Source organism: Salarias fasciatus, chromosome 15, assembly GCF_902148845.1.
Source record: "Salarias fasciatus chromosome 15, fSalaFa1.1, whole genome shotgun sequence".
NCBI classification, from domain to species: Eukaryota; Metazoa; Chordata; class Actinopteri; order Blenniiformes; family Blenniidae; genus Salarias; species Salarias fasciatus.
This window is the reverse complement of record NC_043759.1, coordinates 24,715,850-24,787,702: the sequence shown is the minus strand read 5'-3', so window position 1 is coordinate 24,787,702 and position 71,853 is coordinate 24,715,850. Positions and strand designations below refer to the sequence as shown.

At 44.2% G+C, this 71,853-nt stretch overlaps 5 protein-coding genes across 5 annotated transcripts; all 5 read left to right on the top strand.

Moving 5' to 3' along the window:
* The first annotated feature begins 20,328 nt into the window (after nt 1–20,328).
* On the top strand, nt 20,329–21,333 carry LOC115402363 (trace amine-associated receptor 1-like). The gene is made up of 2 exons (XM_030110871.1): nt 20,329–20,656; nt 20,729–21,333. The coding sequence occupies exons 1-2, from the start codon at nt 20,329–20,331 to the stop codon at nt 21,331–21,333; spliced, it is 933 nt and encodes a 310-aa protein (XP_029966731.1).
* Nucleotides 21,334–37,011: 15,678 nt separating this feature from the next.
* On the top strand, nt 37,012–38,016 carry LOC115402362 (trace amine-associated receptor 1-like). Its single transcript, XM_030110870.1, has 2 exons — nt 37,012–37,339; nt 37,412–38,016. The coding sequence occupies exons 1-2, from the start codon at nt 37,012–37,014 to the stop codon at nt 38,014–38,016; spliced, it is 933 nt and encodes a 310-aa protein (XP_029966730.1).
* Nucleotides 38,017–57,958: 19,942 nt separating this feature from the next.
* Nucleotides 57,959–59,157, top strand: LOC115402361 (trace amine-associated receptor 1-like). Its single transcript, XM_030110869.1, has 2 exons — nt 57,959–58,031; nt 58,250–59,157. Exons 1-2 carry the CDS (start codon nt 57,959–57,961, stop codon nt 59,155–59,157), a joined length of 981 nt encoding a protein of 326 aa, XP_029966729.1.
* A 247-nt stretch (nt 59,158–59,404) lies between these two features.
* LOC115402360 (trace amine-associated receptor 1-like) lies at nt 59,405–61,811 on the top strand. The gene is made up of 2 exons (XM_030110868.1): nt 59,405–59,417; nt 60,949–61,811. Exons 1-2 carry the CDS (start codon nt 59,405–59,407, stop codon nt 61,809–61,811), a joined length of 876 nt encoding a protein of 291 aa, XP_029966728.1.
* Nucleotides 61,812–68,799: 6,988 nt separating this feature from the next.
* Nucleotides 68,800–69,771, top strand: LOC115402359 (trace amine-associated receptor 4-like). Its single transcript, XM_030110867.1, has one exon. It carries the CDS (start codon nt 68,800–68,802, stop codon nt 69,769–69,771), a length of 972 nt encoding a protein of 323 aa, XP_029966727.1.
* The last annotated feature ends 2,082 nt before the right edge of the window (nt 69,772–71,853 follow it).

Below are 71,853 nucleotides of genomic sequence, written 5' to 3'. Positions count from 1 at the left end.
TGGATCTCGGGGTGCGTGGCTGGAGCGCTGGGGGGGGTGCTGGCCTGGGGTGGGTAGCCGCCCGTGTGGGCCGGTTCTCCCGGGTGGGTCCTGGCCCTCCGCCTGTGTGGGGGGTCGGCTCTTGGGCTCTTGGGCTTGGGCTCTCGGCTCTGCCCGCCCCGGGCGTCCGGCGCCCGGGGTGGACCGGCTCCTGCCAGTCATGGCTCCGCGGGGCCCAGGCCCCAGGACCGCCGGGGTCCCCGGCCGAAATTTTCCTCTGCCCAATTTCTGATCCAGAGCGTGGGCGTCTGCCTGGGGGAGTGGCTTGGATCCGGGCTCTGTGATAACCGCCGACTGTCTGGGCTCTGAGGGCCTCTCTGGCCTGCTTCTGGCCTTCTCAGGGATCAGACGTCATATATGCATGATCACTATCACAATCACTATCACCATCATATTTGCATGATCATGCTGATCTTTAATCATTCTTCACATACTCGGTTACCTTGTCTTCTTGTGGTGGTTAGAATAATGCTGATCTGTAGTAAACCTCTCTTGATGCACGCCCCGAGTATACTACTAGTTACTACTAGCTATATTTTCAAAAAAATAAATAAATAAAAAAAAAGGTTTGTGATGTCCTTGCATTTCCTTCCTACGGAGCCCCTAAAGGGACATCAAACAAATTCTTTTTTTAAGGGAGTTCTACGTGCTCACGTAAAGCTTTTACGTGCTCGTGTAAAGTTGTTTACGTGAGCACGTAGAACTTTTACGCGAGCGCACAAAAGTTCTACGCGCGCACGTAAAGCTTTTAAGAGAGCAAGTAAAGTTGTTTACGTGAGCACTTATAACTTTTAAGGGAGCACGTAAAACTCAGCTCCCGTCCGTACGCTCCCGTCCGCGCAGATTCCTCCGGGGACATCTGCGCACAGCGTTGGGTGTACACCGGTCGCTCCTATACGCATGCTCCGGAGCGCTACAGCAAACAAACCAGTACCGAAGTTAACATTGAAAAGTGAGTCTGTGAAGCCATCAGGCTGTAGCTTAGTCAATAAAAGACACCCAGGCCAGCCTCTCATTTATTAATCGATCATAAAACGGCACAAGGGTGCACTGCCATATGAAAGACGAGATCGGCATTTGTGCATAGCTCCTTTTATATTTTCATGTTATATATAAAGTTATATCTTGGATTTCTGCTATTATTCTTAAGATTCAAAATTATCCTTACTCTTTATTTGCACATTTCAATCGCTTTGTTGCACCCCATGTGTGTTCTAGCCTCTGTAACTTGAAATTTCTCCGTGGTGAGATAAATAAAGTCTATTCTATTCTATTATGTTCTGTTTATCAATATGATAATGGTATGGAAAGATGAAATCAGGTCTGATATCATGTACATAAGTTTGAGTCAGTGTGGATTTGCAGTGCAGCACAGAAAAACCTGGCGGAGCGAAATTATAAAGCGAACCTCCAACATGTCGTAAAACACAAGCAGCACATATTCAGTACAGATTCAAAAGTGAATGTATATAAAAAAACGAATGCTCTTAAAGAATATCTAATAAAATTTCCTCTTGTGGGATTAATAAAGGATTTTTAACTTTCAATAACTGATGGATCCTGCCACGGAGAGCGCAGTTTTAACAGTGCGCACTCGCTGCTGCAGAGCGCATTTCAGACGCTCAGATCCAGCAGGGAAAGGTGCTGTTTAGCTCTGAAATGGTGTGTGACTTCATTTTGTCCTGTGTAGTTTTAGAAAATAGTGTACTGGCTGATGGAGTTACTTTAGATGCACTGGTGCCATGAGAGGACTTGATGTAGGAACCAGGAGAGGTTCGGACTGGAGGCTGGACGGAGGAGACGGGACCTGAAGAACCACGACTGAAATGTAAATATACTATAAGTTTAGCAAATGATTTATCTAATCAGTGATTTTATTCAGGAAAATAACTTAAAGGAGGTAATAGAAGTAGTTAATGTAGAACTCAACAAGATAAAACAGTGGTTTGACAGCAACAAATTAGTTTTAAATGTTAAAAAAACTAATTTTATATTGTTTAATGATAGAGAAAATAATATACATATATCAATTAAAATAGATGGGATTCAATTGGTACAGAAAACAAGATTTTTAGGTGTTATTATTGATAAAGACCTTAGCTGAAAGTCACATATAAATTATATTAGAAATAAAATAGCTAAATCGATTGCAGTACTACATAAAGTAAAAGCAGTTTTAAATCAGTCAGCATTACTTAACTTGTATAAATCACTAATTATTCCATACTTAACTTATTGTGTGGAAATTTAGGGGACGACCTGTAAAACTTATACACAACCAATGTTCATTTTGAAAAAAAAAGGCTCTGAAAATGATAAGTAATAATAGAAATAGAGACCTATCAAGCCCACCATTCATTAAGTATAATTCTTTAAAATTTGATGATATAGTTGACTATAAAATACTTCAGATATTATATAAAGCTAATAGGAACATGTTACCAGGAAAAATTCAAGAAAGATTCAAAAAAGAACTTTGTTATAATCTAAGGGATTGACATTTTTAAAAACCCTAGATTCAGAACAAAAATAATGGAACTCACTGTGACTGTTAAGGGAACCAATCTGTGCAATGCCCTTCAGAAAGTAGTGAAAGAAATGCGAATAATCACAGCATTTAAAAGAAATGTAAAAACTGCATTACTGGAAATTAATGCAGTGTTGGACACATGAGATTATGTGTCCAACATTGCATAATTTTATTCTGACAGAATGGAATTTGTTTTTGAATTTTGATTACAGATGATTGAAATTGGAGACGGAATATAAGCGGTTGGATAAAGAAGAGGTAGATAGAGAAAAAAATAATAGGTGTGTGTAATGAGTGTAAAATTCGGTGAAAAAGATTATGGTGTTTGTAAATATTGTGAAAATATGTAAAAATATGAACTGATGAAAGAAGAGGCAGGCAAGTTATTCTTCTTTCTGCTCTGTTTTCATTCATGTATGTATTACTTTCTTTTATGTATATTTTTGTGTCATCTTTTGAATGAAAATAAATCTATAAATAAAATAAATAAAATGTGATGCCAGTAGCCCAGATATAACATATCAGCTGACGGAAGATTAAATACAGACAGTGGACGTTTAGTCAAACATTTTATTCAGACTTCGACAAACTGTCATTAATTTTGTTCAGTGTATTATCGATTATTGGTTCCCCAGCCTGGTCACTATTGCGGTTAATGAACGGCAGATTTCTGTTGATCTTTCCAGGATCTCTGCCATGATGACGGCTGCTCTCGGTCCAGCAGCACCCGCTCGGTCCCGTGTCCTGCTCAGCACCGGTCCGGTACTGGGTGTGTGTGTGTTGGGGGTGCGGGGACCTGGCCATGGTGCAGCTGCTGTATGAGACATAAATAAACGAAACAATAAAAATATGAGCTGTGTAAGTGTGTCAGCCTCATTATTTGCTATATCAGGGTTACATGAACTGACCTATTCAAACCTCAGCCGGTGTCCGTTCGTCCACGGTGACGCTGTTCATTGTGGCGTGATCTTCCTCCAAAGTGTTTCTGTCCTCCTTTAATTCCAGTTATTAGTCATCCACAGAGCCCCTCCTTATTTACCTCCACCTCAGACCTGAGAGGATCGATATCCAGAATCCGGAAAAGTTTCTTTTTTGCCAAAATTGCGGGACTTCTGAACCATGAATATAGCCGAGCCATCCGCTGCCGGTGCAGCTGAATCAAGACCAGCAATCATGTTTGCTGTAGCGCTCCGGAGCATGCGTATAGTTGTGCGACCGGTGTACACCCAATGCTGTGCGCAGATGTTCCCGGAGGGATCCGCGCGGACGGGAGCTTATGGACGGGAGCTTATGGACGGGAGCTGAGTTTTACGTGCTCCCTTAAAAGTTATAAGTGCTCACGTAAACAACTTTATGTGCTCCCTTAAAAGCTTTACGTGCGCACGTAGAACTTTTGCGCGCTCGCGTAAAAGTTCTACGTGCTTGCGTAAACAACTTTACGCGAGCACGTAAAAGTTCTACGTGCGCAAGTAAAAGCTTTACGTGAGCATGTAGAACTCCCTTAAAAAAATTATTTTTTTGATGTCCCTTTAGGGGCTCCGTACCTTCCTTCCCTACACCTCCTTTTCTTTTTGTGGCCTGGTCTGTTCATTACTATGGTTGGTAAGGGGAAAAAAAAAACTATATATATATATCTATATCTATATCTATATATATATATATATATATATATATATATATATACATATATATATATATATATATATATATATATATATATATATATATATATATATATATATATATATATATGGTTCTGTCAGTTTTTGTGTTGGTTGTGGGCTCTGTTTTGGTGTTTTCTCGATTGGGGTTTGGGATTGTTCTTGGTTGCATGTGGTGCGTCGACAACACTGTTTTGCATTGTGAATTTGTACATAGGTTGTTCCCCCCCCACCCCCTTTCCCGTTCCCCCTCTCTTTATCTTTCTCTCTTTCTGTCGCTCTCTGAGCGTTTCCGTCCTGGTCCTGTCCGGCAGCTATGCCGGATGCCAGCTTTAAATAAAGGCAGCAGCAGGAGGAGATTCAGTCTCGTCGCTCAGACCAGCTGAAATCTCATGCTTTCTTTCTGTAGAACTGTTATCTACATGCCAAACTAAATCTTATTTAATCTAATCTAATTAATTTAATTGAATGTAATTTATCTTAAATCACTTGAAATATTATCTCTGTTGTGAGTTCTTGAGTTTAGAATTGTTTGTACTGTAAAAAGTTATTTTATGAGTAACCTTATTATCTTCAACATATTTTTATTTTCACAAAATGACATATGAAAAATGGGGGTCGTCTTATAATCACAGTCGTACTTTATTCGGGACAATACGGTAATTATTTTTGAGGGCCGGCATAACAACTTCTATGGCATTATGAGTCCGTGATCTTTCGTCCAATCCCTTGCGTGTTCAGAACGCAACATGTCAGCCCAAAAAATCAATAGTTAAAGCCAGTAAGATGGAAAGGAAAGCCACGAAGACTCTTTCTTTCTTGTTTTTTCATTATTCTCAGTTGTATTGCTTACAATTTGAAATATAAAACAGATCACAAAGACGCAGTGCCCTACCCGGCTCCCCTGCACACCAGACAGCGTAAATTAGGGTTAAAAATAAACATAAGGGTCAACTGAAAACAATTCAGTTCAATTAGTCACGTTCAGCCAATCGAAGCTTCAATTTGTGAGTTATGGTTTTTGATACAGGCTCCCATATAATGGATATTCATTTTTGCCCTCACATTATTCATGTACATATACATATATATATATATATATATATATATATATATATATATATATATATATATACATATATATATATATATATATATATATATATATATATATATATGTATATATATATACATATATGTACACCAGTGGTGGGCCGTCAGGGCCTGCAAAGCCTTCTCTGCTGGCCTAAAAATTATCTGAATTACAGACTGATGTAAATTATATTTTGTCCATAAATAATTAATAAATTATTCCAAACGGTATGTTCCAGTTCCTTTCATAGTTTTCCCGTGGTTGCGCTGTTTCCAGACATGTTTTTTTCATATTAAATCATTTAACCAATCAGATTTCAGGCATCATCTGTTGCTAGGGTCAAAGAAATCTGCCTGAGGCCTTCGCTATCCGTTCTTGATGGCGCAGTGAAGTAAAGTGAAGCGTCAAATAGACAGTTGCTTCAACCAATCAGACAGTTGCTTCAACCAATCAGATTTCGAGTTGGCGACTCAGCGCCTTCTTCACCTTATTCAGGAAGTGCTGCAGGGCAGCACCATTTTTGAGAGCAACTTCCGGTTGACCGTCTTTGCGCTGCAACAAGCAACAACATTGAGTCCTCTCGCTACTTTTAACTGTTCTTTTTGGCGATTTTGAACACGTTTAGCATCAATTGCGCTGTCCGTGGGAGCCACAACAACTGGGGAAAGATGAAGCTCTCTCTCTCTCGGTATTGTTTGGACCCTGGAAAGACTCGATCTGAATGCTGCGGACCAGCTTTTAAACTCCACCCGCCTCGTCCAAAGAAGAAGACCTCCGCTGCTATCAGGGCTCCTCATCGCTACGTAAACACCATAGACATTGAATAAAGTAAACAGCGATTCTACCAAAGTTCTGTTTCCTATAAAGACCTAGCTCTGCCATCAGTCAGGTAGAAAGATCCTCTCTCTGTTGTTTTGAAGCGTTGTTATGACTGCGGTTTGGTCAGAATCAGTTTTTATTGCTCCAGGAATCAGCATTAGCTTGTGACAGGGTTAATAACACAGTAAACCACAGGAGCTGTTTCAGAAATGACAACAACCTCCGTTTGCATGTTGGATAACTAGACCGATGCAGAGTGATACAGCAGAGTGATGCAGCAGAGTGATGCAGCAGTGTCCTCCCAGGCAGAGACTCAGCCACAACTTCCACTAGCACAACGGTGATTTGACATGATCTATGTAAAAAAAACTAAACAAAACACCCCCAATAACAATAATAATAATAATAATAATAGTCAAATATATTAATATTTCCTGATTTGTTTCAAATTAAATGAAGTGGACTTCTGTTGGTCTTTACTGAAGGTTATCTTACTAAAGTAAAAAGATAAAACTTGAACTGCATTTTTTAATTGTGACATAAAATTTCATTATTGTCCATCCCAAGAGTAACTGGATTACAGACGTACTGTTTTGTGCAAGCATCCACACATCACTTGAGAAGATACACTCAACCTTTTAACACACCTTTGATGTCTATATATGTTGTTTCCATCCCAGCAGGTAGGAAACACATGATCATTGACAGAACTTTTGCAAAATATTTAAGTGGGAAAAAAATACATTTCATATTATTTGGGGACTTGTCTGATACGGTGTTTTTGTAACATACCTGAAATATACCCATCATTCTTTTTCCTCAGATGCATCAACCAGTGCTGGGAGTGAAAGTACTGCGCAGCCAAGCAACGAGCTCCAGGCTGAACCTTCTGCCTCCTGCCTTCCTCTGTCAGACCAGGACCGTGCTGGAAGTCCTGTTCTCTACCAGCCATTCCAGGGTCATCCAGCGACAGTGTTCAGCACCATCCCAGCTGCATCCAACACTCTGACCATCTCTCCCTCGTCTACACTGGTCTCCATCTAGAGAAAGATTGTCATGTTTGAGCTGTAGCATTTTATTTTACTATCATCATGCTGCACCACCTGCTTCACCGTCTTCAGAGTGACTGTGGTTTGAATTCTGTGTTTGGATTGTCTGACAAACTGTCCACAACCTTTCGACCCAAAAAGGACAGTTTTGATTTCACTAGTTCACAATACGTTCCTACATTTCTCGATAGTCCAGTTGATGTGTTTTTTGGTAAACTGTATTCTCTTTTGCAAATGTCTGTTTTTCAACAGTGGGACTTTGCAGGTTCTTCTCGCCCCTAGTTTAATTTCACACAGGCTTTTCTAATTGTCACAGAATCAAAAGTTAATCCAGAGTGTCTGTGATGATCCTGGAGCTGATCATTGCTTCAGTCTTTTTCTTTCTGCCTCTTTTTTGATCCATTTGGATGGTAATCTTTGGTTTTCTTTCATTTTTTCTCTGGTTTTGCTTCCCATTTTATATGACTGGAGTTTATTTTAGCTGAGCAGTTCATCATTTTCTGCTCCTTTTTTGTTTTTCCTTCACAAATCTTCATTTGAATTTCATTATGCTTAGAATGTTGGGCACTGCAATTTTTTTGCTCAGATTTTCAGGATGATTGATAAAGTTTTATATTACCTGATCAGTGATAGTGCTGATGAACTGTCACATGCTTTTTTGTTTACCTTCTATTTAAAGAAAAAAAATAAACCTATACTTTAATCAGATATGCAAAGGTGGTACAATTCAGTTAAATGTTTCAGGCAGTAGTATGTAATACAAATTAATTGAATTTTCATGGAGGAAAATATGACACATTACAATTTTGAAGTAACTCGCCCAACACTGCAGCATCATAATTTGGCACACCAGATTTAGATTGTCAGCCACACTTTCTTTATTTAGCAGTAACTCATCAACTCAGACACATTATAAGACATTCCATTTTACACTGTGTGGATTGTAAAAGAAGGAACATTAATTTTATTTGTCTTGTAGAACTTTTGTTTCCAAACAAAATGTTTATTCTGTCATGCTGTATATGACCTTTGATATTTAAACTGCACCATCTAATGGACTGTTCAAGAATTGTCAATTCAGTAAATTATCACTGCTTTCTGACTGTTTTGTGATCATTCAATAATTCATTAAAACACTACATTATGACAGGAAACAATTGGCAACAAGGAATAGAGCACATTTAAATCAATAGCTTAGCTTTAAATTTCAGAAAAATAAGCAGACTCATAAAAAGGCCTTCATTTGAAGTACTATTTTTTTTTAATCAAATTCCATTTAACTATAAACAATTTCAAGCACAAATACCTTCCATTTGTAAAAGGGACTGAAACAACTGATTAAAGGGACTTAAGGCAACTTTTCAAAATTTACCTCAGTGGTGCCGCGATAGGCGCTGTGGGTAACTGCAGCCGCCAGCCAAGGCGGCGCGGCAGCGCGCACAAACATTTTACAGAATGTCCAGCTTCACAGCACTGCACCAGGGATGCTCCTGCTGTTTACTACGTCGCGGATTACTGCAGGACCACAGCGTATATTATGTGATTTTTGTAAGCATCCATTTTCACTCCCAAATGCAGCTTAAGTTCCCTCTATGAATCAAACGCATATCCAATATTTATTCGCGTGCCTGCCCGGCTTCAGTCATATTTTTTTTTTTTTTTTTTGACTCACGAGATAACGCTGATAATAGGGCTGCGTTAAACGATTACTTTTGTAATCGATTAATCGAGGAAATAGTTCTTCGATGCATTGATTAATCTAACGATTCATTTTTAAATCCGTCGCGGAGCTCCTCTCCGCCTCCGTGTTTATGCGGCGGGTCCCTGCGCGCTCCGCGGCCGGCACGGAGCGCGTCTCCGCCCGGTAGCGGAGATCCGGAGCTCTCCCGTCAGCCTCCGTGGGGCAGCTCCACTCGGCCCATGGAAGCCGCGGCCTGCTGCAGGCGCCTCCGTGGAGCAAGCCGCAGCGCGGCAGCTCCGGATCTCCGCTCCCGGGCGGAGACGCGCTCTGTGCCGGCCACGGAGCGCGCGGGGACCCGCCGCATAACCACGGAGGCGCGTGAAGCAGGCTGCGGCTGCTGGAGCTCTCCCGTCGCCGCCGTGGAGCAGCTCCGGGCCGTTTACCCAATCGGCCCCAACTCAGCAGGGAGCGCTGCTGTGACTGGCCGCCTGTGAGTGCTTTGGGACGGGGGAGGGGCTCACGCAGCACCACTGCTTCCTGAGGACAGGGAGACGTCCTGTCACGTCTCCAGAGCACCAGAAAAAAACGCTAAATTTGTAGCTAGTTACTTTTGACAAAAAAAAAGTCGAAAAGAGGCTTTGGAAAGTCGCCAGATTTAGCAAGAAAGTCAACAAGTCGGCAACACTGCCAGCCCTTGATCCCAGCAGTGTTTGAGTCCGTGTCCACGGCGGCCATGTTCTTCCTGTTCGGCAACATGCATACAGCGTCAATTTACGTCACATCCCCACGATTGCGCGGGAAATTCGGACCCCGAACAGCAACAAATTATTTGGCACACAGCCTGTATAAGGCAACGGACAGATACGCGGATTGGCCTGTTATTTTAGGTTTTTAATGCTTCACGACCCATTAGCATTGAATAAAGTGGAAATGCATGTGTAGTTTTTCACAAATCTTGCCTTAAGTCCCTTTAAATTAATCCAATCTATGGAAGTATTTATTAACTGCGGAGAATACACTCACTCCTAATCAAAACCATCAGCTGAAACGGCTTATATCCAAAACTTTGAGAGGAGGAGCCATTGAAAAAAACCATCTCTACCTGACAAAACAAAAAATGTATGTATATTCCCGTTCTTGATGTGACAAAACAGCGCCGGCTTTACCGGTGTGCAAATATTGATCGGCTTCAGTGCCCTTATAGCCTCATAGCCGAGCCAGCCGCGCCAAGAAACAACATGAAATAGTTGAAAATATCGCCATATACATGACCTGTGGTCACTTTTCTCATGTCATCCCCCCACTCTGTAATAAGTCGCGGATGAGGCAGACTCCATCCATTTGTGATTTTTAAAGAGGTTTTCATTTCTTCTTACATCATTTTCTTAGCAGTAAACACCGCCAGTAGCTTGTTACCGGAAGTGCTACTCAAAACAGGAAGTCCCGCCCCTTGGAAAATGGGCGGGGCTGAATAAGGTGACTAGGGCTGTGTTCGAAACCGCATACTTACGTACTACTCATACTAACTTATTGAGTATGCAGTGTGTTTACACTGGCAGTATGCGATTTTGAGTATGCGAGAAGTTCCCGGATGCATACTGCATTCGCCAGAAATGTTGAGTATACATCGTGTGTTCACTACTCATACTGAAATTGCCCAAGATGCAACGCGACGGACATTTGAATAAACTTTATTCACTTCACAATGACTGTTTCTTCATGATGTACATTTAGCAAGCTGAGTATGGTTCTAGATTTAATCTTCCCTCCATTGTTTGTGCTCGTAGGTATGTTATGTTGCGAGATTTTTGATTGCATTGACAATAATTAAAAATAGTAAAAAGAAAAAACAAAAAAACAAAAAAAAAAACCTTACATCTGAGAACAAGTCCATGCTGAAAGCGACCATGATGTACCGAGGACGGCGAGCCGATCTTTGTTGAAGAGCCGAAAAAACTCTCCGTCGGTAAAGCATCATAATTGGCATAATAAGTGGTCCGTTAACGGGACACCGGTCCAAACGGCGATGTTAAGCGAGATATATTGCTGAAAGGTTGCCTTCTTGTTTTCAAAGTAAAAGCACAGATTTATCACTGAGGTTGTTTTGCATGAGAAAGGGAAAGGGGTGGTTTATTTTGGTGAAAATAACCGGAAGTGCGTTGCTCACTGCGGCTGGCTTGAATTTCTCCGAATTCGTCCGAACAAAATCCTAAACGGCTGATATTCGGACAAATAAACGACACACTCGGGCTCTAAACCACCACTTTGTCGCCTAATTTTAAAAAAAATCTCGATGAAGTTATACATTTGACGAGTTTAGAGCTAAAGTGAAATCAGCTTTAGCAGATCGATTTCTGCTCATGGAAGAAGTGCAATGCATTGTGGGTTATTATGTAGTATGCTGTAGTGTAAACGCTTCGCATACTGTTTGATGGACTGAGTAAGCAGGATGCAGGATGGATAGTATGAGTATGTAAGGATGTAGTAGACAGTATGCGGTTTCGAACACAGCCTAGCTTCTAACAACAGCATATCCAGGCCCTCTGATTTACATTCGCCAAGAGATACAGCAGGGGGCGGTATGCACCTAAGTTGTTGGTCGCCTACCTCAATTATTCCAAAGAAGAAGAAGAAGCAGAAGAAGACCTGAAGAGAAATAAAACTTACGCCAGAAAGGGCAAGCTGGACTTTAAGCCCTGGCTTTATGGAACTGAAACGCACAGATAATCTATATGACAGAGCAGTTGAACTCTTTTTGAGGAAGGAAAGGAGGATGTATTTTGTTTTCAAATAATCGGGATTTTGGTGAGTAAAATGTTCCTTTTTTCCTAAATAATATTATTGCTGTTTTATTAAGTTGTTGATGCTCATTTTATGTGCACAGATGTAGTAGGAGAATTGTGCACTTCAGCAAAGGCATTTATTCTGGCTGCACAAGTATCTATCTGCTGTGCAACAACTCTTTATGTGCATATCTGCATAATAAGATTTTTTTTGTAGACAAAATAGTTATAGAGAGGTGGATTGGTTCGGGCGGATCTGTTCTGAAGGCCTTAATGTGAAATGCACGGTCCGCCACTGCTATACACACACACACACACACACACACACACACACACACACACACACACACACACACATATATACATATATATATATATATATATATATATATATATATATATATATATATATATATATATATATATATGTGTGTGTGTATATATATATATATATATATATATATATATATATATATATATATATATATATATATATGTGTGTGTGTATATATATATATATATATATATATATATATATACATATACATACACACAGACATACATATACAAAAAAAAAAATTGTGTTCTCGCTACCCCGGTGGCATTGTGCCTGTCTCCTTCAAGCTCGGGTCCTCTACCAGAGGCCTGGGAGCTTGAGGGTTCTGCAAAGGATCTTAGCTGTTCCGAGGATTGCACTCTTTTGAACAGAGATTTCAGATGTTGTTCCTGGTCTCTGCTGGAGCCATCCTCCCAGCTTGGGGGTTGCTGTTCCCAGTGTCCCGATCCCTACTGGTATCACTGTTGCCTTCACGCCCCACACTCTTTCTATCTCTTCCCTTAACCCTTGGTACTTCTCCAGCTTCTCGTGCCCCTTTTTCCTGATGTTGCCATCACTTGGGATTGCTACATCTATCATCACAGCTGTCTTCTGCTGTTTATCCACCACCACTATGTCTGGTTGATTGGCCATCACCTGCTTCTGGATCTGGAAGTCCCACAGAATCTTGGCTTGATTGTTCTCGACCACCTTTGGAGGTATCTCCCATCTTGACCCTGGGACCTCCAGTCTATACTCGGTACATATGTTCCTGTACACGATGCCCGCTATCTGGTTGTGCCGTTCCATGTATGCCTTGCCTGCCAGCATCTTACACCCTGCTGTGATTTGCTGTATTGTCTCTGGGGCTTCCTTGCACAGTTTGCACCTGGGGTCTAGTGTGGTGTGGTAGATCCCGGCCTCTATTGATCTTGTGTTAAGGGCCTGTTCTTGTGCCGCCATGATTAGTGCCTCTGTGTTGTCCTTCAGTCCAGCCTTTTCCAGCCACTGGTATGTTTTTCCAATGTCAGCCACTTCTTCAATGTGTCGGTGGTACATGCCATGCAGGGCTTTGTCTGTCCATGATAGCTCCTCTGGCTCCTCCTTACTGGGCTTTTGATGTCTGAGGCATTCACTTAAGCCGGCCACACACTACAGGATTTTTTCAATCTTCCCGATTCAGACACCACACACTACACGACAGCAGAGGACAGATCGTACCCGATCTTCCTCTCCTGATCGTCTAGTGTGCGGTGTCACTCCGGAGCAGACCGCACACTAGCAGATTCTTCAGCCGAGAATCGGCTCCTCACTCCTCCAAATCTCACGTCGTCCGACGTGACTTTGTGCTGTTTCCCTTCATTGCTGTTTTTACATTCATCTCCACTTTCAATAATAAGTGGAGAACTCATTCGTTCCCTCAGTTCATTCATTCACATTGGTATCGCTCCTTCAGTGCAGACCCCCACCCGCCGTGCGCACGGAGCACGGACTGTCAGCACCTTGTTAGAAAATTTAAATGTTCCAGTACAGAAGAGGGAAACATAGTTTCAGATCATTTTATTATAATTTACATTTAATAATAATTCAGCTTATTAGCTAATCTGTTTGTGTGGTTTTTTTTTTTTTTTTTTTTTTTTCCTTTTGAGTCCCGAGTGCAGCAGTAGAATAAAGTTATTAGCAGACCGTGTCAAATAAAAGCTACTTTTTTAAATCTTTTTTAAATCATCAAATATCTTAAATCATTCTTTATGTCCACAGATTTGATAGTTTCATTCAGAGTAAAAATACGTTAATTAGGAAAGTTTCATTATAGCCCGCTCTGTCTCTGAGGGCACGGAATCAGTGGAAAGTTTTTTTTTTTCTTTTATTATTATTTTTTTCTTCCCCATTCTTCCGTGATGGTTAATAACGGAGATTAATTAAAACATTGGGATTATTGCAGGACTGGCGGAGATGCAGATATTAGATCGGAGTCTGGGTCTGAATGGAGGATCCAGTTCATCCAGGAGCGATAGGATTAACCATCACTTTCTGTACAGCTGAGTTTAGAGCTCTGGCTTTTCTGTTTCACTGTCATATATAGTGAATATATTTCACAGACATATATTCATCCAGCTCTGACAGATGCGGGGGGATTTTTTTTTAATCAGCGGCACCTTGGTGAGACGGAGCTGTTCATCCAATCAGAGAGCTTTATTTCGAGGGTGTGGACAGCTCTACTCAGAGCTGATCGGCGCCTCTCGGAGCGCACCACACACTACAGGATTTGCGATCGGAAATATTGAACATGTTCATTATCTCCGATCTCCTCTTCCGACGCCTCCCGAGAGGCTCCGACCGGAAAAAATCTCTCGGAACACACCGCACACTACACGAAGATCGGACCCGAACTCATTTGCATACTCCCGACAATCGGACCCTGTCGGCCTCGATCGGGAGGAGAGGATCGGGGCAAAATTCGGCCCGATTATCCTGTAGTGTGTGGAGGCCCTTAGCAGATCAACACTGGTAGCCATCTTCTTGGTATACTCATGGAGGCTCTTGGTTTCCTCCTGGATAGTGGCTCTGACACTTACTAGTCCTTGGCCTCCCTCCTTTCTCTTAGTGTATAGTCTCAGTATGCTGTACTTAGGGTGGAGCAGGTCATATATATATGTGTGTGTGTGTGTGTGTGTGTGTGTGTGTGTGTGTGTGTGTGTGTGTGTGTGTGTATATATATATATATATATATATATATATATATATATATATATATATATATTAAGGCTGTGACTTTAACGTGTTAGTTACGATTAATTAATTACAGAAATTTTAACGCGATAAAAAAATTATCGCAAATTGTCGCGGAACGTTTGTCACCGGACGAGTTTCACCCGGACATATTTCGCTGTGACACAACAATGAAACAGCTCCCGACTTGGTGAGTTTCTCGTTAAATCTGGCGACTTTCCAAAGCCTCCTGGCGACTTTTTTGTCAAAAGCGACTAGCAACAAATTTAGCGACTTTTTCTGGTGCTCTGGAGACGTGACAGGACGTCTCGTTCTGCAGCTGCTGTCCTCAATGAGCTGCGGGTGCTGCGTGAGCCCCTCCCCCATCCCAAAGCACTCACAGGCGGTCAGTCTCAGCAGCGCCCCCTGCTGCAGTCAGAGCAGAGAGGAGACCCACACCACTCCTCCACACTTCAAATGAATCGCGTGTGCGCAAATACGCCGCTGCTCCCTTGCTGACAAACCAAGAATAAACAGAAGAAAATTCATTTGCAGTTCTAAACATATTTAGGGTGTTTTTTTTAACTCACATTTTGCTTCTCCCATGACGTTATTCCTCTCTCTTACAGTGTCCATTACAATTACATGCAAATTGCAAATTAGGTAACGACCTCATCTCGCGACTTCTGGCGACTTTTAGGACAGCCAAACTTTCCTTACTGGGGAGTTGGTAACACTACTCCCGACAACAGCGCACCACTTGGTCTCGTGCACAGAAAATTTAGATTTAAAAAGTCAGCGGATGGCAGCGTGGATAAAACCAAAGCTGTATGCACATTGTGCAGCAAAGAATTTGCATACCATCGCAGCACATCGAGCCTGCTATATCATCTGAATGCTAAGTATGTCGCAGCAGCGGCCAACACGCAAGCCTGGCATACAGCTAGAGTTGAAGAGGACGTCACTCCGACTACTTCAAGGACCCTCGCCCAGCCCAACAAAAGTTGCACTAATCAATGTGTATTGGTTTATTTGTCTTGGTTAAATTCCTCCTTCCTTGCTGAAAAAATGAACAGTGTTTTGTTGCTTAAGGTTATGTATCACTATATTGATTCACTATACCAAAATCCATTAGAAAAAGAAAGGTTCTCACTGATCTCGGGCCACATATTGATATGCGATTAACTGAGATTAATTAATTACAAAGGCCCTAATTAATTAGATTAATTTTTTTAATTGAGTCCCACCCCAAATATATAATATATATATATATATATATATATATATATATATATATATATATATATATATATATATATGTGTGTGTGTGTGTGTGTGTGTGTGTGTGTGTGTGTGTATATATATACATATATATATGTATATGTATGTGTATATATATACATATACATATATATGTATATTAGGTTAACGCCGACAAATATTTTCATCCCCAAACACACACATTGCGCTCCAGCTGACCATAAAAGAAGCACACACAGCAGCAGCACTTTCTGCGGCGAAACACGGTCCATTCCTCATTATTTGCCATAATGAACTCAGCCGAATTATCAGAAAAATCACGAGGAAAACGCTGAAATGAGGCACAAACTGAAAAAAGGAGCGCAAATATGACGAAAGTGAAAGTGAAACTTAAATCGCATCTTTTACCGGCAGAACGCTTCCGCCCCCTGGGCAGTTTTCAGGCGCTGAAAACACGCAAAATAAAGTAAATTTCCTTTCAACACACCACCTGGCTTAATGAGGCACAATTCGGCGTGACTGAATTTATCCTGTCTTCTCTGTTTTAGGGTGAGAGATAGAATGAAGTTTGAGGAAGTGTGCACTCATAACAAACTTTGTTTTTCATCTGCTCTGCTCTTGCTGGTGTGTGTGTGTGTGTGTGTGTGTGTGTGTGTGTGTGTGTTCTCGTATTTCTATCCTTGTTGGGGCCAAATGTCCCCACAAGCATAGCAAAACGTGGATCGACGTGCCTTGTGGGGACCTTTTTCCGGTCCTAAGTAGGAGAAACAGTGTTTTCTTGACCATGTTGTTACTGAAAAAAGTAAAAGTGCAAAAACATTTCTTTAGGGTTAGGCTTTGTTGTGGTGTGGGTTAGGGTTAGGGTAAGGGTCAGGGTTAGGGGCTAGACATGAATGGGAGTCAATGGACGGTCCCCACAAGGATAGAAATACAAGACTGCGTGTGTGTGTGTGTGTGTGTGTGTGTGTGTGTGTGTGTGTCTGTTGGGGGGGTCTGGGGTCGCAATTGTGGTAAAGACTTGGTATTTTAAGCTATTAAATATACAGTGCATCCAGAAAGTATTCACAGCGTTTAACTTTTTCCACATTTTGTTATGTTACAGCCTTATTCCAAATCGGATTCAATTATTATTTTCCCTTAAAATTCTACACATAACACCCCATAATGACAAAATGAAAAAAGTTTTTTTGAGAGTCTTGCAAATTTATTAAAAAACAAAAAACAAAGAAATTACATGTACATAAGTATTCACAGCCTTTGCCATGAAGCTCTAAATTGAGCTCATGTGCATCCTGTTTCCACTGATCATCCTTGAGACGCTTCTACTGCTTAATTGGAGTCCACCTGTGGCAAATTCAGTTGATTGGACCTGATTTGGAAAGGCACACACCTGTCTATATAAGGTTCCACAGTTGGCAGTGCATGTCAGAGCGTAAACCAAGCATGAAGTCAAAGGAATTGTCTGTAGACCTCCGAAACAGGATTGTGATGAGGCACAAGTCTGGGGAAGGGTACAGAAAAATTCCTGCTGCTTTGAAGGTCCCAATGAGCACAGTGGCCTCCATCATCCGTAAATGGAAGACATTTGGAACCACCAGGACTCTTCCTAGAGCCGGCCGGCCATCTAAACTGAGCAATCGGGGGAGAAGGGCCTTAGTCAGAGAGGTGACTAAGAACCCCATGGTCACTTTGTCACAGCTCCAGCGTTCCTCTGTGGAGAGAGGAGAACCTTCCAGAAGGACAACCATCTCTGCAGCAATCCACAAATCAGGCCTGTTTGGTAGAGTGGCCAGACGGAAGCCACTTCTTAGTAAAAGGCACATGGCAGCCCGCCTGGAGTTTGCCAAAAGGCACCTGAAGGACTCTCAGACCATCAGCAAAAAAATTCTCTGGTCTGATGAGACAAAGATTGTACTCTTTGGTGTGAATGCTCGGCGTTTTGTTTGGAGGAAACCAGGCACTGCTCATCACCAGGCCAATACCATCCCTACAGTGAAGCATGGTGGCGGTAGCATCACACTGTGGGGATGTTTTTCAGCAGCAGGAACTGGGAAACTAGTCAAGATAGAGGGGAACATGAATGCAGCAATGTACAGAGACATCCTGGATGAAAACCTGCTCCAGAGCGCTCTTGACCTCAAACTGGGGCGGCGGTTCATCTTTCAGCAGGACAACGACCCAAAGCACACAGCCAAGATAGCAAAGAAGTGGCTTCAGGACAACTCTGTGAATCTCCTTGAGTGGCCCAGCCAGAGCCCGGACTTGAATCCAATTGAGCATCTCTGGAGAGATCTGAAAATGGCTGTGCACCGGCGCTCCCCATCCAACTTGATGGAGCTTGAGAGGTGTTGCAAAGAGGAATGGGCAAAACTGCCCAAAGATAGGTGTGCCAAGCTTGTGGCATCATTTTCAAAAAGACTTGAGGCTGTAATTGCTGCCAAAGGTGCATCAACAAAGTATTAAGCAAAGGCTGTGAATACTTATGTACATGTGGTCTCTCAGTTTTTTATTTTTAATAAATTTTCAAGAATCTCAAAAAAACTTTTTTCATGTTGTCATTATGGGGTGTTGTGTGTAGAATTTTTAGGGAAAAAATGAATTGAATCCAATTTGGTATAAGACTGTAATATAACAAAATGTGGAAAAGGTAACGTGCTGTGAATACTTTCCGGATGCACTGTATTTGATGAATTGTACAATTTTTATTGTAAAAATATACTTCTTGCAAAATTCTGGCAAAAAAACCCCCAAAATGTTCCTGTCCCCAGCTGGGGGCAGAATGATCATTACAGCATACTTTTGAATTCATTTATTGTATTTTGTGCATGATGCGATTAATCGTGATTAAAAAATTTAATCGTTGCCCGGCACAAAATGTATATATACATATGTATATATATGTATATGTATGTATGAGTCTTATTTTGTATCAAAGTGGGAAAATTTACAAGTTCAGCAGGGGATTAAAAAAATATTTCCCCCATTGTAGAAGCTCCGATTAAAACTATCAAACTAGCTTTAGCCTCAGAGTCATACTGTTTCAGTGAGTTGTAAAAACATCCATCCATCCATCCATCCATTTTCAGCCACCTGTCAATCTCCATCCTTCCCCTAATCTTGAACAAAACCACAAGATACTTGAACTTCTAAACTTGGGCCAGGGTCTCTCAACCAACTTCCGATTTGGAGGGGCCGACCCTCATCCCCGCCGCTTTACACTCAACTGCAAAATGCCCTTGTGCCTGCTGTCGGTCCATATTCAATGAGGCCAACAAGACAACATCATTTGCAGACTCCTAACTCCCCCCCCTGGATCCAAGGTTGGAATATCAGTCGAATACTCTACTCCGGTACTGAGGAGAGTGAAGGTACTCAAGACGAATCTCATCCACCCCTGGTGTCTTGCCACCGAGGAGCTTACCAACCATCTCGGTGACTCCAGCTTGGGTGATAGATGAGTCCACCTATGAGTTCTCAGCCTCTGCTTCCTCCGTGGAAGACATGGCATCTGACTGAGGAGATCCTCAAAGTATGCTGTCCACCATCCCATAATGTCCCCAGTTGACGTCAGCAGCTCCCCTCTTGAGGCGTGGAACAGTTTGCCAGAATTTCTTCCAGACTGACCATCTATTTTTATTGGCCTCTGAATTCTCCCAGACCCGGGTTTTTGTCTCCACAACCCCTCGGGCTGCAAGTCGCTTGGCCTGTTGGTACGTGTCTGTTACTTTGGAAGACCCTTGAGCCAGCAAACATTTAAAAACATGTATAATGTAACAGCTACAGAGGAAAGTTTCTTGAATATTTCATTCTATTTTGCCCCAGAAGGATTTATTAAAATTAGCCTTTTGTTGATAATGTAGTATTTTTTTGCAGTCATTTTGGTTCATTCAAAGTATCAACATTGTTATCAAGTAGATGCTTTCTCACAACAAAGAAAATGTTAAAAGTCACCTTTAAGATGCATTATACCACTACTGACACTGTTGACTTGAGGTGAAATTGAGGTGTGTGTTGCCCCTGAACAAAAATGACTTTCACAAAATGATCTAAATAATTAGAAAGGACCACAAAGTAAAGTAAAAACTGTACTAAATACTTGAAAAGTTACTGACCAATGTGAATCATGTTGTTGTCTGCAGTGACCTGTCATTGGACAGTTATGGTCCAGGGGGAGGAGCTGAGTAAATGTCAACAGTATTAATTTGTGTGTGTGAAATTGTGGCAGTCAGCAGTCAGGGAGTGTCTTATCTCTTATGAATTTCATTCAAACCATCATGTAGCCTGATCAGTCAGTCAAACCTCATCCTGAAGAGAATCTCTCCTTTGTTTGTTGTAAATGTGCTTTGTTGAAATTAACAAGCAGCAGATTGTGGACTGAAAGAAGCATGAAGGCTGGAAACATCCTCAACGGGACTGATAACACCACAGTGCACTCCTGTAAAGAGGCAGAGACTGCTGCTTGCATCATGGCCATCAGCCCTTCAACAATACGTCTGTTTTTATATATGTTCATTGGAGGTTCTCTTTCACTTGTGACGATAAGCGGTAACCTTCTGGTAATCACCTCCGTGGCTTACTTCAAACAGCTCCACACTCCTACTAACTACCTCATTCTCTCCCTGGCTGTGGCCGACCTGCTCGTCGGGGCCGTGGTGCTGTTGTTTAACATGGCACTAACCGTCAAGTCATGTTTGTATTTTGGGAATTTGAGCTGCAAAATGCGACGGAGTGTTGACATTTCTCTTGTGACTACATCAATTCTCAACCTCTGTTGTATTTCTATTGACAGATACTACGCTGTGTGCCAGCCTCTGACATACAGATCCAAAATAAATGACTCTGTTGTTCTCCTCATGATCTTGGGAAGCTGGTCCGCTTCTGCTCTCTCTGGATTTGGAATTATGTTTGTGGGTCTCAGAAACCTTGTTTGTGAAGGAAGATGTTTCATATTTCACATCCCAAAATCAAACACAGTTGGCTTGATCGTGTCATTTTACATTCCAGTCATGATAATGCTTTGTATCTACCTGAAAATTTTCTCTGTGGCACAGAAACAAGCACGATGCATTCAGAACGCAACATGTCAGGCCAAAAAATCAATAGTTAAAGTCAATAAGACGGAAAGGAAAGCCACAAAGACTCTGGCTGTTGTCTTGGGTGTTTTCCTCTTCTGCTGGTCTCCTTTCTTTCTCTCTCTCACCATCAATCCCATGACCGACTATGTGATCCCCTCAGCTCTCATTGAGACCTTTTCTTGGCTCAGTTGGTCCAATTCAATGCTTAATCCGTTTGTGTATGGATTCTTTTACAGCTGGTTCAGATCAGCCTTCAGGATCATCATCTCTGGGAAAATATTCAAAGGCAATTTTAAAAACACAAAATTGTTGTAAGTGACTGACTCACCAGCTTAAACCTACAGTGTATGTTCAAGGCTGTGGTTAACATTAAAGCATGAAGACATTTCATTTTTGAGTTGGCTGAGTTTTCGTGTCCTGTGTCTGCTCCAATGTATCGTATTTTCAAGTTCAGTGTTGTTTTTGGCAGCCTATTTTGATTTAGTTTTAGTCTTAGTCTTTTGGACGAAATGCTTATTAGTTTTAGTCACATTTGAGTCATTTCTACACTTCATAGTTTTAGTCTACGAAAACCAAATGGGTTTTAGTCCAGTTTTCGTCATAAAAAAGCCTTGAAAGGAAAAAGAGAAAGGAAATTGTAAACAAAACAAACACAATAAAATATACTTAAATGGCACAAAACATAACATAACACATTGATGCCTTTGAATATCAAATAATAATCTGGACTAGTTTGACACTTTGCAAGCTCAATGCAGTGCTTATATGAGCTCTGCCAGACAGAATGAGAGGACTAATAGGAGTTTTGCTGATTCTTTCAAGCTATTTCTATAATTTCCATACTGATATAAAGGCTGAGATCTTTTATTAAAACTGGTCTGTTATGTTTCTGTGTTACTGATTTGAACTGGTCAGAGTAACTGCCTGGTATTCTTTTGGAAGAGTGATAAACCCAATATTAAGATGGTTATTAGGAAAATACTGCCATTAAAACAACTGAAATAAGCAAAAATAATTCCTTGGGTACACTTGATGGTATGAAACACTTGGAAGTCTTCAAAACTGAAATAACAAACATAACTTGAGTTTGATAAACTTTGTAAGCAGGGTTGGGGAGTAACGGATTACATGTAGCGGCGTTACGTAATCAGGAAAAAAAAAAATTGTAACTAATCTGTTACAGTACACACAAAAAATATGTAATCTCGTTACAGGTACTTCTGATAAAAAAACACGGATTACTGAGTGGGATTACTTTTGAAAATCAGATGGAATATACCAGCAACAACAGACATCCGCACCGTATAGAGACATTGTGACACTTTACTGCACCTTAAGCCCCGGTCACACCGCCCGAACTTTGCCGGAGCGTCCCTGGAGCGGTGAAAAAAATCCATCACCGCTTGTAACCGTTCACCACCGTTCACCACCGTTTAACAGAAGTTGGCCTCCGTTAAAGCAACGCCGTAAACGCTCGGCCACCGCTGATGTTACACCCCCTCCAAAGGCTGCAACGATCAGCCAGACCATCATACATTTTTTTGTGTTTTTGCGCAGGAGCACAGCAGCAGGTTGTTTTTCTGTAATCTAATGTATTAGAAATTAACATAAATGAACAAAATATTAAGTCAAGAGGATCAGCAAACCTTTTAATGCCTCATGTCTGCTGTATTAATGCCTCAAATCAGGTTTTAAAATTTATTTGACTTTTTACAGCGCATTTGCACATCGTCACCTCTCACACTCCGCACACTCGTTTCCTTGATAAACACGCACACACACAACAACACACACAAAACAGTTGTGTTATTAACCGTCAATAATAATCAAGAACATATTAAAATTTGTAAAATAAGTCTCCCCGGCTGCGCACCAGGACGGACACCCCCCCACACAGTCTGTCTCACCCTGTTCATTTGATTCTGGGACTGCAGGCTCGACAGGACAAAGGTATTTATTCAGAAAATATGTTTGTTCTCAAATTAATTTTTGGAAACGAAAAACACTTGGTTTGCTGTACTTTGATGGAGGATATAATATTTTACCCGAATCTGTAACTGGCACATCTGGAGATGCTGCAGTGCTCCAACTACCGTGTTCACTGTTGTGTAGAGATTTATTACATTAGTTTATTTATTTTTTTCACACCATTTTATGTTATTATTATGTAGTTGTAAACTGACAGTAGCCTACAGTAATTCTCTATACCTGGAGGTGACGCGTGAGCGCTTCCATGCGCCACTGCAGGTTCTGTCTGGACTGTCCAACACGTCTCCGCCATCCGATTCCCCCTCACTGACCTCCTGTATCATTGCTAAAGCTTCTGTTATGCCTCTTTTTATTGTCTTTTTTTTTTTTTTTTTTCGGGGGGGGTGGGGTTGATATTTTTGGCCGATTGTCTGCTGTCAGAGATAGCTCCCTGTTCAGATGCGGCATATGAACCACAACAAATCAATCGCAGAAAAAAAGCAACGAAGTGCGTCTTCTTTATCTTTTGGAGGTATAAATGCTTTGTAATATTGTGTGTGTCATTGTTAGGACCTTATTTGCTTCAGAAACCTTATTTGCTTCAGAAAAACATACAAGACACATATTTAGGAAAAGTCAAAGAATTAGAGGACAGGGGAATTATTTTAACAGATTTATTTGAATTATAAAAACCCAAACGGTCTGTCAGAACGTCTTGGCTGTTCTGGTGTTAACAACTGTGAAAAAATGCTGTTTTATATATATTACTTCAACCTTTTTCATTTATTATTCCATTCCACTATTCCACCAACCCCGTGTCCGCTCGTAAAACGCTTATCACCGCTCCACCGACATTTGTGCAACGTTTAATTGCCGCCCGGGCAGCGCAGCGAAGCAGCGGTGGTCCAGCATCCTAGATTGCGTTGGCCTGGCGGACCCGAGCGTCCACAAACTTGCGTCTAGCAGTGCCAAACTTGGACTGGGCGTTGGTGGAGCGGGGGTGGACGTTGCCGGGCCGGAAAATTCAACGCTCCTCACCGCTCGGAATATTTTGTGCAGCTCAAAACTTTCGGAGCGGTAGGAGGGCCCCTCCGCTAACATCAGCGGTGGCCGAGCGTACACGGCGTTGCTTTAACGGAGGCCAACTTCTGTTAAACCGGGGCTTTAGGGCCCGGTCACACCGCCCGAACTTTGCTGGAGGGTCCCTGGAGTGGTGAAAAAAATCCATCACCGCTCGTAACCGTTCACCACCGTTTAACAGAAGTTTGCCTCCGTTAAAGCAACGCCGTGTACGCTCGACCACCGCTGATGTTAGCGGAGGGGCTCTCCTACCGCTCCGAAAGTTTTGAGCTGCACAAAATATTCCGAGCGGTGAGGAGCGTTGAATTTTCCGCCCCGGCAACGTCCACCCCCGCTCCACCAACGCCCAGTCCAAGTTTGGCACCGCCAGACGCAAGTTCGTGGACGCTCGGGTCCGCCAGGCCAACGCAATCTTGAACGCTGGACCACCGCTGCTTCGCTGCGTTGCCCGGGTGGCGATTAAACGTTGCACAAACGTCGGTGGAGCGGTGGTAAGCGTTTTACTAGCGGACACGGGGTTGCTGGAACGGTGGAATGGAATAATAAATGAAAAAGGTTGAAGTAATATATATAAAACAGTTTTTTTTCACAGTTGTTAACACCAGAACAGCCAAGACGTTCTGACAGACCGTAAAGGTAAGATGTTCTTTTTGCAACATCTTACCTTTGTGAAGCCAAACCTCCTCTGAGAAGCTGTGCACTGCAAAACGTGCTCATTGTAGCCATTAATCCTGGAAAGGAAAAAAAAAAAAATCAGCACAAATTGTTTTATTCGTTTTTTTTTTTTTTTGGTATGTTAAAGTGTTTTATATATTGTGCTCCTGAGTTAATGTTGCTGAAGTGAATTTGAATTTGTTAGTATTTATTGATTTTGTTTAATTTTATTTTCCAGCAGCAAATGGTGAAATAAGTCTGTCAAAAATGTTTACAGTTTAAACAAGGATATTATTATTTTTTGAATTTCAGGCAAATTGATGCACTCAAAATCTTTCTTTTTCCAGACTATTAAACACTGTTAATAAAGTCACTCTTGTAAGTTGAACTATATCTCTTTCTTTTTTGTTTTCTTTAATGTTAACAAGGATGTTTTGCAGAGGTGTACCTATAACAATTTTATAGACAAATGCTATTATTTATAGTTGTGGCGGGGGGTGGGGGGGTGGGGGGTGCGAATTGTTTTCTTCTTGCTAGGGGGGCGTAACAGAAAAACATTGAGAACCACTGCCCTAGGGGATGAATGTACTCCCAGCTGGGATGCTGACAGGATGTGTGCGAAGAAAACGGAAGTAAACAAACCGTACGTCAGAACGGCCGAAATAACTTCCAGGAGAAATGGGGCAAGCAGCCTGCACCGAGGCACTGCCCAAACGTGCATAAGCATCGCCAAGCGACACACACACACGCCAACCGGGGCGAAGCCACAGCGGCAGGCGGGGAAAATCCTTGGTCCTCGACCCCACTCGGGATGCGACAGCCAGGCCAGAAGGACCGACACGGGAAGCGGCAGAACTCCTGTTCCCGCTAAGCACCGACACGGCCACAACATCCGCCAGCCGCGGCAGAGCCAGGCGGGAAAAACCCCTGGTCCACGACCCCACTCGGGATGCGGCAGCCAGGCTACAGGGACCAACATGGTCAAGCGACAGAACTCGCGTTCTCGCTGCAAATCGACATGGCCACAGTGTCTGTGCACATATCCATCAGATATGAGCGCACAAAGTGGACGCAGAGGCCCAGGAGGCAGCCTGGCACATGTCACCCACCGTGACACCTCTGCACAGGGCCACAGAAGCAGCCCTACTCCGTGTGGAATGAGCATGAATCACTGCTGGCGGCGAGAGATTCTGTGCCTTGTAGGCAGCTGCAATAGCGCCCCCCCACCCAGTGGGCGAGACGCTGAGAGGTCAGCAGGGCTCCACGCCCTCTGGCTCCAAACTTCACAAACAGCTGGTCCGTAGCGCAAAGGCCACCTATGTGCTGCACATAGCAACGCAAAGCCCTGACCGGGCACAGCAACCGCAGCCATGGGTCGTCCCCAGACAAGCTAGGCAGGGAGCCAAGCGTTCTGATCCGGATCACTTGCGACCGGAAGTCTGAAGTGATCACCGTTTGTGCCCTGTGTTGGCAGCAGCACCATGTAGCTCTCAATTGGGATGTTTCTCAGTCTAAAATTTGGTAGAGTGAGTCCTCCTTTCTGCGTTGGAACTTGTCGACTTAGGAATTTGTTTCACACATGTTTATTGGACCATCTGAACTTTGAGATGACCTGATTGGGCTCAATAGACAGCTTTGAGGGACATTCCTGAGGGATGGATTGAAAGTGATTCAGGAATTTTGGTTGTACATTGATTTTAACAATGTTAAACCAACCTATTATTAAGGACAGAAAAGCTGTCTTAAGTTTTCCTATGAGTGAGTGAAAATTCAGCTCCTGTGTTTTTTGAAGTCTTTACACATATGTATGTCACGGAACGAGAGTATTGCACATGTGCACTTGCATGTTTTTTATTTTGTATTGCACTTTTTGGATTGCCATGTGCTTTTGTTTGTGGTGCTTTTAATTTGAAATGGAACGGTGCTTGCTTTACTTCCTGTTGTGAATGACCTGACCCCTGCAGCTGAGGCTAATTATGGCTAAATGAACTGGGGGCGGATGCCAAAGTGCGGGTGCGTTAATATTGGTGGCAGAGGGAGCAGGAGGGGGTGCAGCACGGCAGGAGGAGAAGGCAGCCACCTCGGTGCAGCTGGAGCTGAAGAGATGGGACCTGGGGCGACGGCGCGGTGCGACGGCTGGCTACGGCCGTGGAGCAGTAGTGGGACCAGAGTGCGAGGCTCATCACGGCAGGCGGGCAGAGTTTCTCTGCCCCTGCGTGTAAGTACCGCATCTGTCGTACTCTGGCGACGTGACGTGAACCACTGCTGCTGAGCCAGCTCGGTCGGCCGCGAACGAGTCAGTGCCCCCAGGTTCCTGTCTCCCGCAGCTGCAGCGCTGAAGGAGGGTCCGGACCGGTCGCCCAGCCCATGGGGGAATCGGACTATGGCGGCGGAGCCTCGGACAGCGACCCGGACGGCGGCGGAGCCTCGGACGGCGGTGGAGCCTCAGACAGCGGTGGAGCTGTGCTGCGGTTGAGTTGAGCCAGCTGACACGGCAGGCTAGCGGCGGACCTCTCCTCGGTTTTTACTAGCGGACCTTTTAGTATTTTAGTTCTATTTTATTGCTGGCATCATTTTAAGTATTGTGCTGCTTTATTTTTATTCTTTTATTTGATTTATTGTAATAAATCTTTTAACCAGCCATTCATTTCAGCCTGTTGGTTTTACACTGTTTGCCTTGTTTTTAGAGCTTTTTTTTGGTATTTTAGTGAGTTCCCAGTCTCCATTAAAACTGGGTGGCGTTGTCATCTGAGTTTTATTCTTCACCTTGCCACAAATTTTGGCGTTGTCGGCAGGACACAAGCACGAGCAGTGTAATATCCAAAGGCTGTTTTAGTTTTGTTTTTAACTAAGCATGATGATGATGCCAGTATATCCCGGTGCGCCTTGGCTGCCAAAGTTTAACGGGCCAAACAGTGACATTAAGTATGGGGACTGGAAAGAGCAAACGTGTGGCATGTTAAATGCACAAAATCTCACTGAGCCCAGGAAAATTGAATTTTTAATGGGAGCGTTAGCTGGGGAGGCCAAACTGCAAATCAACATTTTAGACAATGGAGAACGCGATACAAGTGCAAAGATCCTGACTCATCTTGACACCTTGTATGGTGACAACATCCCCATTGCAGTGCTCAGGTCACATTTTTTCTGCTGCAATCAGAAACCAAGTGAGTCTGTTAAATCTTTTACTCTCCGCTTAAGGGAAATGTATTGCAGGCTGCAGCGACACAACCCAGACGATGCACCCTCCGAGAACATCCTGAAGGACCAGATGCTCTTGGGGCTCAGGGAAGGGCCCCTGTCACAAACCCTCCAGACATATGTGCGCCGAAACCCTGAACTGGATTTTGCTTCTGTGCACCGTGAAGCTCTACTCCTGGAGAAGGAGCAACGTGGACAGAACGGCATCGACGCAACGTACACCGCTGCCATTGGGGGGTCTCAAGAAGGTACGCCACCTGCACCGAGCTGGAGAGAGGCTCTGGGGAAAGAGATAATGAATGATGTTAAAGACCAAATGAAAGGCTTCACCCAGCAAATAATAAAAGAAATCAAACCACTGTTGCAATACTCTGGACTAGAACACGCCCCTATGCAGTACCGACGCAGAACTAGACAAAGATTCCAAAATGATGCCAATGAGTGGACTAGAGATGGGAAGCCTATATGTAGGCAGTGTAGACAGCCCGGTCATGTGGCAAGGTTCTGTCAGAATGCCGGTGCCACCAGCAATACACCTTTAAACTAATCACCCCTGCTGCTGAGGCCCAAGCAGTAGGGACGGCCTCTGAGGCTAACCACCAGGGGGCCACCACCCAGTTTGTGGGAAAGTGCCCAACCATTGAAGTCTGTGTTGGTGGAACCAGGATGACTGGGCTGTTAGACACAGGGTCACAGGTAACGCTAATCCAACAGAAAGTAATGGAGCAACATTTTTCTCAGGTTGAGAAAGGCACAGCCCCCTTGGTGTTAACACTTAAAGCCGCCAATGGCCTCAGTATACCCTACTGTGGTTATGCCATAATGGACTTTGAAGTAGAAGGTGTAAAAATTCCGGGGAAAGGTGTTGTTATTGTCAAGGGTGATTGCTCCACCCACCCACTGCTCATTGGGATGAATGTGATTGGTGCATGTTGGGATGCTGTTTTTAAACAGGGAAAGCCAGCTCTCTCCCCTCCGAAATGGAAGCCATGGCGGGAAGCGTTTGCTGTGTGCCGGAGGACCATCGTAACCACACCAGAAGATGGGTTCTTGGGCTTTGTCCACCTTGCGAGTCGACAACAGGTTCAGGTACCACCAAGGACTGAGATGATTGTGTGGGGCCGCACTTGCGTGGGGACAAGCAGCCCTGACTTCCCAGCGGTATTGGAGGCTATGCCTGGAACAGAAGCATGGGGAGTAGCAAGGACCTTATCGGTTGTGCGAAGTGGGAGGGTCCCTGTTCGTATTTGCAACCCCCATGTATATCCAGTCACCACAGATCGCTACCAGAAGCTGGGCCAGTTGTACCGCGTGGAAGATGTGGATGTCCAGGGGTCCCAAGACCTGAGCTTGACTTTGGGGCCGGATGGTGTCGTGGAGGTGGGAATGGTGGACACCCAGAGCCCCCACAACAAAGAACACCCTGAAGAAGTGAGTAAGCCTGCTGACTGTCATCATTTAACGCCACAGCAGCAGCTGGAGCTCAGAGCTCTGCTACAGCGGTGGGAGAAGGTTTTTGCTGCGGATGAAGAGGATTTTGGACGCACCGACTTGGTGAAACATCGCATTCACACTGGGGATGCTCCTCCCATCAAAGAAAGGTATCGACCCTTGCCCCCATCTATGTACAAAGAGATAAAGAGCCTGCTTGCAGATATGCTCGACAAAGGCGTCGTCCGTGAGAGCTGCAGTCCTTGGGCCGCACCAGTTGTCCTCATCAGGAAGAAGGATGGCAGCTGGAGATTCTGCGTGGACTACAGGAAACTTAATTCGGTCACACACAAAGATGCATTCCCACTTCCACGGATCGAAGAGACACTGACTAATCTGACCAGAGCAGAATGGTTTTCCACATTAGACCTTGCTAGTGGGTACTGGCAAGTTGAGATGGACCCCAGAGACCATGAAAAGACAGCTTTCACCACGCCTGTTGGACTGTTTGAGTTTGAGCGGATGCCTTTTGGGCTCTGCAATGCACCTGCTACTTTCCAGCGGTTGATGCAGCAGTGTTTGAGCGGTCAAATAACTGAGTCTCTCTTGGTGTACCTTGATGATGTGATCATTTATTCGCCTGACTTCTCCTCCCACTTACAACATCTGGAGGAGGTGTTCCAAAGATTTTGGCAACATGGACTTAAACTCAGGATGGATAAGTGCAAACTGTTTCAACACGAGGTGAAGTTTCTGGGCCATGTGGTTGACAAGGCTGGGGTAAGACCAGACCCAGACAAAATCTGTGCCGTGTTAGATTGGCCTGCACCTGCCACTGTATATGAGGTCCGAGCCTTTCTTGGCTTAGCAGGTTATTATAGACGATTTGTACCGAACTTTGCTAAAATTGCCCGGCCACTGAATAGCCTGTTGAGCAGCGTGCCCGTTAAGAAAAACTCACAGATTCGGATCCAATGGTCTCCAGAATGTCAGGCTGCTTTTGAACGATTAAAGTCTGCCTTGACCCAGCCACCTGTCTTGGCCTATGCAGACTTCACTAAACCTTTTGTTGTTTACACAGACGCCAGCAACCAAGGCCTTGGTGCTGTTTTGGCACAAGTGCAGGACAACCAGGAGCGTGTAATCGCATACGCCAGTTGGAGCTTACACCCAACAGAGAGAAATGATGCAAACTACAGCTCATTTAAATTGGAACTCCGAACGTTGAAGTAGGCCGTGACAGAAAATTTTAAGGACTATCTCATGGGAGCAAAGGTTATTGTCTACACTGACAATAATCCTGTTGCCCATCTACAAACGGCTCATCTGGGTGCCGTCAAGCAGCGCTGGGTTGCCCAACTTGCGTCTTTTGACTACCAAGTGAAATACCGTGCTGGGAAAGAAAATGTTAATGCCGATGCCCTCTCCAGGTTTCCTGCCAGCTCCTCCACTGATAAAGGCTGCGAAGTTGCTCAGCTGACGGTGACTTCTGAGGTGAGCCCAGTTACTCGAGAAGTCAGGTTATGCCTGGATGAGGATTGGAAGACCCTTCAAGAGGCGGATCTTGACGTCAAAGCAGTAGCAAGGTATGTGGCTGAAAAGTCGAGGCCTGATGGTCCTACAAGACGGGCTTTACCTTTGAAGTCGCAAAGCTTCTACAACAGTGGGAGAAGCTGCACCTCGTGGATGGCATGTTGTGTCGGAGGGTCAAAGACCCTAAAACTTTCAAGACGTGTGTGCAGGTGGTGTGCCCAGTCATCAAGCGACAGGAGGTCTGGAGGAAGTATCATGTGGCAGCCGCTCATGCAGGAGCTGAAAGGACCCTCTCCAGGATACGGCAGTTTTTTTACTGGCCTGGGATGAATATGGAGGTGCGTCAGTTCCAACAAGGGTGTGTCGCTTGCAGTTTGCAGAACAGGACCCAGCCTAGGGCCCCACTGCATCCCTTCATCGCCAGCTACCCATTAGAGGTAATAGGCATGGATTACTTGACCTTGGGCAGAGCAACAGATAGGTGTCAGAATATATTAGTTTTGACAGATCATTTCACCCGTTACGCTTGGGCAGTTCCCACGAAGGATCAGACAGCAGAGACTACTGTCCATGCCATGTGGTCCCATGTGATTCAGGTTTTTGGTTGCCCTGCGAGATTTCACTCAGACCAAGGGGCGAACTTTGAGTCATCTGTTGTCCAACAGCTATGTCAGCTCTATGGCATTAGCAAGAGCAGGACCACTCCATACCATCCTGCTGGTAATGGTAGTGTAGAAAGGATGAATCAGACTTTGCTCAATATGCTGCGCTCTCTTGAGGTGGAAAAGCAGCATAAGTGGCCTGAGTACCTCCCTGAACTCTTAGCAGCCTACAACAACACTGTCCATAGTTCTACTGACTATACACCCTCGTTTTTAATGTTTGGCCGGCACTTGAGGCAACCGGTTGATGTCAGTCTGGGTGTGGACCGACAACCACAGACTTATGACTTACAAGGCTGGGTTAGAGACCACCACCAAAAGCTCTCCTTCGCCTATAAGTTGGCCAGACAGAACATTGACAAGGTGGCAGGTCACAATAAGCAAACTTATGACCGGCAAGCCAAGGCCATGCCACTGGCCCCAGGCGAACGAGTGTGGGTGAGAGACAGGAACCGTAAGGGTCAGGGTAAGCTTCACCCGGGTTGGGACCCAGAGCCCCATGTAGTGCTGGAACAAGTTGGCAATACCAGGGTTGTCTACAAGATCAGGCCTGAGAAGAGGGGCAATGAGAAGACTGTGCACAGGAATTCACTGAAACTGTGTGTTGGATCCCCACATGAGGACCTGGAAAAGACTACGGATGATCCTTCAGAGAGTGGTACACAGAGCCAGACCCCATACTATTGTTCTTTTTATGATCCACCTGCTGAGCCACCAGAACATCCTGTAAACCTGCCTGAGTTACCACAGAGCCCTCGACGTTCCGTCCGAGTGAACTTTGGACAGCCTCCAACCCGGTTCCAGCCGGATGAAGACTGAGGTGACAGGGACTGCCACCCTTAAAGCAAGGGGGGATGTCACGGAATGGGAGTATTGCACATTTGCACTTGCATGTTTTTTATTTTGTATTGCACTTTTTGGATTGCCGTGTGCTTTTGTTTGTGGTGCTTTTAATTTGAAATGGAACGGTGCGTGCTTTACTTCCTGTTGTGAATGACCTGACCCCTGCAGCTGAGGCTAATTATGGTTAAATGAACTGGGGGCGGACGCCAAAGTGCGGGTGCGTTAATATTGTTGGCAGAGGGAGCAGGAGGGGCTGCAGCACGGCAGGAGGAGAAGGCAGCCACCTCGGTGCAGCTGGAGCTGAAGAGACGGGACCTGGGACGACGGCGCGGTGCGACGGCGGGCTACGGCCGTGGAGCAGTAGTGGGACCAGAGTGCGAGGTTCATCATGGCAGGTGGGCAGAGTTTCTCTGCCCCTGCGTGTAAGTACCGCATCTGTCGTACTCTGGCAACGTGACGTGAACCACTGCTGCTGAGCCAGCTCGGTCGGCCGCGAACGAGTCAGTGCCCCCAGGTTCCTGTCTCCCACAGCTGCAGCGCTGAAGGAGGGTCCGGACCGGTCGCCCAGCCCACGGGGAATCGGACCACGGCAGCGGAGCCTCGGACAGCGACCCGGACTGCGGCGGAGCCTCGGACAGCGACCCGGACGGCGGCGGAGCCTCGGACAGCGACCCGGACGACGGCGGAGCCTTAGACAGGAGCTGTGCTACGGTTGAGTTGAGCCAGCTGACACGGCAGGCTCGCGGCGGACCTCTCCTTGGTTTTTACTAGCGGACCTTTTAGTATTTTATTTCTATTTTATTGCTGGCATCATTTTAAGTCTTGTGCTGCTTTGTTTATTTTCATTCTTTTATTTGATTTATTGTAATAAATCTTTTAACCAGCCATTCATGTCAGCCTGTTGGTTTTACACTGCTTGCCTTGTTTTTGGAGCTTTTTTTGTTATTTTAGTGAGTTCCCAGTCTCCATTAAAACTGGGTGGCGTTGTCATCTGAGTTTTAATCTTCACCTTGCCACATGTACACCAGGGTATTGAAATCTCTCTGGTTTCCATTTTACCATTTCATTTTTCCATTATATTTTATTTTAAACTACGTCAGGGAGACCTGTAAAAGTGCACTGTCCCAAAGGCATGACTTCGCTCTTTCCAAAGTTTAACCCAGACAGTTTACTGTATTCACTCAGTATTTCACACATTTGTGGCACAGGTCTACTTGGGTTGGATATGTACATTGATAGGTCGCCCACATAAAGTGACAGTCTGTATTCTGCATTTCTAATTCGACTCCCACTAACATTTGGCAAATGGCGAGTGGCTCGATTGCCAGAGTGAGCAGTTCGTCAGATACTGAGCTTTCCTGCCTCGTGCTCCTCTTTTGTCAGTTGGTCTGGCTAGCACTATATTTGTTGTAATTTGAATATATATTTCTAAATAGAAAATAATAAATACAAAGAAAAAACAGAAGTAAATCTAATGAAGACAAGCCAGTTTTGAACCTGAATATGAGGTGCTACCAAACTCATTTCCACTTTTGTTTCAAAGTAACTTCAGACCTTGCACTGATTCCTAAGTTTCTAGCTTGATACTTTGTCTGGAACATCACTGTGGAAACATTGCATAACCACCTCATGAGAGATGAGTTTGCTTGTTCCTTGTGTCTTGGGCACACCGAGGCTCCTCAGGGACCGAACACATTCACACCTTTAATGAGAGGGTTGGTAACGTTTATGGCATTGTTGCATCAGCTTGTAAATATGATCGGGTGGAATTGTATGATGCAAGACAATTGGATTGTTTGAATATACATGTTTATTAAAAAAAATTTTTTAAGTATTCTGAAAAGTTTTTTTTTAAACAAAGTGAACTTCATGGTAATCTGAAGTTCATTGTCACAAGCATTAGAAGTATTAAGCATTGATTAAGCATTCTGCTTCATGCCTTAATATCAAAGCAAATACAACTTTGTTACAATCAAATGGTATGACCAAAAATATTAATTCAAGGTTTGGCTTGTGTTTTCAGAGTTGAAGCATTTCCAAAAATGTTGCATTTTCAGTGGCTCCGAGCAAAATGCAGTAAATTTGCTGTCTGCCATAATCTAAACATGACTTTACAGAAGCACACTTGGGATCACAGATTTGTCGGTTTGACCCCCAACAGCTCCTTGGGTGTCTCTCATGGTGGACCACTGCTCTTAACATGTGCAGTTAAGGTTTACGATGAAATGGCTAAACGCAAAATGTTTATTCCGAGGAAGGCAATAAAGGCAATGCAGGAGTTGGCAAATTATATTCAACAACTGCAAGTGGTGCTTTCAGTAGCACACACACAGTCGCCTGGGCCTTCATAGACAAAAGTAAAGATTTGGTTTATTATTTTATCTTTCTGGATGACTTTACAGTATGCATAAGCTGGTAAACACGGTTTTCTGTAAACAACTGGCTGCAGCCCCTTTATGAAAAGAGAGCTGTTTTTTTAAAACGACCGAAAAAGTGGACAAAAGCTCAACCTTCCTCTGCCCTCATTTCTCGAATGCAATGACATTCCCAGCCTCTGCAATCCCAGAGGCTGCCCGTCACCACGTCCATCTGCAACGGGTCACAGACATGATCCCACCGCCAGACACCTTGGCTGACGTACCGCTTCTGCTTGACAGAGATGCACTTGGGGATCCATAAAGTCAGAAAGCAAATAAACGGCCCAGGCAACTCTCCATTTGCTCAGAGACTCAATTTAGGATGGGTAGTGGTCATGCCATTTAATTGCTTGCAACCTGAAACAACTCATAATGTTGAACTGTTGCCTTATTAGTAATGCTAAATTAGAAGTAAAAAAAAAAATTCTTCCAAGCAAATAAATTCTTGCAAGCAGTTGTATTTGGATACGTGGTGTTCATGCTCGACGGGTGAAATTTCATGGTTGCATTCAAATTTCTAGATTTTGATTTGAGTTTATTAATTTTGAGCTCAGAATACACATAAAAATCTCCCAATGACTGCCAAACTGCCAAGCAAAATGTAACGATTCAAAAGAAAAGACATTTCTTTTTAATAAATTTCTTAAGAGTAACAGACAGCATAACATGGAGACCCGTGCGCCAACAAACCTTGCATTTGCCGTGATTTAAATTACCTCTGTGAGCATCTGTCAGCTTTGCTGTTTAGCAGGGGATTAAAAAAATATTTCCCCCATTGTAGAAGCTCCGATTAAAACTATCAAACGAGCTTTAGCCCCAGAGTCATACTGTTTCAGTGAGTTTGTAAAAACACCCATCCATCCATCCATCCATTTTCAGCCACCTGTCAATCTCCATTCTTCCCCTAATCTTGAACAAAACCACAAGATACTTAAACTTCTCAACTTGGGCCAGGGTCTCTCAACCAACTTCCGATTTGGAGGGGCCGACCCTCATCCCCGCCGCTTTACACTCAACTGCAAAATGCCCTTGTGCATGCTGTCGGTCCATATTCAATGAGGCCAACAAGACAACATCATTTGCAGACTCCTAACTCCCCCCCTGGATCCAAGGTTGGAATATCAGTCGAATACTCTACTCCGGTACCCTGCAACAGACTGTCTTATTGAGGCTGAGGAGAGTGAAGGTACTCAAGACGAATCTCATCCACCCCTGGTGTCTTGCCACCGAGGAGCTTACCAGCCATCTCGGTGACTTCAGCTTGGGTGATAGATGAGTCCACCTATGAGTTCTCAGCCTCTGCTTCCTCCACGGAAGACATGGCATCTGACTGAGGAGATCCTCAAAGTATTCTGTCCACCATCCTATAATGTCCCCAGTTGACGTCAGCAGCTCCCCTCTTGAGGCGTGGAACAGTTTGCCAGAATTTCTTCCAGACTGACCATCTATTTTTATTGGCCTCTGAACTTCTCCCAGACCCGGGTTTTTGTCTCCACAACCACTCGGGCTGCAAGTCGCTTGGCCTGTTGGTATGTGTCTGTTACTTTGGAAGACCCTTGAGCCAGCAAACATTTAAAAATATGTATAATGTAACAGCTACAGAGGAAAGTTTCTTGAATATTTCATTCTATTTTGCCCCAGAAGGATTTATTAAAATTAACCTTTTGTTGATAATGTAGTAATTTTTGGCAGTCATTTTGGTTCATTCAAAATATCAACATTGTTATCAAGTAGATGCTTTGTCACAACAAAGAAAATGTTAAAAGTCACCTTTAAGATGCATCATACCACTACTGACACTGTTGACTTGAGGTGAAATTGAGGTGTGTGTTGCCCCTGAACTAAAATGACTTTCACAAAATGATCTAAATTATTAGAAAGGACCACAAAGTAAAGTAAAAACTGTAGTAAATACTTGAAAAGTTAATGACCAATGTGAATCATGTTGTTGTCTGCAGTGACCTGTCATTGGACAGTTATGGTCCAGGGGGAGGAGCTGAGTAAATGTCAACTGTATTAATTTGTGTGTGTGAAATTGTGGCAATCAGTAGTCAGGGAGTGTCTTATCTCCTATGAACTTCTTTCAAACCATCATGTAGCCTGATCAGTCAGTCAAACCTCATCCTGAAGAGAATCTCTCCTTTGTTTGTTGTAAATGTGCTTTGTTGAAATTAACGAGCAGCAGATTGTGGACTGAAAGAAGCATGAAGGCTGGAAACATCCTAAACGGGACTGATAACACCACAGTGCACTCCTGTAAAGAGGCAGAGACTGCTGCTTGCATCATGGCCATCAGCCCTTCAACAATACGTCTGTTTTTATACATGTTCATCGGAGGTTCTCTTTCACTTGTGACGATAAACGGTAACCTTCTGGTAATCACCTCCGTGGCTTACTTCAAACAGCTCCACACTCCTACTAACTACCTCATTCTCTCCCTGGCTGTGGCCGACCTGCTCGTCGGGGCCGTGGTGCTGTTGTTTAACATGGCACTAACCGTCAAGTCATGTTTGTATTTTGGAGATTTGATCTGCAAAATGCGACGGAGTTTTGACATTTGTCTCATGACGACATCAATTCTCAACCTCTGTTGTATTTCTGTAGACAGATACTACGCTGTGTGCCAGCCTCTGACATACAGATCCAAAATAAATGACTCTGTTGTTCTCCTCATGATCTTGGGAAGCTGGTCTGCTTCTGCTCTCTCTGGATTTGGAATTATGTTTGTGGGTCTCAGAAACTTTGTTTGTGAAGGAAGGTGTTTCTTATTTCACATCCCAAAATCAAACACAGTTGGCTTGATCGTGTCATTTTACATTCCAGTCATGTTAATGCTTTTCGTCTACCTGAAAATTTTCTCTGTGGCACAGAAACAAGCACGATGCATTCAGAACGCAACATGTCAAGCCAAAAAATCAATAGTTAAAGTCAATAAGATGGAAAGGAAAGCCACAAAGACTCTGGCTGTTGTCTTGGGTGTTTTCCTCTTCTGCTGTACTCCCTTCTTTCTCTCTCTCACCATCAATCCCATGACCGACTATGTGATCCCCTCAGCTCTCATTGAGACCTTTTCTTGGCTCAGTTGGTCCAATTCAATGCTTAATCCGTTTGTGTATGGATTCTTTTACAGCTGGTTCAGATCAGCCTTCAGGATCATCATCTCTGGGAAAATATTCAAAGGCAATTTTAAAAACACAAAATTGTTGTAAGTGACTGACTCACCAGCTTAAACCTACAGTGTATGTTCAAGGCTGTGGTTAACATTGTTACATTAAAGCATGAAGACATTTCATTTTTGAGTTGGCTGAGTTTTCATGTCCTGTGTCTGCTCCAATGTATCGTATTTTCAAGTTCAGTGTTGTTTTTGGCAGCCTATTTTGATTTAGTTTTAGTCTTAGTCTTTTAGACGAAATGCTTATTAGTTTTAGTCACATTTGAGTCATTTCTACACTTCATAGTTTTAGTCTACGAAAACCAAATGGGTTTTAGTCCAGTTTTAGCCATAAAACAGCCTTAAAAGGAAATAGACAAAGGAAATTGTAAACAAAACAAACACAATAAAATATACTTAAATGGCACAAAACCAACATAACACATTGATGCCGTTGAATATCAAATAATAAATTGGACTAGTTTGATACTTTGCAAACTCAATGCAGTGCTTATATGAGCTCTGCCAGACAGAATGAGAGGACTAATAGGAGTTTTGCTGATTCTTTCAAGCTATTTCTATAATTTCCATACTGATATAAAGGCTGAGATATTTTATTCAAACTGGTCTGTTATGTTCCTGTGTTACTGATTTGAACTGGTCAGAGTAACTGTAAGGCTGGGCAATTTTATCGATTCTGTGATATAAATCGATATTTTTTTTCGCCAGAAAGTATCGATCTTTCAGCCGCAAGTATCGATAGATTAAGTCTCATTCAAATCCCGCTTGTTCCGTCCGGCACTCTGCTCGCTGCCCCCTCCCCCTGCTCCGTCTGCTTTGCAGGAAGAGCAATTTGGTCAGCCAGCCACTGGTGTCGCTGTAGCACTTCTAGTAAGTTACCCACAGAAGAAGAAAGAGCAAGAAAGATCAAGAAAATGGCAGAGAATTTAACTCCAGCGCCGCCGTGTCTTAAATCAGATGTGTGGGAGTACTTTGGTTTTAAAAAGAAGAAAGAAAGTGTTGATTTGGACAAAAATTTTGCGGTTTGCATGCGAGGTCACACAAACGTCAAATACTCGGGAAATACAACGAACCTACGGGCGCACCTCAAACGTCACCAGTGAGTTAAATGTGTTCAAATGGCACGTTGTTACTTGAATTATTGGCTGTTTAAGAGTAACCAAGGTACTATGTTTACTAACTGGGTGGCTCGAGGGATACCCTCAGATGTTAAATGTGAAGTTAAAAAAAACTGTAAAAGAAACTGTTCAGAACAGGCCACTTGCTGCAGTTTTCAATGTGCACTGGAATGCTGTTGCACTTTATTCACCTCACAAAGGCTTGCAAGCCACAGTTTGCACTGTTTCAATAAAAAATAAATTTTCTCGCCACGTCTTTGATTCCCTTTGTCCAGCATTTGCAAGCCGTAGACTCTCTCTGCCTCGTCAGAGCCATATATTGTGTATTTCATGCATTCTTTTTTCAGTTTGGTTAAATCAATCCAAGTAAATGGAACAATAACAAGATGTCAGCAAAATCACACTGTCCCCTGAAAATCTTGCAGAAAATGATGTTAGTTTAACAAATCGTATCGAGTTGCATCGAATCGTATTGGATCATATAGTTGGCCGAAAATCTTGATATATATCATATCGTGAGCTGAATACCGTGTATCGTATCGTATCGTATCGTCAAATTAGTGTATCGCTACAGCCCTAAGTAACTGCCTGGTATTCTTTTGGAGGAGTGATAAACCCAATATTCAGATAGTTATTAGGAAAATACTGCCATTAAAACAACTGAAATAAACAAAAATATTTCCTTGGGTACACTTGATGGTATGAAACACTTGGAAGTCTTCAAAACTGAAATAACAAACATAACTTGAGTTTGATAAACTTTGTAAGCAGGGTTGGGGAGTAACGGATTACATGTAGCGGCGTTACGTAATCAGGATACAAAAAAATTGTAACTGTAATCTGTTACAGTACACGCAAAAAATATGTAATCTCGTTACAGTTAGTTCTGATAAAAACACGGATTACTGAGTGGGATTACTCTTGAAAATCAGACGGAATATACCAGCAACAACAGACATCCGCGCCGTATAGAGACACTGTGACACTTTACAGCACTTTACGGCTCAAACCGCCACAGATAGACACCGCATCGACCGCTGTCTTGGAGCAGCCTCCAGCTCTACTGATATGTTTAACCGTGAATAAACAACCCGCGATGACATGGACTTTACCACCTGCTGCTGGAGTCATGGCTGCTCCAGGGAGAGAAACTTTCTTTGGCTGGAAACGTAGACATTTTGTATTTAAGTCAAATGAGGCCCAGAACTTCTCTGTACATTGTAAATTCTGCCTCCCAGCTGTGAAATGGTCTCAACATCCAGGGACTCAACATCACACCTGAAGACACATCTACAGGTATGATACACACCTGAACTCACTGAACTAAAGTGTTATTATCCTGCTAACCTGCCAGTAACCTGCTGCTGAGAACCACAGCCTCACCAGGCTGAACTCAGAAGAATCTGATGGAGACAATAATATCTTCAGCCTGGACGGAGGATTTATTGGAAACTGCATATTACCTTCTGTCACTGAGGAATGAATGAACTCTGGACTCTTGAAAAAATACCGTGCATGGCCGACCTGAACACAAAACCCTGTTCCTCACTACAGCAGTACAGCTACACAGCATATTGAGTATATAATATAAATGTGTGTTAAGACTGTCAATGCGGCTCCTGGTTCTGCTGCTGGACTGCAGAGCTACTAGAGGAACACAGTCTGAACTGATGGTTCTGATCCTGAGTCAGAAAGAAAGAAAGTCAGATTCTCAGTAGGTTTAGAGGACGTCATATTGTTGGTATTAATTGGGCTGAACACAGAGTTCAGCAGAGTCCATAACACTCAGAGCATTTAGTGTTTACTGTGTAGAGTTGTCAATACATTGGGAGGATGACACATTATTAGGGACCGAGCCCTCCGGGCATGGTGGCCTTCGGCACCATGTCAAAAGCTGATGGGAGAAGCTAACAGCTCCATGTTAGTGGATGGGACATGCTAACAACTCCATGTTAGTGGATGGGAGATGCTAACAACTCCATGTTAGTGGATGGGAGATGCTAACAGCTACATGTTAGTGGATGGGAGATGCTAACAACTCTAAGTTAGTGAATGGGAGAAGCTAACAGCTCCATGTTAGTGGATGGCACATGCTCACAAGTCCATGTTAGTGGATGGGAGATGCTAACAACTGCATGTTAGTGGATGGGAGATGCTAACAGCTCCATGTTAGTGGATGGGAGATGCTAACAGCTCCATGTTAGTGGGTGGTAGATGCTAACAGCTGCATGTTAGTGGATGGGCGATGCTAACAGCTACATGTTAGTGGATGACAGATGCTAACAGCTCCATGTTAGTGGATGGGACATGCTAACAGCTCCATATTAGTGGATGACAGTTGCTAACAGCTGCATGTTAGTGGGTGATAGATGCTATCAGCTACATGTTAGTGGATGGGAGATGCGAACAACTACATGTTAGTGGATGGGAGATGCGAACAACTCCATGTTAATGGTAGACAGACGCTAACAGCTACATCTTAGTCGATGGGAGATGCTAACAAGTCCCATGTTAGTGGATGGATGTCTCAATCGCTGGCCGGCAGGGAGGCTCGGTCCCGACTAATGCCACTTGCGGCTTTAATTTGTCTTTATTTTTCATGTTTGCTGGTAAAGTAATCTAAAAGTAACTAAAAGTAATCTGGTACATTACTTTTTAATTGAAGTAATTAGAGTAAGTTACTGATGACATTTTTTGACAAGTAACTTGTAATTGTACCGGATTGCAGTTTAAAATTAACCCTCCCAACCCTGTTTGGATTCCTTAACTGAATTTTCTCTATACAAATTTTAAACAAAAGGGAACATACATTTCTTCAAAATAAGACAACACCTGAATTATTAAAAAAAAAAAAAAGAAGAAGAAAAAAGAAAAGTAAAGATTTATTAGGTACTGGGAGAAAAAAATCTTCACTATCAATGGTGGACTCCTATTGCAGTTTTACAATAAAAACAAGCAGTCAAACAGTTGGATTAGATCCTCCGTCTTCCACTACGAGGCATTCTCTTTTATTTTCTGTTGGATTCTGATTAAAATACATCCAGATATCACTGCGTCTTTTCCTCCCGCCGAGCCCCAGCGAAAGTTGCTCCACGCTCTCTAGTGCACCGATGCATGCACTGCAGGCGTGGTCAAACAGGAAGCAGCTTGTGAATTGCTGATATTTTCAGAATGAAGCAGCCGATTTGTGTGAACAAGCAGGGGGAATCGCATTTGCTTTAATTTATTTTAAAAGTGAAAATACTGACATTTTCATCTCGTCTCGTCTTGTTAACGAAAACAACAGATACGTCTCATCACATTTCCGTCTTTAAAGAGATATTTTTTAGCTCGTCCCGTCTCGTTTTAGTCAGGAAAAATGGGTGTTGATGAAACATTTTCATTGTTGTCATCGTTAACGAAAACAGCACTATTCAAGATGCCAGTGATTTTACAGACAACCTGTCCAGGATGAACTCTGTTCTAGTTAGCTGATATGGCTGTATGACTTCTAACAGAGACTTTGAAAAATCAGTAATAATCACAGATCCATGAATGGACATCAGCCTGTCTTCTACACCTGTTTGAATCAGAAAAGGTTTTCAGGGACTTGAGCCTACTCCCACAGCTCCACCAGGCCAGCATTACCCATTTATGTCAGTCGCAGACTCTGAAAATCCACACAGCTAAGAAGCAAACATTCTAACTCTGTTGTGACACTATTTAACACCACACCACTTTGCTGGATGGGATATGAACAGGGACATGTCAAGAACATGTTTTCTTGATGTGACAAAATATGGAAATCTGGACCAGAAGTGTCAAACACATTTAAGTTGATGAGACATATACAGCTCAATTTCGTGTTGAATTGGAGAGTTGGCAAAACAATGCTTCAATAACAATTGAATTTAAACTTCAAAGTTTGTCTTTGTTGTGGCACAGTGTCTACAAGATGAAAATGTCTATATTTTCACAAGGAGAAATTAGTTACGAAACGTAACTCCAGTTCTACGAGTGTATGTGTGCCCGCCTACGGGCTTCGCTATTGGTACTCTTCAGGCGCCAGCCAATCCACTGAGACAAAAACTGAAACCTGTGCACCAATCCTAGCCGTATTTTGGCATACCACCATGCCCCTCCCCGAGGGTACATTACCAAGTGCTCGATGGCTATATGGAGTTCTTCTGAATCAGCAAAGAAGGAAGCAAACAACTGGGCCAGCAGGTAGGCAGGCACGCATACACTTGTAGAACTGGAGTTATGTGTAGTAACTACTAATTCTATGTCGTGATATGCTTAGCCTGCCTATGGGCTTCGCAATTGGTACAAACCAAGGCGGAGGCCATAGGGAAGTGGTTCTCAAACTGTGGGGCGATGCCCGGGGGGACGCATGTCACCGTGGGGAACATGCTTTTTTTCCCGCCGGACAAAAATAAAGTGTAATTGCACATCCACTCCAGTAGTTGGCAGTGGTGCTCTCATTGTCAGAGTGTGTGCAGCTCTACGGTGTAGGTTTTTTTTTTTGCAACGAGCTGCGATGTGAAGCGCAGTAAACAAATCCTGAGACAACATGAAGACATTTTTAACAGGGATGAAAAGAAAGGCGGAGAGAGACGAAGACAGTGAGTCAAAAGAGAATTATGGCTGAGTGTCGAGAGGCAATATCCACTCTAAGAGCAGAGGTCTGTGGGCATTATGCTTCCTTTTGCAACATCTTACCTTTGTGAAGCCAAACCTCGCTTTGAGAAGCTGTGCACTGCAAAACGTGCTCATTGTAGCCATTAATCCTATCCTATTAATCAATTGTTTTCTTCTTGCTAGGGGGGGCGTAACAGAAAAACATTGAGAACCACTGCCGTAGGGGATGAATGTACTCCCAGCTGGCAAAACGGAAGTAAACAAACCGTACGTCAGAACGGCCGAAATAACTTCCAGGAGAAATGGGGCAAGCAGCCTGCACCGAGGCACTGCCCAAACGTGCATAAGCATCGCCAAGCAACACACACACACGTCGACCGGGGCGAAGCCACAGCGGCAGGCGGGGAAAATCCCTGGTCCTCGACCCCACTCGGGACGCGACAGCTGGGCCAGAAGGACCAACACGGTAAGCGGCAGAACTCCTGTTCCCGCTAAGCACCGACACGGCCACAACATCCACCAGCCGCGGCAGAGCCAGGCGGGAAAAACCCCTGGTCCACGACCCCACTCGGGATGCGGCAGCAGGGCTACAGGGACCAACATGGTCAAGCGACAGAACTCGCGTTCTCGCTGCAAATCGACATGGCCACAGTGTCTGTGCACATATCCATCAGATATGAGCGCACAAAGTGGACGCAGAGGCCCAGGAGGCAGCCTGGCAGATGTCACCCACCGTGACATCTCTGCACAGGGCCACAGAAGCAGCTCTACTCCGTGTGGAATGAGCATGAATCACTGCCGGCGGCGAGAGATTCTGTGCCTTGTAGGCAGCTGCAATAGCGCCACCCCCCACCCAGTGAGCGAGACGCTGAGAGGTCAGCGGGGCTCCACGCCCTCTGGCTCCAAGCCTCACAAACAGCTGGTCCGTAGCACAAAAGCCAGCTATGTGCTGCACAGAGCAATGCAAAGCCCTGACCGGGCACAGCAACCGCAGCCATGGGTCGTCCCCAGAGGAGCCAGGCAAGGAGCCAAGCGTTCTGATCCGGATCACTTGCGACCGGAAGTCCGAAGTGATCACCTTGGGATGAAAGGCCAGGTTAGGCCAGAGGTGCACGAGTCCCCCATCCTGGCTGAACACCATGCAGGATGGGTGGACCGACAAGACAGAGATCCCCAACTCTCTTGGCGGACACCAGCGCCAACAAGATGGCGGCCTTAAAGGAGAGAAGGCGGTCCTTCGCCTGCTCCAAAGGCTCGAAGGAGGGGTCCCTTAAGGGGTCCTACACAGTGTGGAGGTCCCACGGGGAGACAACATGCCTGGGGGGTGGCCGTGGCCGACATGCCCCGCGCAGAAACCGCTTCACCAGTGGGTGACTGCGTGCAGAGAAGCGGCCAAAGCCGCCATGACCCGCTGCAATGGCCAATGCAAACACCGCCAGGGCCTGGAGGAACTCCATGGAATCCCAGGTACCACCCACCGCCAGGTGGTCTAGGGTGCCCCCCTCCTACGAGAGACGCATCCGCGAACACCTCGACGTGATGCGATATGCAGCCCAGGGGGACTCCTTGCATAAGGAGAGCAGGATCCATCCAGAAAAGGAGATCCTGGCGTGCCCAGGGCGGGATCGAGACCTGTGTGCATCCGTCCCGCTTCCCCAAGCAGCGGAGGCGTGCAAACCACTGTTGCAGCCTGTGCATGTGTAGAAGACCCAACCGTACCACTGGGTGGGCCGCGGCCATTAAACCTAGGACGGTCCTGACCAAACGAACCCTGACCAGAGGTGTGGTCACTGCAGACCTCAGGGCCGAAAGGAGGGAAGTTCGCCTGTGGGTGGAGAAGCGGGGCGTCAAGGAGAGCGTGGCCAGCTCCAAACCCAGGAAAGCCATGTGCTGAGCTGGGGTGGGCGCACTCCTGTCCCGGTTCACCAAAAACCCCCAGAGCTCTCCAAGAGGTGTTTGACCATCAGCAAGTGGAACCTCCTGGTGGCTATGAGAGTGTTTAGGACTCGCAGGTCCAGAATGGGTCTCAAACCTCCGCTCTTCTTGGAACCAAGAAGTAGGGGGAATAAAAAGGCCGAGTGCTCCTCCTCCATGCTGAGCTCCATAACCGCGCCCCGGCAGAGGAGCAAGGACACTTCTGCTTCGGGATTGGCCGCCCCCGCAGGGCATGCGAGCCACGTACGAAGAACCCCATTGAAGAGAGGCAGGCGACAGGCGAACTGCAGGGCATAGCCGCGTCTCAGCGTCCTGGACAACCAGGGAGAGAGCGGTCCCAACAAGCACGCCACGTCCGAAGCGGAACGTGAGCGGCTGTACCACGGCCTGAAGAGATGGCCCACCATCCTCCCGGCCTCGGGAGATGAGAGGCCCTCGGTGAAAAGGGCTGTGGAGGGGGCGTCCCATGAAAGAGCATGGGAAGCTTGTTCGGGGCCGCGAACCAGCGCTTAGCTGGGGACAAACCCGGTGGAGGAGGCGTGATCCCGAAGTTCTCGGGCCGCTGACCTCGGTGATGATGCCGGGGCCGGGGCGCTCATCAGCGGGAACCCGGGCTGGCATAGTCCACCGCTCTGACGCTTTGCTGTGCTAATACTGTCACGGGTGCGAGGCGGAAGGACCCGAGCGCCCCCACATGGGTGCAGGGGCACAGGGCGTGACAAATACAGGCGGAAGCTGGCAGACAACGCAGCTTGGATGCTGCGCGTAGCGCACGGTGGGTCAGCCAGTGGCCTTAGCTTGCTGCTGTGACCCCCTTTCACGGCCACAGCGCGGCGAAGAGGGGGCATCCCCTAAAAGAGCACAGGCGGTCGCTTAGGGGCCGCGGACCAGCGCTTTGTCGGGGGCAAACTGGTGGAGGCTGCATGATCCCGAGGCTTCTCATGCCGCTGAACCCCGGTGATGATGGAGAGACAGCAGGCGCGATTACTGACCCCGGCAGCCTCCGGTGTGACCTGCTGGCAGCTGCCGCTCCTGCCAGCAGTTGCCAGTACTGTACTGACCTCTCCCGTTCCGTCCAGCCAGTTCTGCTGGCAGCTGCCGCTCCCGCCAGTAGTTGCCAGTAATTTACTGACCTCCCTTCTTCCCTCGTGCCAGTTTTGCTGTCCCCTCACCTCACAAGTCAGTACAGCCATAGACCGCCAGTGTTCAATTTTCCACCATATTGAAGCCCCTTGTAGGCAGAGGTCAGTAACTACAGGTCAGGTCAGCGCCATTCAACCCTATGGGTGAGCAGCCGCTGAAGCCCCCTGCAGGCAGAGGTCAGTAACTACAGGTCAGCTCCATTCAACTCTATGGGTAAGGACCACTGAAGCCTCCCGCAGGCAGAGGTCAGTAAGTACAGGTCAGGTCAGCGCCATTCAACCCTATGGGTGAGCAGCCGCTGAAGCCCCCTGCAGGCAGAGGTCAGTAACTACAGGTCAGGTCAGCTCCATTCAACCCAATGGGTTAGGGCCGCTGAAGCCCCCTGCAGGCAGAGGTCAGTAACTACAGGTCAGCTCCATTCAACCCTATGGGTGAGCAGCCGCTGAAGCCCCCTGCAGGCAGAGGTCAGTAACTACAGGTCAGGTCAGCTCCATTCAACCCTATGGGTGAGCAGCCGCTGAAGTCCCCTGCAGGCAGAGGTCAGTAACTACAGGTCGGCTCCATTCAACTCAGTGGGTAAGGACCACTGAAGCCCCCTGCAGGCAGAGGTCAGTAACTACAGGTCAGGTCAGCTCCATTCAACCCTATGGGTGAGCAGCCGCTGAAGCCCCCCGCAGGCAGAGGTCAGTAACTACAGGTCAGCGCCATTCAACTCTATGGGTTACTCACTCACATCTTGAACCCTTAAGCATACGGCCTCGGTCTTTAAACTGGCCAGGTGACAACAACATGGCCTGTCACTGACTCAACAAACTCATTTTTTTCCACTGGCCACCACTGGGGGGGGAGGGTCTGATAAAAGGCCACTCAAATCAAACTCCAAACTATCGTGACCCTGATCACGACACCGAGCGAGGACATTTTTATGATTTTCAAACTTTCACTAACAAGTTGAATTGTTCCATGTCAGAATTTACTTAAAGGGCAACTCCGGTTTTTTGACATCTGGACCTTATTTCCAGGTGTGTGCATGCTCATATACTCAGACAAACATTGTGCAGCATGGAGTCCTTCAGAAGTCATTTAGATCCAAGCGATGTAGCGGGGGCCATGGCAAGGGAGCTTCAGCGCGGGACATAATCTCTGCAAAATCGCTCATTTCGGCTATATTTTTTCATCCATTGCCAGTGTTATCATAAAGTCAGCCTGTCTACTGTCTTCAGGTGGGTCAGCTGACAATTTTCGCTAACTTAGCCACAATTAGCTCGGATGGGAACGTCGCGGAGCTCCTCTCCCCAGCAGAGAGGCACTTTGGCTGGGCCTCGGCTGTCATGTCATGCAGGCGTCTGACTTCCAGGGCCTAGTTGGTCGGAGTCAGGGCTGAGGTGGGTAAATGGCCCGGAGCTTGCTCCACGGAGTCTCCAGAGGTCTCCAGGCCGGCCTGGGCACACCGTGCGGGCGGCTGGGTCTCTCCCCTCGCCGGGAGGACCCGGAAGTCTCGGTGAGGAGAGACATCCAGGCAGAACAAGGCGGGTCCCCGCGCACACTGCGGGCCGCGCACATGGCTTGGAGACCTCCAGGTTCTCCCGGCGAGGGGAGAGAGACCCAGCCGTGCGCGCGGTGTGCCCAGGCCGGCCTGGAGACCTCTGGAGACCCTCAGTGAGGGGAGACATCCAGGTGGAACACGGCGGGTCCCCGCGCGCACCGAGGCCAGGCCCACCTGGAGACCTCCGGAGACTCCGTGGAGCAAGCTCCGGACCATTTACCCACCTCAGCCCTGACTCCGACCAACTCGGCCCTGGAAGTCAGACGCCCGCATGACGTGACAGCCGAGGCCCAGCCAAAGTGCCTCTCTGCTGGGGAGAGGAGCTCTGAGACGTTCCCATCCGAGCTAATTGTGGCTAAGTTAGCGAAAATTGTCAGCTGACCCACCTGAAGACAGTAGACAGGCTGACTTTATGATAACACTGGCAATGGATGAAAAAATATAGCCGAAATGAGCGATTTTGCAGAGATTATGTCCCGCGCTGAAGCTCCCTTGCCATGGCCCCCGCTACATCGCTTGGATCTAAATGACTTCTGAAGGACTCCATGCTGCACAATGTTTGTCTGAGTATATGAGCATGCACACACCTGGAAATAAGGTCCAGATGTCCAAAAACCGGAGTTGCCCTTTAAGTAAATTCTGACATGGAACAATTCAACTTGTTAGTGAAAGTTTGAAAATCATAAAAATGTCCTCGCTCAGGGTCGTGATCAGGGTCACAATAGTTTGGAGTTTGATTTGAGTGGCCTTTTATCAGACCCTCCCCCCCCCCAGTGGTGGCCAGTGGAAAAAAATGAGTTTGTTGAGTCAGTGACAGGCCATGTTGTTGTCACCTGGCCAGTTTAAAGACCGAGGCCATATGCTTAAGGGTTCAAGATGTGAGTGAGTAACCCATAGAGTTGAATGGCGCTGACCTGTAGTTACTGACCTCTGCCTGCAGGGGGCTTCAGTGGCTGCTCACCCATAGGGTTGAATGGCGCTGACCTGACCTGTAGTTACTGACCTCTGCCTGTGGGGGGCTTCAGTGGTCCTTACCCATAGAGTTGAATGGAGCTGACCTGTAGTTACTGACATCTGCCTGCAGGGGGCTTCAGCGGCTGCTCACCCATAGGGTTGAATGGCGCTGACCTGACCTGTAGTTACTGACCTCTGCCTACAGGGGGCTTCAATATGGTGGAAAATTGAACACTGGCGGTCTATGGCTGTACTGACTTGTGAGGTGAGGGGACAGCAAAACTGGCACGAGGGAAGAAGGGAGGTCAGTAAATTACTGGCAACTACTGGTGGGAGCGGCAGCTGCCAGCAGAACTGGCTGGACGGAACGGGAGAGGTCAGTACAGTACTGGCAACTGCTGGCAGGAGCGGCAGCTGCCAGCAGGTCACACCGGAGGCTGCCGGGGTCAGTAATCGCGCTCGGCCCTGCTGTGATGATGATGCCGGGACTGGGACACTCAATAGCGGGAGCCCGGGCCAGCAGAGCTCCACCGCTCTGAGGCTTCGCCGTCTCAGTACAGGTGGAAACCAGCAGAGAAACGTCACTGGGAGCGTAACGAATGAAGCCGGGACCGGAGCGCCCTACGTCGGGAACCTGGGGCGGCATGAGTGCGCCGCTCCGTTGTGCTAACACAGACAGGAGCCGGTAGAGAACATCGCTGGAAGCGGTATGAGTGATGCTGGGGCCAGGACGCTGCACAGCAGTGGCCCGGGGCGGCATGGCTCCGCCGCTCTGACGCCTCGCTGTGCTAACACGAGCAGAGGCCAGTGGATAAACGCAGGTGGAAGCGTTGTGAGTGACGCCGGGAGCGAGGTGCCTTACGGCGGGGACCCGGGCCGCATGGCTTCGCTGCTCTGACGCTTCGTCGTACTCACATGAGCTGAAGCCGGCGGATAGTGCAGCCTGGAGCGTTTGCGGGGTGCCAGCAGGACATTGGCAGCGCTCCGCTTGCGTGACGCACACGGTGGGAAAGCTAGTGGCCCCAGCTCGCTGCTGTGCCCCGCGTCCACAGCCGCCACGTGGCCAGAGCGTGTAGGAAGAGCCGGTGACCGTGCGTGCATCCAGGCGGCTCCGTGCACAGTCTGCTCACCATTCTACGCTACTTATCATATAACGGATGAAGCGAGGGAGAGCCCCGCCGAGCTTGATGCTTTGTCAAACAAGCACAGGAAGAGGGAGGATAGCTGCTCTTGAGAGATGTGGCTGTGGAGAGGGCATCCCATGAAAGAGCGCGGGCAGCCACTTCGGGGCCGCGGACCAGTGCTTTGTTGGGGACGAACCCGGTGGAGGCGGTGTGGTCCCGAAGTTTCTCGGGCCGCCGACCGTGCTGACACTATCGGGGCGGGGCGCTCATCAGCAGGGATCCGGCCAGCGTAGTTCCGCCGCTCTGACACCTCGCTGTACTTAAAGGAATACTCCGAAGATTTTGGACCCACGCCCTATCCCGATCATTTACAAGTGAGATAAGCTCATAAATACCTTTTTTGTGTCCGTTAGTCCAGTGACTGGATCCCAGCTGTTAGCATCGCAGTTAGCTTAGCTCAATTGCGGGAGGTGAAGAGGAGACAGAGCCGGACTGATGAAGGTGGACAAAATACTCCTTCCAGTGGTCCAGGGGACGGCGTATTAGCACATGAAGTAAATCCGAATGGTTAAAAAACATTTTAAAAGACGTGTTTTCTTTTCAATCCATTAAAATAATGTTTTGATACACACAGACCTGCGCATGCGCAGTGCTCCAGTGATATACCGGAGCACAGCAGTAGAAGCCATAGACTCAGCCGCTGTGCACCGGTATATCCTTCCGCGGAGCACTATGCTTGGGCTCCTTCCTCTCCAACAAGTTGACATTCCATGTCCCGAGAGGTAGTCTCTGTGTCTGGGCATCAGTTCACTGAGCACCCTGCTGTGGGCTGCCACCCAATCCAAATCGCACCCGGCCCCTACAGTTCCCTCGGCGGGTGGTGAGCCCAACAGAGATCAGACCCACTTTGTCACATCTGGCTGAGACCGACCGGGTCCCGTGAGCAAAGGCCCGGCCGCCAGGTGCCACAACCCCAGGCCTGGCTCCACGGTGGGGCCCCGGGTGCACAATACCAGGGACGTATTGGTCTTTGATTTTGTTCTTTTCATTAAGGATTTTGAACTATCTTAATCTGTTCCGTTGAGACTGAACGTTACCATATTTGCAGACCAGAGCATTGCAGGTTTTCTGAACTGGCCACTCTCATAAATAATACATGTGAAACTTAAAGCGACACTAAGGAACTTTCAGTTTTTGTTGATTTTGGTGGCGCCAGTGGACAAAAGCGGTAGTGTTTTGCCTGAAGGAATACTACAGTTCCCATGAGGCCTAGCGCGTGCTGCTCCTGGTGGTGTGCTGTCGGACTGAACTCCCTTCAATTGTTTCCAGTGGCTGTGTGAAGGACGGATAGCGACAAGGTCATGAATCTAATGGTGGCTAAACAATGTTCTATCATGATGTGACGCATGCCGTAAAGCAGTCCACACATTTGGAGTGTTTCAGTGTGCAGGGTTCCTACCACCCTTCTCACAGCTGCTCAGTCCAAGTGAAGCAATACTGACGCCCTCAGCCCGTGACAGAGGGTCATTCAGCTAGCTGTAAGTCGATGTATCATCACAAAAGATATTAAAATGTTTTATTAAGGTTGAAAAGTTCCTTAGTGTCGGTTTAAAGTATGTATTTTACATGAAAAGTGAATCTGGTACATGATGAAATCTGAATCTGAAATCTGTACGTGACTTGTTATCAGACCCATTTATCACCAACTAAAATGTAATAAAGTTACAAAATAGGGTCTGGCATCATAAGATCTTTCGTCAGTAAAGCCCACGTGATCAAGAGACAAAAATCAATCAGAAACCCGGTGCCCCCTCGAACACTGTCTGTCAAACTCTTTATCTTCTTCAAAAAAATAGTTAAATGACTGATGACCAGTTTGAAATGCTTGACAATCTTTTTTTCTTGACTTTGTGGTGCATCCATGTCTGTGTTTTCCTGAGTCTTGTTGCTAATGCTGTTCTCTGACATTGCGACCAAGATGGTGGCTGTTCAGAAAGTTTACGCTCGGGAAGAACTTAAAGCTCGTGTCTGGAGTTTTGAAAGAGAGAGGTTTTTTTTAATCCAATGTCTCGAGGTTCCACCCTCCCTCTGCTTTCATGAGCAACCGAGCCACGCCCCTTTAATAATGCATGCGCATTATCTGTTGGGTGAAAATGAGAGCCTCTGAGTCCTACAGCATCCTACATGTTTAGCTGTTTATGGTGGATGTTCAGCAGACAGTGGATATATCCAAGGTAAGCGCGGCGGCTGGTGTAACTCACCTCTGCCTGGGCAAGTGCGCGTGCTCTCTGGCTGCGTGCACAAGTAGATTGACAGCATGACAAAGCGGAAACTCGAAATCTATTGACTGAAGCTGACCGGCGCTTTTTCGGATAACATGGGAGTCTATGAGAGGAAGGCGGGGCTCATAAATAAATTTTTATATTGCTTTATGCTAATATTATATTGTAGTATCGAACCAGACTGACACATTGGAGCTCTATTGAAAAATGATACATACATTGGAAACGAACGGAAACTCCGGACACGAGCTTTAATATCTGTGTCACTCATTATTTGTACTTAAAGGGACTTAAGGCAACTTTACAAAATTTACCTCAGTGCTGCCGCGATAGGCGCTACGGGTAACTGCAGCCACCAGCCAAGGCGGCACGGGAGCGCGCACAGACATTTTACAGAAAGTCCGTCTTCACAGCACTGCACCAGGGATGCTCATGCTGTTTACTACATCGCGGTATACTGCAAAACCACAGCGCATATTATGTGATTTTTGTCAGCATCCGTTTTCACTCCCAAATGCAGCTGAAGTTCCCTCCATGAATCAAACGCATATCCAATATTCATTCGGGTGCCTGCCCGGCTTTGGTCATTTTTTTTTCTTTTTTTTTTTTTTGACTCACGAGATAACGCTGATAAAGTCCTTTTTTTCTTCGTGGTGTTTTTTGTGGGCTTTGAGTGGATTATCCGATTGTATGAAGAGGGAATGGGGGGGGGGGGCTCGTGCTTTCACAGACGGGAGCAAATATATAATATATCGGGAGAGCGGACAAATGAAACTACAAATAGAACTACAAATGAACTTTCTTCTGTTGATTTTGGTTTGTCAGCAAGTGAGCAGCGGCAAAGTTGCGCACGCGCGACTCATTTGAAGTGTGGACGGATTGGTGGGGGTCTCCTCTTAGCTCTGCCTGCAGCTGGGAGCACTGCATGAGACTGGCCGCCTGAGAGTGCTTTGGGACGGGGGAGGGGCTCACGGCAGCATCCGCTGCTTGCTGAGGACAGCGGAGACGTCCTGTCACGTCTCCAGAGCACCAGAAAAAGTCGCTAAATTTGTCGCTAGTTACTTTTGACAAAAAAAGTTGCCAAGAGGCTTTGGAAAGTCACCAGATTTAACGAAAAAGTCACCAAGTTGGCAACACTGCCCGCCCCTGATCCCAGCAGTGTTTGAGACCGTGTCCACGGCGGCCATGTTCTTCCTATTCGGCAACGCGCATACAGTGTCAATTTACGTCACATCCCCACGACTGCGCGGGAAATTCGAACCCCGAACAGCAACAAATTATTTGGCACACAGCCTGTATAAGGCAACAGACAGATACGCGGATTGGCCTGTTATTTTAGGTTTTTAATGCTTCACGACCCATTAGCATTGAATAAACTGGAAATGCATGTGTAGTTTTTCACAAATCTTGCCTTAAGTCCCTTTAATAACCAAGAGAGCGATAAAAATGTTTTATTATAGAAATACTATTTTTTAATTATTTTTTGGTAAATCGGTCTCAGTGAAAGCAGACACATTGTCAATAAAAGGAGGTGCTGGCTCACCTGAAGAAATTCACTGGTCTTCTGCTTGATCCTCTCTGGTCCTTCTGGCAGGTCAACAGTTCCACTGACAGAGAACTCAACTTTGGCAAGTATTACATTGTAAAGTAACCAGACTTGCATGGGATCTTCACCGTTACTTCACCAGTGCACTCCAAGAGGCCTTTAGAACAGTCCTTTCTGATATCATCTACAAAGGAAATGAACTCAGCTCAGTGTTGTTGTCCCCAGCTGTCGACAGATTATCATCTCATCATGTGGGCATGTGTCTTATGCTCAGTAATCATCCAGCTGTACCAATAACTGCACCTCCAAGACTGTTATCAGTTATCACTGGTTAGTCTTGTTGACATCGATCAACTCTAGATCTGTAGATAGGAGGGAGAAGGACCTATGCCTCTCTGGTACAACTGAAGGAAACTGGAGATTAACATTGTCAAGAATGCAAAGAGCAGTGAGATCCATGTATTGTATCATCCAAGCTGAGGAAGGGGCCAACACAATGAATATGGAGGCATAGGCATATATCGGGCTGGATTGAAGAAAATTAACGAAGAGGCCATTCATCATGCTGGAAGTTCAGAAAAGGATGTTTTTTCAGCTTTATTCTTTGTCCCTCCATCCTTGGGTGGCTTGAATGTGAAAGAACAGGGAAAATCAACACATTTCAAACTGTGCGAACAGCAGAAAAGACGGCTGGCCCGGGGGACTTAAGCACCTTTAGGGAGAGCAAGTATACAGGTAAAATCACCACTAATTGGTTACACTGCAACGACCTCTGATTCTACAAGTGTCAGATTGTGTTGGATAGCATATAAAGACTAAGACACAGAAAAATATTTTTTGTCAATATTGTTCTATTTCTATCATGCCAAACATAAGAGTAATTTCAAGGCATTTTTACAGAGAAAAAAAATCCATGTGAGCAAATAGAGGACACAGTGAAAAGGACAGTATAGTTCAAGTGGAAAAAAACCTTCTGAACCAGACTGAGAGGAGACTTTCTGCAGAACCAGACTCAGAGAAGGAGACTTTCTGCAGAACCAGACTCAGATGAGAAGACTTTTTGTTGAACAGACCCAAGCATAGACTCTGCTCTTCTGCTTTGATTTTTGAGAATAGAAAGACAGAAAAAAAACAGGATAGAGAGCACAATACAACACAATGGTATAAACATACTCACTGAGCTCTATTTGGATTACAATAATTTAAAACGTATCTTTTTAAAAAAAATTGTATTCTCCGGTTCTATTTTGAGGAATCAACTTTATTTGTGTGGCACTTTTTATGAAGATTCAGAAGTCAGGTGTTTGTCAATAATCAGGGATATTCAATGCAGACTTTCGTTGGTGTCGGTCAGTGGGACTGCCACAATCCTACAGCACAATCTGGTGAGTGGTGTGGTGGAACACAAAATTTTTCTGGAAGCATCAAAGGTCGACCTGGAGGCTCGCCATCAATTGGATCGCTAATCAGCCTCGTCAGACACGAGAACAGAAACTTCACTTTTTTCCAAGCATCAAAAAAAAAAAACTGACCTCTCTTTAGAAAACAGGTTTACAGTCCAATTCCTAATGCATCAGCATCCATAGAACTTCTTCAAAGTGTTCACCGAAGTTTTCACAGTGTTCAAAGTGTTGTACAGCATTAACATTTCTGTTTCAATCAGGAAATCACAACACTATAGTTTACATGTTGCTAATTTAGGCAATCAAGGTTTTGTTATGTCAAAATAAATCATTTTAACCAATCATAATAAATGGTCCTTTTAAGATGACATTCAACCAATAAATTCAAATTTTCAAATGAAGGCAAAACATGTTTTCTCAAGTGTGTTTTCTCTAATTTTAACCTTTCTTTAGTATAAGAGTTTAGATTTTGAATAAAAGAATTAAACGAAATACATTGTTTCTGACTACAAAATTAACTTAAAGGTGCATTAAGGAGTTTGCACGTTTTATGTGAAACAACGGCCCCTGCAGGGCATGGGCGTAACTGCAGCTTAGTGAAACGCTCGTGCCTGTGGCTTGCGTCCATGTACGTGCACGGACGAGGGGAACTCATTCCTCACTCTTTTAGTAGCACTCGAGTAAAATTTAAGTTTCTTTTGCCTGGTGGAGTCTGTGCTGGAGTTGTGGCAGCGCTAGAAGCTGGTCTTTTCTTACTTTCTGGAAGATCCATCCTCAATACTGCTCAGTTGTTGCTGCTAAGCATCTGGCGGAGTAATGGCGGACAAAACAAAACTTAAGAAAATCAGGCCAGCATTACATCACATTCTCTTAAATTCTCAGCAAAAAAATTCTGGTGCCGGACCGGCACTGCAACTTTCAAGTGACAATTTAGCGCTGTTAGAGGTACTTGCAATGAATATGTCAGGGGACATTTTGCACATCATTGAATATTTGTAACATATTTATGGTGGAAAATAAGTATTTTTAAAATTGAAAAACTCCTTAATGCACCTTTAAATTACAGCTTTACTGCTTTCACTCAACTTAAATGAACTCAAAATTACCTTTCACAAAGCAAAATGTCATTCACAACTAATGCACTTAAAGCAACACTAAGGAACTTTCAGTTTTCGTTGATTTTGGCGGTGCCAGTGGACAAAAGCAGTAGTGTTTTACCTGAACGAATACTACAGTTCCCATGAGGACTAGCGCGTGGCGTCGTAAAATGCTGCTCCCGGTGGCATGCTGTCGGACTGAACTCACCTACATTTGTTTCCAGTGGCTGTGTGAAGGACGGATAGCGACGAGGTAATGAATCTAATGGTGGCTAAACAATGTTATATCATGATGTGATGCATGCCGTAAAGCAGTCCGCAAATTTGGATTTTTTTAGTGTGCAGGGTTCCTACCACCCTTCTCACAGTTGCTTAGTCCAAGTGAAAGCAATACTGACGCCCTCAAAATAACGTGGGCGGCTGAGTCTATGGCTTCTACTGCTGTGCTCCGGTATATCCTTCCGCAGAGCACCAGGGCCAGTCCGGGTTTCTCAGGCACCCTAGGCGAGCCCGAAACGAGCGCCCTGTGCCGACAGTCGTCGAGCGGGGGCAGCAGGGTTGCCGAGAGATTCCGAGAAGTGCGCTGCTCACACCACAGCCCGTCAGAGCGGTGCTCGCATGGAGCATCGGGGCGCCCCCCCCCCCCAGTACATGGCGCCCCAGGCAGGGTATTGTTTCGCCTGTAGGACGGAACAGCCCTGCGGAGCACTATGCTTGTGCAGATCTGTGTGTATCAAAATGTTATTTAACGGATTGAAAAGAAAACACGTCTTCTAAAATGTTTTATAACCATTCATATTTACTTCACGTGCTAATACGCCGTCCCCTGGACCACTGGAAGGAGTATTTTGTCCACTTTCGTCAGTCCAGCTCTGATTCCTATTGACTTTCAGCAATTGAGTTAAGCTAACTATGATGCTAACAGCTTGGATCCAGCCACTGGACCTTTAATAAATGATTAAATAATGATCAGAAATGAATGAATAGTATTTATTAACCCTTCTGGAGGTGGGTTACATGTAGATTGTTTGGGTCGATAAAAGTGAAAATAATATTAATAATAATAAGATTGTAAATGATGAAGTCTTAATTTTTGAATACAGTAAAACATCAATTAGTTGCCTCAGTAGCACCAGTAGACCCCACCAATCATAACATCCAAAACAACCCTCAGGTTAATCCCTAGATGCTATGATGCAAATGCTCAAACAATGATAAAAACCCAGGAGCTGCCCAGAGTCAAAGAGAGCAGGGCCATCCACCAGAACACATGTGACTGGGCATGTACTGAAACAAACACACACACACACACACGCACACACACACACACAACTGAAACCCTGCTCCACAGAAATCCACAGCACTCTGTTACCGTTTCCAGACTGGATGTATATTGGCCTTATACAGAATTATTGTTGATTTATGTATGAAACCGAAATTCATTCTCAACAGGACTGATGATGTCTTTGAATATGAGATTTTATGTAATGTTTCTTCACAAGCCGTTACGGTTACTTCTTATTTATTATGTGCATTTGTAGGCTCGCTGTCGGTTTTGGTAACGTGTGGAAACTGTCTTGTCATAATCTCGATCATGTACTTCAAACAGCTCCACACTCCCACAAACTACCTCATCCTCTCTCTGGCTGTGGCTGACCTGCTTGTGGGGATTATAGTTTTACCTTTTAGCACAGTACTGTCCGTCACTCTGTGTTGGGATGTCACAGGTTTGCTTTGCAAGGTCAGAGGCTTCTTTGACATGCTGCTGTGCACTTCCTCTATTTTGAACTTGTGCTTCATTTCCATTGACAGATATTTTGTGGTGTGTCAGCCTCTCACGTACAGAACTAAAATGAACACCCGTGTGACTGGGATCATGATCCTGGTGAGTTGGGCCGTTCCTGCCGTGCTGAGCATTGGAATTGCACTACGTGACCGAAACCGGCAGCAATCAGCAGCGAGCAACATGAAATGTGACATATATCAAAACACCCAGTCCACTCTTGCAGGTGCCATTTTTGCTTTTTACTTGCCAGCCGTCATCATTCTCTCTATCTATTTGAAGATTCTGATGGTGGCACACAGACAGGCTCGCAGTATCCAGATCATGACAAAGTCTGGAGCGGCTGTAAGTAAAATGGAGAGAAAGGCCACTAAAACGCTGGCTGTAGTTGTTGGAGTGTTTCTCATGTCTTGGACTCCGTTTTTTCTCTCTATCACCTGTCACTCACTGACAAATTACTCACTACCAGGTCCTGTGCTCGAAACACTGAAGTGGTTTGGATGGTCCAACTCAATGCTCAATCCATTAGTGTACGGGTTGTTTTACAGCTGGTTCAGAAGAGCCTTTAAGATGATTATTTCTGGAAAGGTTTTTCAAGGAGATTGTTCTAATTCAAAGCTGTTCTGAAGCACGATTAGTACTTTCAAAATTTTGAACAGATAAGAAGCTGAAGTTGTAAATACTAATTCAAGTTCTTTGTTCTATTTTAGATGTTAGTAGCATACAGACATCTGTTTTCTTGAAACCAGTAGCTCTTTAAAGGGCAATTGTCCATTATTTCCTGTGTTTACTGATTCTGCATATGTGACTGATTTTTTTTCCCTTGAGCAAACATTTGTCATTTCATCTATGTACAAAAGAAGCTTTCTCGAAGATGTATGGCCCATGTATTTCATGCAGTGTGTTCATATACAGAATTTTCACATTTTCACTTATAGCTTTCACTGAATGAATCAAAGATTAAGAATGTGTTTGTTTGTACACACGCACACACACACACACACGAAAAATAAACGATCTCAGACAACATTAACTTTTTTTTTGGTGATCACAAAGGCAAAACTTGCATTAATTGCACGAAAACATCTGTCAGTACCTGCCACATTTGAACTCTGTGTTTTTCCATGTGAAACTGTTTACAAATAAAATGTATGCACCACCTAAGTTTAAACATTCATAATAAACCATTTTTGTGCATTAAACTGGTGATTTTGTTCTAAAGTTAAAAAAAAAGTTATGCTATTAATCATGTTTAATTATTCAGATGTGTGATTTTTTTTTTTTTTTTTTTGTAATCGATTGGCACCTACAACTAAAAGTTCCATCAGCATGTGCAGGTAATCAAGGCCTGTAAAGTGAAATTAATTCAGTGAAATTCACAAACCTTCAGATAGTATTGATTGTCATGTAATGTGGAACTGGGAATAAATGTTTGACCGCCAATATAATCATCTTTCCTTTACTAAATAAAAGTCAGACAAAATAAATCCTCATCATGATCTACTTTCCAGCAGGACAACACGCCCCGACACCTTCAGGCTGTCTGAGGGCTGTTTGACCAGGAAGGGGAGTGATGGAGAGCTGCCAGTTGACCTGACATACACAGTCACCTGACCTAAACCCAGACCAGATGGTCTGAGGTGAGATGGGCCATAGACTGACAACAAAACATCCAACAAGTGCTCAACGTATCTGGAACTCCTTCAAGAATGCTGGAAAAGCAATTCAAGTTACGATCTCATGAAGCTCATTGAGAGAAAGAAAAGAGTGAGCAAACCAAAGAAAGGGGGGCCTTTTTTGAAGAACCTTAAATATGAAAGCATTTTTGAGTTTTTTCACCTTTTTTTTTTGTTTACTACATGATTTAAAATGTGTTCTTCCATAGGTTTAATACTTTCAATAAGAATGTACAATTTAAATAGTGAATAAATTTAAGAAAAAAAAAACAATGAATGAGAAGGTGTGTCCGGACAATTAACTGGTAGTGACTGGCATTTAGAAAAATACATGTTTTAACTTCTAATAAAAAACAGAATTAAGAGTGGGTGTGTCTCCTTTCAATGTGAGGGGTTCAGAAACGCCTCTGACCACTCCTTTCAACCTGTTATGCAAATGAGTCCAGAAAAATAAAAGTCATTCAGACAAACCATTCAGAGGTTCACAGGGACCAGAGGCAATCGAGTGTGCTTGTGTTGCTGGACATGCAGTGAAACACAGACAGAGCGCTGTCAGTGAAAATCTCTGAAACCTCTCCGCTCTTTTTTCAGGAATACAGTTTTACTTGTGATTTATGGATGGAACTTCAAATCCTTCCAAACATCACTGATGATATTTTCGATTATGAAAATTTTTGCAATGTTTCTCAGTCAAATGTGACCATATCTCGGTTACTATGTGTGCTGGTATGCTTTTTATCAGTTCTGATAATTTGTGGAAACCTTCTTGTCATAACCTCCATCATGTATTTCACACAGCTTCACACTCCTACAAACTACCTCATCCTCTCTCTGGCTGTGGCTGACCTGCTTGTCGGAATGCTAATTCTTCCTTTCAGTGCCGTTCTGCCTGTCAGGTCATGCTGGTGTGTTGAAGGTGTGTTGTGTAAAGTGAAAAACACCTTCGATGTATTCCTCTGTACATCATCTATTTTGAACTTGTGTTTTATCTCTGTGGACAGATATTATGTAGTTTGCCAGCCTCTTGCATACAAAACTAAGATGACAGTGCGCACTGTAGTGATCATGATCTTGCTGACCTGGACCGCTTCTGCTCTGCTTGGAGTTGGAACTACCCTCCGTGGACTGGACCCAGGGCAATCTCACCAAAAATACCATGTATTCCAAATTCAAAAATCAGCTGAAATGGGACCAGTTTTTGCCTTTTATGTCCCAACTTTTATCATTTTAATGATTTATCTCAAGATATTCAGAGTGGCGCACAGGCAGGCTCGCAGCATCCAGAACAACACAAAGTGTAAAGCAGGTGTCAGTAAAATGGAGCGGAAGGCCACAAAAACTCTCGCGATAGTTGTCGGGGTTTTCCTCTTGAGTTGGTCTCCTTTCTTTCTTTCTGTGTCATTTTACCGCTTGAGTGGTAACACGATCCAACTCACCTTGATTGAAGCATTTAAGTGGTTCGGATTTTCAAACTCATTGCTCAACCCGTTCGTTTATGCTTTCTTCTACAAGTGGTTCAGGTCAGCTTTTAAAATGATCATTTTTGTGAAAATATTTCGACAGGATGTTTCCAATGCGAAACTGTCTTCATTTACTATTTGCTAAGTGTCCACATGCAACTCATGATAAATATTTGCTCTCTTTTTCATTCTAACTTGTTTACTTATAGCTTTGTGTATTCATATCCAAGTTTTCACTATTTACTGTATGTATGCATGTATGTATGTTTGTATATTTATATACCATCTGTGTACCAACATCACTGTATCTTTAGATAATGTTTTACAATGAAAACAGTACAAGGTAGCATTGTAATTCTGATGTGGCTTTCCGTTCACTCATTCATTCATTTTCAAAGCTGCTTGTAATTTTTCTGGGTTTCTGGAACATTAATTACATTTTCTTCAAATTTAATTCATAATTCGTCATTCACAGAGATGAAGACATTGAGTTGCCACATTCATATCGTGAGAGATAGCTGCTGTGTATCCTCCGTAATTTGTAAATCCAGCATTCTGTTTTGACAGTATTGATGACTCAATAAAATGAATGACCATTCTATTCAAATTTGTGACTGATGATAAGCTGTTCATCCTCTTGATTCAAAAAGGACCATTTGTGTGTGTGTGTGTGTGTGTGTGTGTGTGTGTGTGTGTGTGTGTGTGTGTGTGTGTGTGTGTGTGTGTGCGTTTGCATGTGTGTGTAAGAGAGAGAAAGAGAGAGAGAGAAAGTAGGAACTCAGTTTCAATGTTTCAGAAAACAATGTTTTTATGGCAACATAAACATTATATTAGGCCACTAGAGGGTGCTGTTGCTTGTTTTTTGTAATGAAACCACACACGTGTGCAGACATCCAACCATCCATCCATTTTCAACCACCCATCTGGGGTCGGATTGCAGGGGCTTAGATATTTAGAACAGTCTAAGCTGGGATTGCCAGACTTCCCTGTCCCATCACACTTCCTCCTGGTCTTTCTGGAAGATCCTGAAGCATTCCCAGACCAGTTAGAAGAATATTCTCTCCAGCGAGTCTTCCCAAGTTCCTCCTCTGGGCAGGACTAGCCACCTCAGCTGGCTCCTCTGGATGTGGAGGAATAACGACTCTACACTGAGCTCCTCAGCCACCCTACAGAGGAAGCTTTGAATATGGGATCTTGTCCTGTTGGTCATGACCCAGGGTTCATTAAAATAGGTGCAGGCTGGAGTGTGGATTGACCGGTAAATTTAGAGGTTTGCCTTTTGGCTCAGCTCCCTGTTTATCACAACAAACTGATACAACGGCTTCATCACTGCAGACACAACACCGATCCGCCTGTCAGTTTCATACTCCATCTGTCCCCGACTCGTAGACAAAACCCCAAGATAGGCAGACCAGCTTCTTCAAGTCTAGGATCATGGGGTGTGGGGTGTGAGTTGGAGGTACTGATCCTCATCCCCGTCGCTTCACATTCGGCTGCAAACTGCCCCAGTGCATGATGTAGGTCCAGGTTCCATGAAGTAAACAGGACATCATCTCTAGCCGCAGACTCTGTACTCCTGACGCACCACAAGATACTACAAGGGAAGCAGTCAAATGCCTTCTCCAAATGCACAAAACACACATGGACTGGTTGGGCTAACTATCACGAGCCCTCCAACACGTGATGGAGAGTGTAGAGCTGATCCAGTGTTCCAGGACCACGACAAAAAATGCATTGTTCCTGGATCCAAGGTTCAACTATCAGTCAAATCCTCCTCTCCAGTACCCTTGAATAGAGTTCCTCGGGGAGGCTGAGGAGTGTGATCCCCCTATAGTTGGAGCATACCCTGGAACACACCTGAACTGTCTAAATTCACTTAAAGTCTCCCAAACTGGCAACCTACGCAACGCTCTCCAGAGAGGAGTAGGGAAGAACGTTAGGTGATGGGTTATTACTTATTGCACCTTTAAGGTTTAAGGTACTCAGAGTGAATTTCATCCACCCCCGGTGCCTTGCCACTGAGGAGCTTCCAAACCACCTGGTGGCTTCAGCTTGGGTGACGGATGAGTCCACCTCTGAGACCTCAGCCTCTGCTTCCTCCACAGAAGATGGACAGGACTGAGAACATCCTTGAAGTATTCCTTCCAGCACCAGTTAACATCACCAGTTGAGGTCAGTAGTTGCCCAGCAATGTAAACACTGTAGGTAGAGACCTGCTTTCCCCTCTTGAGGCGCCGGACAGTTTGCCAGAATTTCTTAGAATCCAACCGATTGTCATCCTCCATGGCCTTGCCAAACTACTCCAGACCTGAGTTTTTGCCTCCACAACCATTTGGGCTGCAGTTCATCTGGCCTGCTAGTACCCGTCGAGTACGCTTCAGGAGTTCCGCGAGCAATCAAGACTCAACTGAACTCCTTCTTCAGCTTGACGGCAGCTCTCACTTCCAGTGTCCACCACCGATCCATACACCAACTAAGATCTCCCAAGAATGGGTGGATCATTTTTCAAGAGATCCAACTGGTCAGAGAGCAGAGCTTTTCTGATCTCTGGATCAATGAGTGTCCTCACAAGGATAGAATTACAAACCTCTGTGTGTGTGTTTGTGTGTGTGTGTGTGTGTGTGTGTGTGTGTGGAGGGGGGGATTCTGTAAGAAAAATAAGAAGTGACAGATGAGTACTGTGGTGCTACTCAAAATATTCAGCACTTTGAACAATGACATTTTTTCCTAAATTCAATCCTTTCTTGAGGAGGAGTGGACAATCACTCTGGAGTATATCAGGTTCAAGGGTCTTACTTGACCCCTAACCCTCCAATTACAAACCTCTCTTCAACTGGGCCAACACTGCTCAGTCTGTTATATCCCAGAAAGTCACATAAAACTCGAGGTGGTCAACTGGGGCAAAAGACAAATCTGAGTCTCAGCAATGATAGAAAATTAGCACACACATGCAAAAAAAAAAAAAAAAAAATACAGAAAACAAATATTCAGGTTTTTAGTTGCGAGTATGAAATTTAAGGCTAACAGCTGTAACAGATCTCTGAGATCTATTTAGTTATCAATGCTCTGATGTTTTCTGAGACTATCATGCTGTACTTAAGATCTGTTAAATGTATTTAATCATAAAAAGTCATTAAAAAGGATTTACAATTATTAAAATTAAACAAAGTGTAAATATTTAATTTCTCTTAAAAGCACCACACTCAAAAAAAGCACTCTTTGAATGAACTTAAAAAAATCATGGAAAGTATTTCCACATGATTAAATGTCTTTTCTTCAGCATTAAACAATTTAGTCAGTCCAACATGATGCATTTAAGTTGTTTCAACTTAACCTTTTCGGGTTGTGTGAACTAATTTACAAGGTTTGGTTCCAAATTAATTTAGTCGCGTTGATTCAATTGATTCATTAGGGTTCTTGTAACTTGTTTACTATGGTTGGGACTGACTAACTTTAATACTATTAGACCAACTAATTTGACAGTAGCCAAATTACACCAGTATATTAAGTTGATCCAACCCAGGTTAAATATGTCAGCCAAACACAATTTCCCATTGACTGACCAAAGCCATTTAATTAAATGGAAATACTTTCCATGATTTAACTACATTCATTCAACGAATACAATTTTAGTTTAAACAGTTTGGTGTCAAGTGGAAAGAAACCTAAAAGAAGGTACACAATTCCATACAATTTTTGTATTTTTATTTTTCAAAACAGTCACATACTCTCAGTAAAATGAAATGGAACAGTGCAGCAGTATGCAACAACACAAGCAGTGTGCAACAACACAAAAATGTTGTTTTTTTGGGCTAGCTGAAATAAACAAATGGTGGGCGTTAACAGAAAATAAACAGGAAAATGCTGCCGTAACATTTTTTCTCCAAGTAGGCAATAACAGTTAAACAAAAGCAGTAGCTTCAACAAAATAAAAATGCAGTTCTCTTTTTCAAATAAAAATAAAAGATCACAGTGCTTCCCTGCTTTTTTTTTAAAGAAATATGCTCAGAGAATAAATCACAGTACCTAATAATAGAGCCATATAAAAAAACAGATACAGTCAACCTAAAATATTTTTTTGTTGCTTTTTTTTCTGACTTATCAAACAAAACACCGCTTTTGGGTTAGTGCAAATCAAATGGACAGCACTTGATACTTAATCCACTCCAAAGGAAAAAACAAAACAAAAACAACAACAACCAAAAAAAGACAGTATTCAAAATGAGACTATGACAAGATTATATCTTGTCTTTCTTCTGACCATTAACTGTTGGGAAATGGGACTACCTCCTGAGTCTCCTTCCATTTTAATATTTGTCCTTCACAGATAACTAATTGTCTGAGCTCCAATTCCTGTGTGAAGGATTCTCCATCACTTCACTAACGGCAAAGGAATGTTTTGAGAGCTTGTACTTCTCTGGATAGTCTGCTTCCGTCTATTTCCATTATGATTTTCTGAAGTGCTTCGAAGGTACATTTCAACTCCGGAGGATAGCTCAGGTTTAGAGCATATACAAGGGCGAGCAACATCGCAACAGCAAAAGGAACATTTCTCAAGTTGTTGAGTACCTCCACCCCTTCCAGAAGGATTCCAACATCCTCTGGGTCATCAGCAGGCCCGGCTCCTTCCTGTCGGATGACAAATATTCCAAAGACCGTCTCTGCCATAGCTGTTCCGGAGCCTTCGTCATCAGCCTGCCGAAACAATTCAGAAAAGGTCAATGATTTTTCTCTGATATACATTTGATTCCCCCCCCCCAATCAGCTTAATTCACATAATCAAAAGAAATGACTGACAGCATTTCCCAATACACACAATAAGTGTCATTACAAATCGAAAGGAGGCTTATTTGATAGGTAGAAAGAGACGGGCTCAGCAGGACAGACATCGGGACAGATGTTTGCAGTTCAGAGATCTTCTTCTTCTTTGGAGCGGGTGGTGACCAACAACTTTGGTGCTCAGCGCCACCTACTGCATTCACTCTTGGTGAATGTACTTCAGTTTACTTCCTGATCACCGTATTCACTTCAGAGATCTGCAAAACCACAACAGCATGTATTTTGCGACACCGGGCTGTCATGGAGGAGTGGCGTGAGCGGACCATGAGGAAATATTGTTGAAACTAATGAGTTTTTGGACGATTAAAGTCGTTTTGGGAGCCGGCGCCACGCATGCCCCATTGGCTAACAGTATATGGAGGTCTGCAGCTCGACTATGGATCTAAATTTCTCCCGGACCACTTTTCAGAGCAGAAAACCCTTCTGAGTGAGTATATTGTTCTACATCTTTCTATAAACAACGTGAAAACAATTGAATCCAAACTTATCCTTTAAGGTACATCTGTCAAGAAAATACATTTGGCTGAAACTGGCACACATCAAAAAAAAATATGCAAGATCTAATCTCTAGGTGAGGCATCCCTGCAGCCACACTGCAATCCTGCACTGAAAATGTTACTAAGGAATTTAACCACCACCGCCGCCATCCCCCAAACACATGTCATACCTTTTCCAGAAAAGATGTCGTCACTGATGCAAAGGAATGGAAGACAGATGCAGTGGGACAGCTCACTTGAAGACACAGGACACTTTGGTGACAAACTGCTGTGAGAAAATGGGGGAGATCAATCAATTCTTGTCCATCACAAGACAACAGTTGACAATTGACAGATGCAAACACAAGTAATGAAAAGGTGCTTTTCATTTTGAACATGAAAAAACATTTTCATAAACACATCAGCTTTGCTTAAAATGCTGAGCTCTGCTTAGAAAATATGGGCAATATTTGCCGGTGTGAAATTAGTTATCAGTATGACAGTGACACAATAAAAATCAAGTTAATTGTGCTTTCTAGAACATATGACAAGAGATAATAAACTGACATTGATATCAGAGTTCAATACTAAAATACATAATCCAGTGTGAAAACAAAGATGCTACGAGATGTTAAAAGATTCTTCCATTATTATTATCATAATTATTATTACCACAAAGCAACATTATCAAAAAAAAAAGAAGAAACGGACTGCAGTATTGTTAAACAAATGAACAGACAGAACACTATTCATACAGCCAGGCAACTATCCATGTAATCTATCTTCAGAATTAAAAAGATAACTGCAGGAAAAGAAAGCAGACAGCTGCGCATCTATATCTGCCATCATAATAACAAACGGTTCTTTTTGAATATTTAGTTTATTTACTGTACGCCCAATATCGACATGTCTCCACCGTCCGCATGCGTTTGTGATTAGCGTTTTAGCATTAGCACCGAGTGTCAAAAGTTAAAATATTTTAACTCTGACTATGGGCGACCTCAGGTGGCTCGTTCTGGGCTACAGGACGCGAGTGCAGAGATCGCTCGTCGTCGCTCATCGCCATTGACTTTGCAGTGAAATTGGTCGCTGGCGCCCTGAAGTCATGTCCGGTGTGAATACGGCATAAAATACACCAACCTGCGACCAAACAACCTGCACACAGTTCCGCTGCAACGCGCACTAACCAGCAACATTTATGCATAGTATTTCGTTTGCATTTAGATGGCTAATAATGAAGTTTTATAACATACCTTTTCCATGAGCGCGGTCAGCTCCTCTTCCCAGGTGTCACTGCGAACTGTCGCAACAGCAAAGTCTCGCGGATCATCGCGATATTCACGTTGCTTTCAGTGCCTAGTTGTACAAACGCAATTTCTTCATGTTACTGCAATGTGAATTAATTTAATAAATGTTTAGTCGCTTAACTTCATGTAAAGCCAACATGATTTTGTCATGTTCATGATGGAAACATTAAATTATAGCTTAGATGAAACATGTTACAATTGAGTTAATGTAACAGCCTACCAGTTTGCTTATTTTGAGTGCAGTATATACCTTGGAGGCAGTGATGCCTACAAACACCCGATCACTCATTTAATATGCAAATAAGCCTTTAAAACGAAACCTCTCTCAGAGATATTACTGAGAGTGACGGAGATGTAGAACAGTCACATGTGCCACCGGATATGCTTTGGAGCACATTCATGGATGAGCAGAGTACATTCTCATGGAAAACCTCGACACACTGTTACAGCTCTCTGATCCAATGAATTTTGTTGCAAATATAGCTACCAGAGCTTTACTGATGTTTTGTGAATGGAACGTAACGTCTCTTTCAGCTGGACCGACGACGGTGTTGAGCACAAATCCTGCAATGGATCAAAATCAAATGGGCAAACAGGCACCTCTTCATATTTGTTGTGTATTTTTGTAGGTTCTTTGTCTGTTCTGGTAACATGTGGAAACCTGCTTGTGATAACTTCCATTATGTATTTCAAACAGCTGCACACTCCGACCAACTACCTCATCCTGTCTCTGGCTGTGGCCGACCTGCTTGTCGGAGTGTTTGTTTTACCTCTCAGCACCATACTGGCTGTAAGCTCCTGCTTGTACCTCCGGTTGCTACTCTGCAGGATTCGAAGCTTCTTTGACTTGTTTCTGTGTACAACCTCCATTCTGAATTTGTGTTTTATCTCAGCTGACAGATATTATGTGGTGTGTCAGCCTCTCACATACAGAAGTAAAATGACTGCCCGTGCTGTCGCCATCATGATTATGGTGAACTGGTGTGTTCCTGCTCTTTTGACAACTATGACAGTTTCTCAAGGCAGTCAAAGCGCTTCTAATGTTGCCTGCAATTTGTTCAATGCCTCAAAGTCAACCATCATAGGGGTTATTTGCACAGCTTTTATTCCAGCCATCGTTATTTTTTCCATTTATCTAAAGATTTTGACCGTGGCACTGAGACAGGCACGCAGCATCAAGAACACTAAGTCTGGAGCGGCTGCCAGTAAGTCAGAGGGAAAGGCCACCAAAACTTTGGCAATAGTAGTTGGAATTTATCTCATGTGTTGGACTCCTTACTTTCTTTGCATATCTCTTTACCCTTTAATTAAGAACACTGTACCAGTTTCTTTGATTGAAGCTTTCAAGTGGCTTGGGTGGTCAAATTCTATGTTTAACCCATTTGTTTATGGATTTTTCTACAAGTGGTTCAGATCTGCTTTCAAAATAATCATATCTGGAAAAATATTTCAAGGTGACTTTTCTAATTCAAAGCTGAGTTGATTTGTAATGTCGTTAACTAACTCTTAACATATAACTCCTTTTCCTGTTCCTCTGTGAAACATACTGGTTTTCACTGTACCTCTGACCTTCAGCTTTCACTTTTTGGGAAAACTTGTTCATCGAGTAATGCCCATTGATTAGTTGTACATGCAGTGAAAGGGTAAAGAATTCTAATTCTAATTTGAGTGAAGTGTGTTATCACAGCATTGTGAAGATCTGACCTGAGTTAGAAGCTTTATGAGGTGAAGGCAACTTCCACTGTTTTGTGTCCTATTTGAGCACAGCATTGTCTCACACATGAACCCTAAACAATTACTTTCGTGAAACAGATTTCCTTATATGTTAATGCTAATAATTATTTCGGACATTATGAGTTATGCAGTGCTGTATCATAGAAAGGCCTAACCATTCTTTTCTTCTTTTTTTCAGATTGTGCATTTTACAGAGAGATGACATATTACCTGCACATGGAATAGGAAGTACTGCTTATGTGTAGTTTTGATTGGAAAACATTTCAATAGGGTAATCATGATATAATCATGACAAGAGTACTGACAATAATAGTGTTAAAGTAACACATCTGAATAGTGACGTATCAGCATAAAAATTGGCAGTAACTGTTTATAAAAAGACTTTGGACCATTTTAGTGTGTTTTTCCTCCCTCTGTACTCTCTTCCCTCTTATACTGTATGTTTTGTCACCTGCTGGCCCACTTCCTAAGACATGTCCCTGATGGACAAACAGCTATTGGCCATCTATTGAGCGATTGACACGTCCACTTGCTGGAGCATGGATGCTGAGTTTCTGTCTCCTCTCCCTGCCAGTTTGTTTGCTGAATCTCAGTGGTAGCTGTGAATTACTTGGATTGTAGTTTTTTCCCTGAAAGTATTTGTGACTACTTTGTACCTGAACTTCTCATCTCAATCTGAGGCTCTGTTCACACTGCAACTCAATTCTGATTTTCTGCTCACAAGTGACCCATATCTGACCGTGTGAACGTTGTAGTTATAATGCATATATATATATATATATATATATATATATATATATATATATATATATATATATATATATATATATAAAACCCTTGTGTTTTGAAGCTTTTACTGAAATAACCTGAACTAATTTTCCGAAATCCTCAAGTCCACATTCTTGCATTCAGTACTTGATTCTAGCTTATCATTTGTACAAGGGTAGATATTACAGAGGTACTAAATTCACAATGAGAAATAAATGTGCACAGTTACATTTCACTGTAACGAACAGTGATATTTATCCTGAGATCCATGGTAACTAAAGTAAAGCAAACTCTTAATAAATGGCATTCTCCAAAAAAAAAGGCACATGAAAGCTCTCAGTGAATTTGACCTATAACCTTTGAAACCTAATTTGGGACCATGAATGTGTGAACAAAAAATGTAATCTAAAGAATGTAACATTTGCTTTAAACATTCAGTTTGCAATGATTCCTCAACTTAAAAAAAAACCCCAACATTTGAAATAAATAAAAGAAAAAAAATAATGATGTATCTTTGACTTGCTTTTGTTTTGCTGACATGAAAGGTCAGGTGAATCCTCATGAACCTCGTTTCCACTGCACAGTTTGTGCCAGGATGGGGTGGAACAGTACGGACTGGCATTTCACAAATCTGTGTCTTGTCTCCACAACAGGGACCATGGTTGTAATGTAGGCAGGGTTCTGAGCAGCCACGTAACAAAGCAGCTCCACTCTTGCTACCGTTCCTCAGCAGCGCTGTTCAGCCCTCAGCGACGCCGTGAGACTCCATTCTCTGTGACACAAATGAGTTAACAAAACAACCAGTGTGTGTGTAAAGAAGGACAAACAACAAAGGGTTCATAAAGCTGATGAGCTGTTTAAATATGGCGGGTTTGTCGAACATGACGGCTGTTACTACCAATTCCGATTGGCAGTGTTGTCCCTCCTCGTCATGGTCGCGGTTCTGTTTAACCAGGTACCACAACGGAGGGGGTTATGAAAAATGACAACGTTTGGGAAGAGTTCTTTTTGTACTGTCATCAGTAGAAGCACAAAACAACCCGTTCCGAACAGTTCTGTTCTG

Excerpts from the sequence above, each read along its gene's own strand:
- LOC115402361 (XM_030110869.1), top strand. The coding sequence starts at position 57,959 with ATGATAAAAACCCAGGAGCTGCCCAGAGTCAAAGAGAGCAGGGCCATC. Across the intron at positions 58,032-58,249 it reads GAACACATGTGACTGGGCAT|CCGTTACGGTTACTTCTTAT; the intron begins GTACTGAAACAA and ends TTTCTTCACAAG.
- LOC115402362 (XM_030110870.1), top strand. The coding sequence starts at position 37,012 with ATGAAGGCTGGAAACATCCTAAACGGGACTGATAACACCACAGTGCAC. Across the intron at positions 37,340-37,411 it reads GTATTTTGGAGATTTGATCT|ACAGATACTACGCTGTGTGC; the intron begins GCAAAATGCGAC and ends GTATTTCTGTAG.
- LOC115402363 (XM_030110871.1), top strand. The coding sequence starts at position 20,329 with ATGAAGGCTGGAAACATCCTCAACGGGACTGATAACACCACAGTGCAC. Across the intron at positions 20,657-20,728 it reads GTATTTTGGGAATTTGAGCT|ACAGATACTACGCTGTGTGC; the intron begins GCAAAATGCGAC and ends GTATTTCTATTG.
- LOC115402359 (XM_030110867.1), top strand. The coding sequence starts at position 68,800 with ATGGAACGTAACGTCTCTTTCAGCTGGACCGACGACGGTGTTGAGCAC.